The sequence below is a fragment of the Malaclemys terrapin genome, chromosome 5 (assembly GCF_027887155.1).
Source record: "Malaclemys terrapin pileata isolate rMalTer1 chromosome 5, rMalTer1.hap1, whole genome shotgun sequence".
Taxonomy (NCBI): Eukaryota; Metazoa; Chordata; order Testudines; family Emydidae; genus Malaclemys; species Malaclemys terrapin.
This window is the reverse complement of record NC_071509.1, coordinates 133430811-133502899: the sequence shown is the minus strand read 5'-3', so window position 1 is coordinate 133502899 and position 72089 is coordinate 133430811. Positions and strand designations below refer to the sequence as shown.

At 44.7% G+C, this 72089-nt stretch overlaps 1 protein-coding gene and 2 long non-coding RNA genes across 5 annotated transcripts in view; 1 reads left to right on the top strand and 2 right to left on the bottom strand.

The window, feature by feature from the left end:
- Positions 1-27289: 27289 nt before the first annotated feature.
- Positions 27290-54043, bottom strand: LOC128838267 (uncharacterized). Of its 3 annotated transcripts, none has more exons than XR_008445142.1 (5): positions 54006-54043; positions 41344-41407; positions 32445-32538; positions 28551-28619; positions 27290-27718 (listed from the first exon to the last, which is right to left on the bottom strand). It is a non-coding gene; the product is annotated as an uncharacterized LOC128838267 (long non-coding RNA). The 3 variants fall into 3 exon arrangements; XR_008445140.1 differs by lacking the exon at positions 54006-54043 and adding an exon at positions 52095-52162; XR_008445141.1 differs by lacking the exons at positions 32445-32538; positions 41344-41407; positions 54006-54043 and adding an exon at positions 31190-31227.
- A 1283-nt stretch (positions 54044-55326) lies between these two features.
- Positions 55327-60086, top strand: LOC128837841 (uncharacterized). Its single transcript, XR_008445043.1, has 3 exons — positions 55327-55417; positions 58020-58103; positions 59884-60086. It is a non-coding gene; the product is annotated as an uncharacterized LOC128837841 (long non-coding RNA).
- Positions 60087-66187: 6101 nt separating this feature from the next.
- AREG (amphiregulin) overlaps positions 66188-72089 on the bottom strand; it is a 10214-nt gene continuing 4312 nt past the window's right edge. Inside the window, exons 5-6 of the mRNA XM_054028786.1 lie at positions 69829-69928; positions 66188-68255 (exon numbers count right to left, since the gene is read on the bottom strand). Coding sequence (XP_053884761.1) covers positions 69841-69928 — 88 coding nt within the window. The 3' untranslated portion in view covers positions 66188-68255; positions 69829-69840. The remainder of the gene's footprint in view (positions 68256-69828; positions 69929-72089) is intronic.

Genomic DNA, 72089 nt, shown 5'->3' with positions numbered 1-72089 from the left:
AGTGGTTTCACTGCTGCTAGCGTGACAAGTTAATAGAATATTTTTCTCTTGCCTACGGGAAGGGAGCTGACAGCTGATAATTACTTGACAGATATATAAGAGAAGATAAACGCTTATCGCTACCACCTACTCTCGGTAGTGATTTCCACTGCCTGGTAACCCTCTCTTTCCAGTATTAGACCCCCAGTATCACTAGCGTGGGCTTTCTGTAGCAGTAACGCCCATGGCCCTATCAGGGCTGCCCTCTCATTTTATTAGCAAGGTAGAGGCTGCATTCATGACTGGATTCATGTTTCAGTTCCCCTAAGACTAGAGCAGGTAGTTAGGAAGGGTGAGGAGTCCAGGCCTTAGGGGAGGAGGCTGTGACTTGAGAACTCTTGGGTGCCAATTCCCTGTTCTGCCCCTGCCACACTACGCACCCTTGGTGAATTCACCTCGCTACCCCTCAGTTTACCCCCTTGAAAAATCGGTCAAAAACCTTATAAGGCTGTTGTGCGTTCTAGTTATTTAGGGCCAGGTTTTGAACCCCTTGCTCCCATTGGGGAGCAATTATCTGCCCAAGGACTTCCAGCCTTTGTGCAAATAGCTCACCATTTCAGAGTTACCTGTGAAAGTTAGGTGACCAATTCCAAGGAATTCCCTTCGGCGTATATAAAAATCCCAGCTCTGGCCTTTAACGTTTCCTAACCAGTTTGCTATCCTGGGATGAGGCACGCATGAGGACCTAGCTAGAGATTGCCCCATGTGCTCCTTGATCTGCAAGGGGCTCTGTCCCCATGAGATTTGCTTTGGTGGTGGTGATGATTCATTTCAATGGAGAAACCTACTTGTTAGTTTACGGGGAAACTTTGCAAAGGTGCCTCCAGGGAGAAAGGGGTTAAATCAGTAAAAATGTGTCAGGTGGGATGTGACAAAGCTGCATCACTCCAATTGTCGGTGAGATTAGGCTGATTTTCCAGGAGGAAATTTCACTCATTTGTTTATTTGACTACTTGGTCTTTCTGGTAGAGGTAATGTTTTCCTTAGCACATTAAATATTTGAATTTAAGGCAGAAGTTCCTAGTCCTGCTCACTTACGTTGCTTATACAGTTACCCTGAGCGATGGAATGTTTGTTGCCCTAAAATAACCTTTGAAATAGATAAAAGTTCAACAAAAGCTATAAATAGAACCTGGAACATACTTTCCTAGAGCACACAGATCCTCCACACCCACTACCTCGTGTCTGCCATTAACTACTAGAGCTGAAGTGAAACGGCTTTCTGGCAGTTTCAGGAGAACGAGCAGTTGAAACAATAAAGAGATCAAACGATTTCCGGAAAGCTGGTGAATTCCTATATAGGAGATGAAGAGAGTGTTTAGGTGCTTTTCAATGACTCTCTCTGCTTGGCAGGGAACTTTTCTATAGAATCCCTTCTCTTCACAGTGCCACCAACCCTCGTTCTCATTATGTGTTGTTGTTTATTTGTCATGGACGTTGTGGTAGGTGCTTTGTCTCAAACAGTTTACAATCTAAGATGAGGTGGGTATAGACTGAGAGACGGGAGCACAGAGAAGCAATGAGAACATTGGTACCTCACCAGTAACTTCGTAAAATGTTATGCAAAAATCCAACCCCCTCCGCGGCTTTAGTGAGAGCAGGTACTTTGTCAGTATCCTATTGGTACATGAAGCTCCCCTGTATTCACACCCTCCTCACTGTTGTAATAATCTTTGTACAAAACATACCTGTCGAGGTATCATTGGAAAACTAATAACTCACTGATCATTAATACTCTTGTGTGATGTAAGTATGCGATGGGTCTGAAGAGTTATGGATAAATGCTGGAATTATGACGAAAGTGTGTGTAACCCAAGTGTGTCGGGGGAGTTGTTAAACAGATCTTGCCTAAACAAAGGAACACATGTTTATTTCAGCTTATATATATGCAGTAAAGAGGACCATCAAGACAGCAGTGTGAGGAGATGCCAGGAAACAAAATAAATTGGCATTTCGGCAAACTCAAGCAGGGGAAGAAAGAGCAAGGAGTTTCCTTCACCATCAGACTCCATGTCGCCTTTCTCACTGTTTGAATAGACTGTACTTTGAGGAGGTAACCCATTTCAAAGGTTTGCTGGCCTGCAAAGACAGAGAGCTGCACCTCATGTGATAAGCAATTGAATCAGCTGGTGGTATACAATATTAGTGTATTATAATGATGCCCTGGTAATTAATATCATTGAGAAATGTCTGTATGAACACTATATGAGGAAATGTGGATATGTAATGATATTATACTTCAAAGTCTGTGGCCAAACGGGGAGAAACAGGTTCCCTCCCAAGCAGGAGGAAAGGTAGCTATTTACCTGTCTCCTATGTAAATTAAGCAAGGTAGAATCAAAACAATGGAAGGTCTATTTACATACATGGGGATGGGAAGCCCACAGGAAGGGGAGAGCAGCATGAGGTCATCTTGCCTCTTGGAACAAAGAAGCAAAGACAGGAGCCGTCTTTGGCATCTGTCACTAGACACGAGACCCGAGCTCCTGCAAGCTGAGGAAGATGGGTCCTTCAGCCAAGGGGGCTTTGAAGTCTCCAGGAACGGAGTATAGGGGAGAAAAACATCTTAACGAATGGCCGTACCTTGCTGGGTTAAGTGTGAGATGTTTAGATGTGTTTTCTTGCATTTATTTGCTGTAACCCTTTCTAACTTTATTCCTTTTGCTTGGCATCACCTAGCCTATGTCCTATTATCAATAAATGTTTTATTTTTACTATAAACCAACTCAGCGCTGTGTTTAAAGGGAAGGGGGTATTTACCTCAGTTAAGTTAATAAGCTGTGATTGTGCTTTTGGGTCTTTAGAGAACAAAAGAACCTTATTATTGCTCTGAACGATGCAGGAGAGGGCTGCACATTGCAAAGCACATGGTTTTGGGAAAACTCAGGACTGGGAATGTGTTAGGGTCACCCTGCAAGTAGTAACCAATGCTGGTAGAGACCAGGGAGTGTGGCTGGTGCGGTGCTGGCAGGCTGCAGCTATACACAGACTCAGTTTGTGACCTGCATGCCCCTTGTTGGTCTGGTTTGCACCACAAATGCTATCACACCTATATTAATTAAAAATAGTTTACTCATAAACAATAATAATAAACGGTGAGGGCACATTTATACAGCGCTTCTCCTTCCTAGTGCTCCACAGTGCTTTCCAAACATAGACACGATGCTCCCAGCATTGCGAACCCCAAATGTTCAACAATCAAGAGATTAAGAAAAAAGGCTTGGGGCCTTCTGGTTTTTGAGCTTTGAAGTCTCTCTCGGGTCACCCTTTCACGTTTTTCTCTGCCATCATGAGGGCTAAAAGCCGACTTGTGTTTTAAAATGAAAGCTGAGATCCTAACCTCAGCGCTGGTCTCCCGAGCTGAGGCGTTAAGTAAAACACCAAATACTATGAGGCTTGTGATAAAATGAGAAGAGCTGGCAGCACTGGTCTTCTCCTGAGACAAGGAATAACCTTGTGGTTAAGGCACTGGGTTGGAACTCAGGAGAACTGGGCCCAATTCCTCTCTCTGCCATGAATGTCCTGAGTGACCTTGGGTATTCCACTTAATTTCTCTGGCCCAGTTCCTGAAGGATATTTAGGTGCCTTCCTCCCCTTGACTTCAGTGGGAGTTAGGCACACAAATACCTTTGAGGATCTGGGCCTCTGTACCTTCATTTCTCTTCTGTACAATTCTGAATAATAATACTTACTTCCTCCTAGCCTTTGTCTTGCCTATTTAAACCTTCAGCTCTGCAGGACAGGCACTGTCTCCTATGAGGTGTCTGTCCAGTGCCCAGCACAATGGGGCCCTGTTCTCAGTCAAAAGCGCGAGGTGCTACTGGTGGGCACAAATAATAAGTACAGTGGAGTTTGGAGAAGGCAACGACTCCAGATGGAATTTGGCTTATCACCCGTGGGTTAACGGTCCTCCTATTGTGAAATGCCTGATGGGATGTTTCAGGGCAGGATCCTTGTGTATATCCAGGGGGTAGTTCAGTCACACCATCCTAGGAGGGTCTCCAGATGGGGATTGTGCCTCAAGAAGAGACTGGTGCAGGAGCTGGGGACGATATGTCAGCAGAGCAAGGGATGCGAGAGGAACAGAACAGGAAGGGAAGTAAAATGAAGAGGAAAAAGTAGGCAGTGTGGGTAGCTTGTTTTCAAACAGGACTAACCCCCGTAGCATGTTAAAGACACTTCCCTGATGTTACCCTTCCAGCCATCATCCCAAACCATCTCTGTGGCAACTATAGCGATCGCTTACATGGAAAGGTAGGTCACCCACCGAGTGTGAATGGAAGGGCAGGTGGTCTAGAGACAGTCAGTATAATAAGATGTAGCATGGGACGTTTGGAAACTCCTGCATTATGTCTTGCATTTCTTCCATGTGTTTCCTTATGGACTGAAGTATCAGAGGGGTAGCCGTGTTAGTCTGGATCTGTAAAAAGCAACAAAGAGTCCTGTGGCACCTTATAGATTAACAGATGTATTGGAGCATAAGCTTTCGTGGGTGAATACCTACTTCATCAGATGCATGCGGGGTATTCACCCACGAAAGCTCATGCTCCAATACATCTGTTAGTCTATAAGGTGCCACAGGACTCTTTGTTGCTCATGGACTGGTTTCCCTTGAACTTGTTGGCTTCATTATGGAATTCTGTTGGTATTCTGTTGGTATTTATTACCTGGTACAATGACAAAACCTGGAAAACACTGGTTGGATTAGATTAGATGATTACTTAGTATTTACAGCTGTTGGGAAAATAGAAGCTGATGTAATTCTTTCTGGGAAGAAATTCCTGCAGCAGTTATAGCCTCATAAAAACTTTAAAGGCGTGAGAAGAGGGCTTTATTACAATCTCAGTGAGTGACACGAGGCCAGTGTGTGACAGTTATGCCCCACTTTTCTCATTTTACAGCAAATCCAGGCATTTATATTGACACAGTTCCACACAGTGGTTAAGGGTCATTCATTTGCCAAACAGGCATGAGCTAATTAAACCATTCTCTGCTTGTTTTCCTGCAAAAAGATGGAGATCAATGGTAAAACCACTCGTCCGCTAAGCATGCGTGAAGGTGGTCTCCTCCATTTTCTTTATTCTTGCCGCACAAGAAATTTACCTCTGGCCTCTATACATCTTTGTTCTTCCACAACATCGTGTATAATAGGAGAGAGTGAATAAGGGAGTCGGGGTGGTCTATTTCTGTCTCAACCATGTTGGATCTCATAGATTCTACAGCCAGAATGTACAACTATGATCATCCAGGGTGACTCCCTGTATAACACAGGCCCTAGAACTTTCCCAGACTAATTGAAGGAATCTACCGCAGTCGGGGGTTTTTCCTGCTGTTGTTATCACACCAGTGCTGGTTTCTCAATTGCCTGAGCCTGGAGCTGGACAGGAAATGGTTTTCCCATCCTGCAAAACTTTTCACAATTTCAATTTTTTCCCCATTCTGTATCAGGAGAAACCGGAGACCTTTTGAAGTTTTCCAACAAGAATGACTCCCTGCAGACTAGCCAATAGCTGGGTGGTTATGGCACTCGCCTAACCTGTGGCAGACTCAAGTTCAACTTGTTTTGGAGCTGGGGTCTCCCTCATCTCAGGGGGGTACCCAACCATCAAGCAATGGGCTCTTCTATGATGGGTTAAACTCTCCTCCTTTGACCAGCAAAGCCAACCTGGCCCTGTCTGGAGGAAATTTTAGCTGAGACAGGTGGGTTCCAGCAACAAGATTTGGTTTTGTCGGAAACTTCCTGGCTGCCTCTATCTGAACCACTTTAAGTCACAGACACAGTAACAGACTTCCAGTATTTCAGGAGTATATCATTCATAAACTCCATCACTTCTGCTGGAATACATCATTTATTCGTATCCAATCAGTCACTCCCACATCATTCCACAGTGTGTATTTACGTGCTTTGCACCAGATTGACTGTCGGCCTCTCTGGCCTTCTGGTATGCCCGCCACAGCCCTTTGGCTTTCAAGTGGCACGGGAGCGGGTCCTTGTTGTACCCCTCCTCCTGCATCCCCCGAACAATCTGCTCATCGACATTGTCGTTTCTGTGGCTGGTCTGTAGCTTTTCCTGCACAGCCTCTTCTCCCTACAGGCCCTGGAGCTCCAATATCTCCTGTCTACTCCAGGCGGGAGTGTGTTTGAATGTGTAGCCGGCATGGTCCGCTGAGCAAGTTACACACAACAATGCAGAGCTGCTAGGTGTGCTCGCCAATCTGGGCAATTGGGAAAAGACATTTCAAAAACTCATGGGGCTTTAATGGGGGGGTGAGGGGAAAGGTGGCTTCTGCTCTATGTGACCCCAGAACGGTCAGTACGGGGCATTGTGGGACAGCTGCTGGAGGACTCTTAGGGCAGACATAAGTAACACAATGTCTATGCTTGTGCAGCCTCAACCTAAGTACAGCGACCTTGGCTCAATGCCACTCGGTGAGGTGGAGGAGGTTGGCAAAACAGGGAGCTCATGTGTAGAGCTCCCATAACAGTGGGAGACTGATTTACGTGTAGACACATGCACCGCTAGGTCGATGCAAGGCAGCTTATGTGTCCAGCAGGCCTAAATAGTACTTTGCTCTGCACACAGATACCCATGAAATCAGTGGGTCTACTCATTGAGTAGGGTACCGTCACCTTGGGCTCATTGGTGAGATATAACAATCCTGCTTACTTATCACATATGCCTCTGGGCAAATCTTGTCCAACTCCCAACCACTCTCTCCGCTCAACGTTTGAGGAGTGGGTAGATTATTTAACAGTTAGACTATGTCTACGCTAGAAACTCTTCAGTGGTGCAGCTGCACTGCTAGCTACAGATGAGGTTCTTCTGTTGCTGTAATTAATCCACCTCTCCAAGAGGTGGCAGTTGGGTCGATGGAAGAATTCTTCCATCAACCTAACACGGTCTACACTATGGCTTAGGTTGGCTTACCTACGTTTCCGAGGGGGTGTGACTTTTTCACGCCCCTGAGCGATGTAGCTGGGACAACCTAACTTTTTAGGGTGTAGACCAGCCTTTTTTGTAGTAGCAACTCTAAATCTCAACCTCGGTACCGATTGTGCTAGGCACTCTACGGACAAAGTATGCAGTAGGTCCTGCCCATTTATTAGCTGGGTTCCTTACACTGAGTTTGACTCTGTAGCAATAGTAATAATGCAGAAGAGATGTCTTAGGTTAAATGGCCTTTTAAAACATCTATAGTTCACATATGGATCTTATTTTGCAAAGATTCCAGATTTACACAGAAAAAGGTGTACGGTACACAATGAAATGTTGCACTGGGCATTGTAACACAATCAGGTTGTGGCCTGCTCCCATCAAGACAATGGGAGCTTTGTCACTGATTTCAGTTCGAGCAAGATCAGGCCTCAGACCTGGAAAAGAACATAATTCAAAGTCTCAAATGATGTAATGGCATTGACAGTAAAGATATTTTTGTTATATTATCGTTGGGCAACGATTGCCTCACATGAATGTTGCTGTAGGAGCACATAATATTTGCATTTATTAAAAGGAAAGGGACAAAGCTATAATTAAGATCAGGAGGCTGATTCTATTCCTGATTCTGCTACTGATTCCCTTTGTGACCTTGGGCAAATCACTTAACTGTGAATTTGCAAAGACTTAAGCACATGCTTAAATTTATGCACCGCAAAGGTCCCATTGACTTCAAGCATGTGCTTTAATTGTAAAATCATTCCCTTCCCTTGAGTTCACAGTGTGTAAAGTTATGTAAATGTAAATTTTTGAGGGGTTGAGGCCTAAAATCTCTCTGTGCCTCAGTTACCACATCTGTAAAATGGAAATAATAACAGCTGCCTCCTAGGGGCTTTGTGAGTTCATGTTCACCAAAGCACATAAAGTTCTAGTCTGTTAATTTATTACATTTTTAATGTATTTGTTTTAAAATTGCACTTTTTTGTACTGATTTTGTTACAGAATAATATTCTATTATTTGGAACATAATTAATCTTTATTAGTTGACAACATATGCTCGTAAGTGTTCAGAAATTTTGAAAGCAACCAATTACTTGTTACTGCAGAGTCACACAACTCATAGGATCAATCACAAACAAAATTAATTGGTGCATTGACAGTGTTATGTTCATGCATGTATAGCAATCACCACAGGCCAGAAAACAGCAGGGCCAGGCAGAGCACAATACAACAAAATGTATTACTGTGACTAACTGTTAAAATGGCCTTTCAAAGCCTCCCTGAGCTGGATAGCTCCACATTGAGCTCTTTTAATAGCTCGCGTCTGGCTGTTCAAACTCAGTAGACAACTGCTCCATCTCCGCCCTGGTGCAAACCTTTCCCCCTTTGCTTCACAGATATTATGCAGGACACAGCAGGCAGCTATAACCATTGGGATATTTTTCTCACTGAGGTCCAACCTTGTGAGTAAACAGCACCAACATCTCTTCAATCGACCAAAAGCACATTCAGTTGTCCTTCTGCACCTGCTGAGCCAGTAGTTAAATCTCTCCTTGCTGCTGTCAAGGTGGCTGGAGTACGGCTTCATGAGCCAGTGGTAGGCCGGGTCCCTCAGGATCATTATTGGCATTTCAGCATCCCCAATGGTAATCCGCCAGTCAGGAAAGAAAGTCCCTGCTTGTAACTTTCTGAACAGTGATGTGTTCTTACAGATGTGAGCGTCATGCACCTTCCCTGACCAGCTAGCATTGATGTTAGTGAAGCATCTCTAGCGCTCCACCAATGCTTCCATAACCATAGAAAAATAGCCCTTTCTGTTGATATACTCTGTGACTAGGTGGCTTGGTGCCAAAGTAGGAATATGCGTGCCATCTATTGGTCCACTGCAGTTTGAGAACCCCATTGCTGCAGATCCAGCCACTATGTCCTGCACATTGCCAAGCACTACAGTCCTGTGTAGCACACTTGCATCACAACAGACCCCGCAGTTAATTTTCCAGCACCACATTGATTTCCAACTGATTGGTAGCAATCTGGCATTCCCTCGCTTCTCTACTGTCAGGGCAGCTCTCCTGCGCTGGAGGGCTGGGGTGAGCTCAGCACACAGATCCAGGAATGTGGGCTTGCACATCTAAAAGTTTTGCAGCCACTGCTCATCATCCCAAACCTATATTACAATACGATCCACCAGTCAGTGCTTGTTTCTTGGGCCCATAAGCAGCGCTCCACTAGCTCTGTGAATGCCACCAACAACCTTGAATTGGTTTTCAGTATGTCCCACATCAATCTGTCCTCCAAGAAATCACCACAATTCCCCAATGATTTGGTTCTTCTTGTGATTCTGCAAATATGTCCTGTGCTTGCAAGGCTTATGACAATAGTGCAAAGCGGCGCAGGCCCCATGCTTCTGGCAGAGATGGTGGACAATGAGGAAGGCCGTGCAAAATCGTGGGATTTTGAAAAAAAAAAGCACTAAAATGATGGGCTGTCGATGACATGCTGGAATGGCGACTGTTTCACACTGGGAACTAATCCTCTCGCTCCCAGTCTCCCCTCCGTGAATCATTTCTGTGTCACCATGCATTGGCAAAGCACACTGCACTGGATGGTGGCTGGTTGACTTACCCATGGTGCACTGCACTATGCATTGATACAACTGCTCGTGGTGAGAACATGCACCGCCAACACAAGGAGCCAAGCATGCACACGCACTAGCGATGTGGTGTCTGTAGGCTGTAGTACCTCGTGTTGGCAAAACTTTGTCATGCAGACATGGCCTTAATGTAAGGGTGGCAGACCCTGGCACATAGTGAGGGAACCCTCCTAAAACAGCACAAATAGTCAGCAAACCAAGGTGTGAGTATTCTTGTCTGAAGATTTGTTCTACAGTAGTCCTTGTTGGGTAGGAAGTAACTTGAGTGGATAGATACTGCTTTAGATAAAACTACCTGCCTGCAGCTAGATTCCATTAAAGAAAAATATTTGAAGGTTGCCTTGCCCAATATGACATCTTCCAACTGCAGAACACTCAAAGGTTCCTTTATTAGCCTGGTTGTTGCTTATGATCCAAGGAACATGATGCAATGCTATAAAAAGATAGTCACCTCCACAAACATTGCATCATGAGCATTAGAGACAATACAGAATAAAGGTGTCCGAGGAAGTTGAGCCTCTGTAACACAGACTAGTGTGGAGGCATGGGAGAGATGATGAGTAATACAAATCGAGCAAAAATGGTATGAAGTAGGACTTTCAAAGGGCTTAGACAATAAAGAAGAGAGAAGAAGCTCTTTGAGAAACATGTAAAAACAGCAGAGGAAAGGAGTTAAATCTGATCTTTGAGGAAAGCAACATGCAAAGTGTGAAGTATCAGAGGGGTAGCCGTGTTAGTCTGAATCTGTAAAAAGTAACAGAGGGTCCTGTGGCACCTTTAAGACTAACAGAAGTATTGGGAGCATAAGCTTTCGTGGGTAAGAACCTCACTTCTTCAGATGCAAAGTGTGGGATCACATGCAATAAATATTATCTTCGGGCTTTATGCACATCTGAAAATCCCCACCCGAGAGCTGGTTTTAAAACAGCGAAACTTTGTGAAAATGTTGTAAAAATATTTTTCTTGTTCTTCTGGGGGGAAATTTGAAACTTTAAAAGTTTTGACCAGTTTGACACTGGTTGAAAATGGAGAGATAAATCATGAAAAAAAATGTTTTTTTCTCTTGAAATTTAAAAATTTCAATAAAATTATTCATCAAAATTTTGAAATTTGAAAATTTTCACCCAGCTCTGCTAGAGAGCCTTCCACAGCTGCCCTGTATTGCCTTAACTTAGCATTAATAAAGGGTGAGGTTTTCAGTGGCACAAATGACAAATGGGAGTTGGGTGCCCTACTCTACCTATGTCTTTAAAAATCTTCCCCTTAAGTAACCAAAGCATTTGTAGTTCGGTGGATGGTCATATGTTATAATGAAATAGATGCACAACACTGGACACACCTAGACCTTTCCAGCTGTCTGTCAGGGCTGCCATATCCTTGTCAATGATGCCCAGTAAATGTGTGAGTCTGGCTGTCTTACCTGTCTAATAACAGGGGGTTCCAGTTGTACTGGTAACAATGTTTTTGCCAAACTGTCTCTTAATGCAGGCCAGACAGAGTGGATTTCTTTCTCACGCCCTTAGAGGGTGCAACTGCTTTAATGCTAGGTTCTGTGAGGTTCCAATCCTGTGTATTATTCATAGATACCAGTTAGCTTTCTTAATCCATCTCACTTCCTAATTCAATTGGGTGGTGCAGTGTAGGAGGATTACATCACTTCTGGAGGGCCATCGTAATCACCCTCATATGAATAGATGGCAACATCTTGTTAAATAATTTCTGAATTTTCTATAGGCAAAATGGATACATTTCCCTAGATGTTACCGACGGGATTTTCAGAGCACACCTGTGACCAGCCCTTTGTGTCCCCAACTGGAGGCCCTGCTGCTCTGCTACACCCAATCCTAGGAAGCAGCAAGATGGGAGGAAAAGAGCAGCAAAGGCAGTTCCTCCAGGCCTGCCTACAGATGCCTGACTGGAGCAGCCATCTTGGAAGCTAGAGAGCCGTGGTCCTCCAAGGGTTAGAAGGGTAGCAACAACCCGTCAGAGCCCAGCAGGCTTAGATAAAAGGAGCTGCGGGGGCCTCAGTAGATCAGTTCCTGTCTGGGAGCAAAGGGGTGAAGAAGGGGGCTTCGCTCTGGCCAAAGGAGCCCGACAAGTAGCCAGAGTTTATGGCTGGCCGAACTTACGCAGATATTGCAGAGGGGGAAGGACCTGAGACCACGGGCTCTGAGTTAGGGCGTGGGATAAGATGCCCTGTAGGAAGAGGCCCAGAGAAATAGCAGCAGAGGATTGCAATTGAGGTGAATGTGGTGGCTGTGTTCAGGGTCCGTGGGTTGGTCCAGAGTAGTGGGCAGGCCTGGGTCCCTCCACCAGCAAATTAGCCTAACCCCCCAAAGGAGATAGGGTTTATTTGGGAGCCTGGGCAAAAGGCTGAATTTAAAGGGCCCAGAGCCAGGCTGAAGAGCCTCAAGAGGGCAAAGAGACTGTTTATTTGCTGGACTCTTTACTACCCTGGAAGGGGTTCCTTTGGAGGGTCAAACCACTGAAGACTCGTTGGCTGGAAGCCTGCAGGGAGCATCAGGCGCAAGAAAAGAACTGTGGTACCACACCCAGCCACTCGGAGGTGCTCAAGATCTGAATGATCCTTTATAGCACCTAGCTCCCTTCCCATTGGGAGTTTTACCATTGACTTCAATGGGAGTAGGGTTAGGCTAACAACGAGCACTTTTGAAAATGTCACCCAACGTGTATAGTTTAAGATACTTCCAGCAAAAAGCAAACAAGCTATAGTATATATAATATTCAGTTCACTGACCTACATTCATCTTAGATATTATAAATTGTCATGTTGGGAAAGGTAGATGTTTCCTCTAGAGAAATGTTGTTAAAAACGACATGCCCTAGCCCCCCGATAGCCACATCTAGCTCTTTTGGGGCATAGGCCATTGTGTCCCATTTTGCTGGGGACTGTTCTCTGCTACATACAGCACGTCTGCACGAGCCAAGAATTCTGAAAACAGCTTTTTAAGCAATCGTTCGCATTCTCCAGGAGCGGATATTTTTGGATGACAAGGATAATGGTGTTTAGGGAAAGTGTCCTCCATTCACTGGCTCTATTACAAAACATTCCTAGGGCACTATACTGATGAAGTGCAGTACTTTGGTACTCCTTGTGCTTCAGTCTATGGGAAAGGAATAAATTATTCTCCAAAAGCATTTCCCGCTGATTCATTGCTCTTTATCATCTTATTTACCAGCCTGATCTTGAATTCTCACCACACCCAAAACTCCCATTGACTTCAAGGAACAAGGATATGCCTATTGTGGGAGTATTCGAGCTGTGCAATCAAGTTTCGCTAAAAGAAGCTTATGAGTTCATCAACACTGGAATGCACATGGATCTAAGATGTCTACCACCGCGTGGACTGTACATCAAGTGTAACGTGTCCAGCGTTGAATTCAATGGCAGGTTTGAATGGAAAAGGACTGCACGGTTGGCCAGTACATCTGCAATTCACCAACACAAAAATTCACGCTGACCGTATCTCCCACCCAGCTGCAGAACACCCACTTTCCATTAGTGTGAACCATAGTAGGGTCCGCCCTGTCTCTTTTAGCTCAGTGATGCAATAAACACAACAGAGACGTTGTTAGGCTCTAGGCAAACTTTATTTATGCAATGGGAAGAGCTGCTACATGTATTGGTGTCGCTCCAGTGCTGTTAAAAAGCCATTCCCCCCCAACAATATAGACCAGAAGCAGTAGTTTCTAATACTACACATACTCTGAATTTGGTAACAGAAACAAGACCAGGAGTGATTTTTTTTTCTTGGTGGGAAATGCCTCATAGATATTTTTATTATCTGTACTACACAGGGCTGGCTCCAGGCACCAGGGAAGGAAGCAGGTGCCTGGGGCGGCCAATAGAAAAGGGCGGCACTCCGTCCAGTACTGGGGCGGCACATCCAGATCGGCAGCGGCAGCACTTCGGCAGCAGCCCAATTGGCCCGCTCTGGATCGGCGACAATTCGGCGGCAGATCCTTCACTCGCTGGCTTGCTCCTTGGCGGCACTTTGGCGGCAGCTTGATCAAGTTCTTTTTTTCTTTTCTTTTTTTTTCGCCACTTGAGGTGGCAAAAAAGCCGGAGCCGGCACTGGTACTACAGTGGGGCCCCTACTGGGATTGAAGCCCCATTATGTTTAGTGCAGTGCAGATACATAATAAGAGACACTTCCTGGCATAAAGTATCAGAGGGGTAGCCGTGTTAGTCTGAATCTGTAAAAAGCAACAGAGGGTCCTGTGGCACCTTTGAGACTGTGAGGTTCTTACCCACGAAAGCTTATGCTCCCAATACCTCTGTTAGTCTCAAAAGTGCCACAGGACCCTCTGTTGCTTCCTGGCATAAGGAGCTTATGATCTAAATAGACAAAGAGTAGGAAGGCACAGGGAATTCAAGTTATGTTTCCACAGTGACATAGCAAGGTATACAGCCCAGATCTCCTGGCTCACGGCCCCATGCTTTATCCATTGGACCACACAACCTCCGAAGACCCCTCTGAAATACACTCAGGCATCTGCACACAGTGAAGCTTTCTCAGCTGTGCCATCAGCACATGGTAAATTCACGACAAAATTATCCTCTGTTTGACTATTCCCTCAACACCACAATAATTAATTGTAAGCCCCTTGGCTTGACCAAGAGGGATGGAGCTCTCTTCATCCTCTGTTGGAGAGAAGGGTAAAAGTTAGCTTCATTTAAGTGACCTATAATGTTGTGTACCCATGATTCCACCTATTAAGCTTTGTTGCGTGGGTTGGAATTTGTCTACGTTTTGATGTGTCATGGTGATAATGGGGTGTTATCATTACTGTAATCATGAAAGGGCATGGGAATTGTGCGGGCTATGCCTTGGCTGACTTGGTCACGCTGACTTAACCAGAAATGGATGTTGACCGGGTAACAAAGCTGGGCTCTGCAGAGACGGGAAAGGGCTGTCAAAGGGTCTATGAGGGCTATTCTAAGGAGCAGGGATTCTGTCCAGGGGTTCTGATTTGTTCTGAGCTCCCTAGCTCGAGATCTCGTGCCTCGTGCAGAGGATTCTGTGAGACAGTTTCGGTGGCGGCGCAGCTGGCTCCATGGAAGGCTTGATTGGACCAGTGGTGACAAAGCAGAAGTGACATCACAGTGCTCCAGCCCACCTCGCTGGGGGAAGCAGAGCTGAACTGGGCCAGATAGCTGCACTGGCTCAGCAGTTAGTTCTTTGTCAGGACTGGGGCAGGCTGGCAGAGGAGAGCCACCTCCAGACGCTCTTGGCTACCACTAATCTGGGCATGGGGTTTAGCTAGGTGGGGACTGTGGTGAGACAGAGTTCTGGACCTCCATAAGCTGGCCACACACATATAAATGCTGGGTTTTTCATGTTCCTTTTGACTGTTTCCCCCATTTGTCCCAAATAAAAAGGCATGTGGATTCCACGTTCCCAACAAACTCCTGAGTACTTATGAGTGGAGAACATGTCCTGTGGGTTTGTATCTTCAGTGGTTTGAGCATTGGCCTGCTAAACCCAGGGTTCTGAGTTCAATCCTTGAGGGGGCCACTTGGGGATCTGGGGCAAAATCAGTACTTGGTCCTGCTAGTGAAGGCAGGGGGCTGGACTTGATGACCTTTCAAGGTCCCTTCCAGTTCTAGGAGATGGGATATCTCCATTAATTATTATTATTATCTGCCTGCAAGGACGGCCAGAACGATTTTATTTTAACTTCCCAGAGTCAGACGAGAGAGTACAGCTCTGGTCGGGGTCTTGAGCGATAGGATTATTTATTTTAGGGAAGGCACCCCAGAGGCATTGAACCTGGCCCTTGGTTCCACCATTGCCACCTGGCAGCAGGGTTACATAATAGCACACTATTTTCAATCCCATGTTATCAGTGCTAAGTGTTGAAACGGAAAGGCCTGTGAGCTCTGCGGAGCATGTCTGCCTGCAAGCTGACGGGCAACCAAGCCTGATAAATACAGTCATTGGAAACAATATTGCAAAAAGGTCTGATTGACCAGCAGTCAGCCTGGGCTTGCTCCTATGGAAGTCATTAGTCGTTTTTCCATTGATTTTAATGGGCGCAGGATTAGACCCTAAACAATAAAAACATCCCAGAAAAAAAACAAAGCTAAAAAGTAAATCCAAAGGTTTGAGTTTCCCAAGGCCATAGATGGGCTTCGTGCCCCTTACAATATGGGGCTGCTTAGAAAGTAACTCAGAGTATTACCGACTAGCGTGATTTTTATCATTAGTCTTGCAATATTTACTTTTTTTCCCCTTAAAACCCAGCTCCTGGAGTCCAGTGAATATGTGAGATCTCAGCTTTCATTTAAAAAAAACATGTCTAGCCCTCCTGGTTTCAGAGAGAATTTAGAAAATGTGGCCCCCTATAGACCAGAAGACAAATTTAAAGCATTCCAACATGTATTATTCTAAACATTGCACTATTTAACAGACAATCTTAAGATTTTTTTTGCAGGGCGGGGGAACTCATTTTTGAACACTTGAGTGTGGGCATACTGCAACTGTAGAACACCACTGTTTGGCTCCATGTTTATTGTCCCTCGGTGATTCTATGTCAAACATGCTCAGTTTTCAAGTAAAACGATGGTAGGTTGTATGGTTGCTTGTTTGTTTTAACTCCAAGCCTTGCAAACTCAACTTGCAATCTGAAGATCAAGTCAGATTCCTTCCTTCTTGTGCACCAATATTAAAGATTCTGCAGAACAAGTTCTGTCTTCACTTACAGCTGTACAACACCTCCATCTTCAAATGATGCCTTCAGTCAGGTGGCTGCACTGCCGTAACTGATTGGCTGTCTGATTGAAATGTTGTAAACAATCCGGCTGGTGATGCACAAGAAGGGATGGAATCCAGTTCACTTTCTCTTACCTGAGAACAGGAGTGAAGAGCAGTAAAAAACTCTTACTTGTTATAAAGAGAGCTGATCTGAGTCTGAGTGCACACGGGAAGCACATCTGTACAACAAGAAGTTGCTATTTGTCCATAGACAGTCTCCAAATAGAACTGGACGTCAAGGAGGAAGTGAGCATTCCAACATCCCATCCCTTAATGGTTTGGAGTTACCCTTCCCATCTGCTCCTTTCTGTATCGTAGGATAGTCAAGGTATCTAATAAGCAATAGAAGTAATCCCTTATATTAAGTGCTTGAAAAATGCCTTTGCATCTATCCCACAAATGAGATTTGCCTCAGGCTTCCAGATTTGGGGTGCGTGAGCAGAGGCATTGTTTGCACATTTCCAAAGAGGTGGGGAGGGCTGTATTATGCAAAGGATAATGTGGTGCCACTATGGGGAGTTCACATCTGTTGATGTGGTTACCATCCCAAACATTAAACTGCTCTGTGTGTTCCAATGGAACATTAAAGGAGCAGCAAAAAGGTTGGCTAGACTTGCAGGGCAGCAGGTTGCTTAATGCTACCGGTATTCCCTGCTGGCATCTCCAATAAATACTCCGTCTTTGTTTAAAGCATTTGCCTCCCAATCAGGCAAGCCATCGCCAGGGCCCAGAGAGCGCCTCCCTCTTCTGGTGGGTTGAGAAAGGAATGGCAAATACAGTGTGAACAACTCTGTGCAGATAGCATCTCAACACCGAGGACGCCTGTCACGCCAGCATTGTCCAACGTGCCAAAGAAAGCTTGGTGAAGTTGTCTGTTCTTTGTGTACTGTCCCAGCACATCCAGAGAACCCAGTGGCACAAAGGCAGTACATGGCTGGGGAGGGATGCTATAATTCTTGGAGGCACACATGTGCAATAACTACTTCCTCTTCTCCCACCCTTTTCCGCTCTCGCTTTCTACTGCCTTGATATGACCCCAAGCTACCATAAGGTGGCAGTATCCCAGAATGTTGCTCTGAGGTCTGAAGAATCAGCCAGTTTCTTCTGTCTGGATTGACTCTCAGCTACATTGACATGTTCATAACGGTTCAGAGCCAGCAATGATGTGATGTTTTCCTCCAAAAAGTAAGTTTCATCCAGGTGAAGGGTGTGGCTGCACATAGCATTGTCAATGGGCAGATCTGATGTTTTGTTCCCATAAAGACATGCTCAGGCCACAATTGCTTCATGTCTGCTATTTGCATGTGCGCATCAGAACATTTCCTCCTCGTTCCCTCTTCCTGTGTCAATGTAACGCTGATTTGGGATGTTGTAAGCAAGGAAGGCGTTTGACCATCTCACCATGACCTAATTGGTTCCAGTATCAGAGATTGCAAATCTAATAAACAATTTTTTTTAAAAGGCATATTCAATGATTTCTCCAATAGTCCTTGCACTAAAGTGACAAGGTGGGCGAGGTAATATCTTTTACTGGACCAACTTCTGTTGGTGTGAGAGACAAGCTTTTAAGCTTATATAGAGCCCTTCCTCGGGTCTGGGAAAGGTACTCAGCCTGTCACAGCTAAATACTAGGTCAAACAGATACCATAAGTAGTTAGCACATATTCTAAGGGACCATTCGCAGTGAAGTGGCCTGTTACCACCCCCATAGTCAGAAGACAAAAAGGGAGGTTAGTGGGTTACAGATTGTTGTAATAAGCCATCAATCTTTATTAGGAACATGTTTTTTAATGTCTAGCAACGTAGACTCAGATTTTGAAAGTGTTGTTCAGGTTTCCTTTGAGGCTGAGGTCAGATATGGAGCGATTTCTGACACGTGTTCACCCACACGTGATGGGGGTGTTTTTGTCTTTTAGCCTTTTCCCGTGCGAGTGCGTTTGAGAGCATAGTGATTATTCGGTTTCACCCACATACTTGTGGGCATTTAGTGCGCTGGATGAGGTACACCACATATTATGATAGGCATGTGTAGCACTCTTGGCTATTGAAAGGTGTGTTGTGTGTTTGTGTTGATCATTGTAGCAGTGGAGACATGTGTGTGGGTTTTTGCAGTTGTTGTTCTGGCATCTCCGGTGCTGCTTTAAGTTGGTGCGTCCTGCTCTGTGGGTAGGTTGTCTCTGAATCATGGAACCATCGAGTTAGCAGGGACCGCAAGGGGGATCTAGTCTAACCCCTGCCAAGATGTAGGGCTTGAAGCATCATTGCAGAAAATGACAAGGCCTCACTGCCTCACATAGGTAGAGCAGAGGTAACAGGTTATAGATTAATAGATTCCAAGCCCAGGAGGGAGCACTGTGATCATCTAGTCCAGGGATCGGCAACCTTTGGCACGTGGCCCATCAGGGAAATCCGCTGGTGGGCCGGGACGGTTTGTTTACCTGCAGCGTCCGCAGGTTCCGCCGATTGCAGCTCCCACTGGCCGCGGTTCACCGTTCCCAGCCAATGGGAGCTGCAGGAAGTGGCGTGGGCCAAGGGATGTGCTGGACGCCACTTCCCGCATTGGCTTGGAACGGCGAACTAGTCTGATCTAGTCTGACCTCCTGCATATAACACAGGCCAGAGAACTGCCCAACAATAATTTCTTTTCAACTAGAGTGCATCTTTCTAAGAAACATCTCATCTTGATTTTAAAATCGCTATTGATGGAGGATCTACCACGACGCTTAGGAAATTGTTCTGTGGTTAACTCTCCTCGCTGTTAACAATATATACCCTATTTCCAGTCTCCAGTTGATGTAGCTTCAACTTCCAGCCTCTGGATTTTGTTTGCTAGACTGACTTTTTTTTCACCCATGTAAATACTTGCAGACTGTGATCAAGTCGTCCCTTAACCTTCTCTTTGTTAAGCTAAATAGATTGAGCTCCCTGAGTCCATCACTACAAGGCATATTACACAGGGGATAATCTCTCCAGAGTTGGTGTGTTGTTTGGCCAGGTACACGTGGTTCCGTAAACAGCCGTTTGAGATGTTGTTAGTGCTGGAGATGGGGGAGAGAGCCTGGGGTGGAGAGAGAGACTTCTGTGGAGCCATCAAAAAAAATATCCAGGTTCCCAAGGAGATTGAGCTCCACCCAGAATGTCTCTATTTCCAGCGCCCCCGGAGGGCTGTTTAATTAATTAGTTAATGTTCATAAAGCACTTTGAAGATGGAAAGAGCTAAATAAATGCTGTACTTCATTGTTATGCTGCCTTGGGGGAGAACTCATTTATCCCTGTGACATTAGCATCCGCTCCTCCTCAGGCTGGTGGAAATCAGCTTGGGGTGGGTCGGGACTGTCTGGGAGTGAGGGAAGGGCATGCCTGTCAAGCTGAAGGGGAGCGGCAGGCTGAGACACAGAACCATGCTCCCTAAACCCTAAGGGAAGAGGGAGACTTAAGCAGCCCAACAAAAAACCTAGGCAGCCTCTTAAGGTGTGTGATCTCCCTGGTGCCTCCGCCTCCTCCCCAACCCTGTGGAAGAGCAGTGGCAGCACTACATCCCAGCATTGGGTCCTTGCACTGTCACATTGCAGTGTCATGGTATGAGCGGATGGTGCCTGTCCTGAGGCTACTTTGGCTACCGTCACATGTGGCTGCTGAGATGCTAGTGGGTGAAGCTAACATGTGGTGTGTGTCCCCTATTCAGTGCGGCAGACATAACAGGACTGGAGGGGGAATTCGCTAACCTCAGTGCATAGGAAGGAGGCCACCCATCCCATTCTGGAGGCCACATCTCATACACCGAAATGAGATCTGTTCCAGATAAACAGCGTGGAAGTGTGTTGTGCAGAGAGGGCTGGCAGTTATGGGTGTGTCTGGGTCTGCCTGAGGATCGGCAAATCCATAGACTGTAGACACCTGGCAAGGACTTTAGTCAGAACCTCTCTCTTCTTCACCGGAGTGGCCCCTTGTGAGTCCACCTGAAGACAGGTTCATTCAAATGCCAGGATTTTCTGGCCCGGCAGCCACATGACTGAAGAAATACCTTTTAGGATCTGGGCCCTGTATTTAGGCTACTAACTTCCACTGAAATCAGTGAAATCAGTGGAAGAAAGGAATCTAAACACCTTTGAGGATCTAGACCAGGGTACATATGGCCACAGCTTCCAAAGTATTAATAATATCCCATGAGCAGTCTCTTTCCACCTTGTAACTTCAGTGCAGGAGGCTTCTCAGAAGGCTACAGATGCATTGTTAATATGAATTGAGGTCAGTTTAGGGGAACAGAGCAAGTGCAGATACTCTCCTGAGATACTCCCCCACAGACCGCATTTCACCCACTCATGAAATGACATCTGCAGGAGATGGTGCAGTTCTTTAGCACAGGCCTGCCCATTCTGGCTCATAAGGTTGGGTCAGTGGCATATCTGTTAACAGTCAACACGCTGCGGAGTCAACACCCAGTTGAGAAGAATGGAGTAAGTGCACATTTTGTTCTGAGCTATCCTTCCCGGTGGCTTGCAGATGCAGACAGACATCACTGCCTTGTGAACATTTGCAAGGGTTTTCTGTCACAGTCATAATGGCTACAGGTGTAGGGCCAGATTCTCAGCGGGGCTGAGTTCACACATTGCCTGGCTGAGGAGAACGATGGAGAAAGGTGGGTCTAAACCAGCTTTGCACACCTCAAATCCTAAACTGGCTTGGAGAAAAAAAATCCCCTTTCGAGCAGTATAAATCTGCTCCCACATACGGCAGCTGCAATTGATGCATCAGCTAAGGATCAGGCACCCAACACACCTCTTCATCTGTCAAGGGTGACTCGTTGGTTGGCCATTTAGAACAAGGCAGCAGGAGCTGGGGTGGAGGACCTGCCCTCTTTGAGTACAAAATGGCCACCGGCAGAGAAAAGTCCTGACACTTCCTGTCCCAATCCGGCCTCTGAATATAGAGATTATTGAACAGTCTTGTCAAATGTTTCATCACGTATGTAGCAGGTGATGGGAGGCGCAGCATTATTCAGCAAAGCCCAGTCACTAGCCAGCCGCAATCAGAATGCCCCCAGTTTCTAAACAGATTTGTTAATTTTTAGTCAAATACTTAAATGTAGAATGAAAGCCATGCTGTCTGTGCGGTGGCGCTCTCTTCCTTGTACCTGAATTCAAGCAGCCAGCAGGAAAGGCAGTGTCACCTTCCTTAGGGACTGACAAGAAATAAATCCAACAAAGGGATGCACCCCATGATTTCATCCCTGTGAACTGAGGCTGAACCTGCTTAGCCAGAATGACGGGAGGGTGTTGGATAGTTCCCCACTTTAATCTGTTGTCTGGGAAAGGAGCCAGGCTTTTTTCCTTCCTGACATTTCCACACTGAAGCTCATTTATTTATTTTTTATTTAAATAAGTAAATAAAATCCCTGAATCCCTTGGAGAATGCTAGCTTTCTGATCAGCATGCACGCCCAGACGGCTTGGTTTTCCTGGGGAAGGCAGGTCATAGAGGAGCAGGGGAGAGGAGAGCTGTCAAAGCTCACAGGGTAAGAGCTACCGTGCTGTCCATTGGATCTCAACCGGGAAGAGAATGGAGGATGAAATTCACCCTTGTGCAGAAAGCTCACCCAAAGCCCAGTCAGTGAGAGTGAAGTGGTATGCACGGGGCATTACGCAGGCCCCTCTGCACAGGGGTCCATTCTAGCCCAGGCAGGGCAAGGAGATGGCTAATAGGATGGCCATGATGCGGGCATGCAGCAGTTCGATCTTGGACATAGTGTAATGAGCCTCCTGGCTTGTTCCTGGGTGCTGCAGCCAGTCACTTCAGCATCTAGCCAGTAGAGGGCTCCACAGAAGCCTGGTTGCTGGCTGTGAAGACCGGAGACCAGGCAGCTTGGGTGGTGGGGCTGGAAGGCCCAAGAGCTGGACAACGATGGTGGCAAGGGGCTAACAGTACATAAGAACGGCCGTACTGGGTCAGACCAAAGGTCCATCTAGCCCAGTATCCTGTCTACTGACAGTGGCCAATGCCAGGTGCCCCAGAGGGAGTGAATCTAACAGGTAATGATCAAGTGATCTCACTCCTGCCATCCATCACCACACCCTCTGACAAACAGAGGCTAGGGACACCATTCCTTACCCATCGTGGCTAATAGCCATTAATGGACTTAACCTCCATGAATTTATCCAGTTCTCTTTTAAACGCTGTTATAGTCCTAGCCTTCACAACCTCTTCAGGCAAGGAGTTCCACAAGTGGACTGTGCACTGTGTGAAGAACTTCCTTTTATTTGTTTTAAACCTGCTGCTTATTAATTTCATTTGGTGACCCCTAGTTTATGGGAACAAATAAATAACTTTTCCTTATTCACTTTCTCCACATCACTCATGATTTTATATACCTCTATCATATCCCCCCTTAGTCTCCTCTTTTCCAAGCTGAAAAGTCCTAGCCTCTTTAATCTCTCCTCCTATGGGACCCTCTCCAAACCCCTAATCATTTTAGTTGCCCTTCTCTGAACCTTTTCTAGTGCCAGTATATCATTTTTGAGATGAGGAGACCTCATCTGTACGCAGCATTCAAGATGTGGGTGTACCATTGATTTATATAAGGGCAATAATATATTCTCCGTCTTATTCTCTATCCCCTTTTTAATGATTCCTAACATCCTGTTTGCTTTTTTGACCGCCTCTGCACGCTGCGTGGACATCTGCGTGTAGCTGCAGCAGGAGGACACACTTGCCTCTGAGCTTGTGGTCCATTCAGTGCATTACCCGACAGTCCTCACAACATCTCCCTGCAGTGGGGTTGCTTACACCAGTCCGCCTTCTTCCCAAGTACTCAGCCCAGCGATGGCGATGGGTAACCTGCACACGGCAAGAGCGTAGAATGGGCAATCCCTAAAGAATTTGAACAACGCTACCTCTGCCTGGTAGTGATGCTGCAAGGGGAAAGTTAAAAATTGAATGTGATTGAACAATCAGCCTAATCTAATCTGAGTCTGCCAATACTCAAATTCCATAAGTCTAACCATGGGTTTTTTGTGTGACTTCTCTATAGGGCAGAAAGAAGGTTGTTTGAGTGCCCTAACTATGCATTCCCATACCTTACTATGATTGGATTTCTTTGAGTTTAACCATAGCTCTGAATTTCTGGGCTGATAATGCTTCGTTTTGACGTAATTGCAATATCTCTATGATGCTTTTGCCCTAAAGTACTGAGATGTGCTCTCAATCTCAGCTCCGTCTTCACAGAGTTTTTGTCTAGGAGTATTAATCAGGGTAGTGTTGCCGGAGAGTGGCCTTTAGAGTTCTACAATGCAGCATATTTACCCTCCTCTTAGTATGGCGATGAAGCTCACAGAAACGACAGGTGCAATGCATCCATCAGCTCCCATTGATGTGAGTTGGAGCCAAAAGGTGGCTTTAGAAGCCTACTTTTTAGGCTCATGGGTGTTTTGTTTTTTTCATTCTTGACCATCTAGTAGGAATGAGTTATTTTTCAGCAATAAACAACCCGCGAGGGACTTGAGAAGAGATGAGAGAGCACTGAAAAGCCATTCTTTTTCTTCTGTAGCCCTTGGCTCACTGGCTAGTAGGATAATGCCAAACCTTCATGGAGGAGGACTCCACAAATGAGTAAAACGGTAATTAGCTTCCTAACAGACTCCAGGGGCAATATTACAGTAGTTGGATCTATTAAAGATATTGCCTCACCCACCTTGTCTCGCTAACATCCTATTAAACAGTCGAAATGGAGTTGTAAATGACAAGTGGAAAGATGAAAGTCTTTTTTCCCCCCCTGTGTGGAGACCAGTAGCACTCGGTGAAGAGAATGTGTGACGGTGAGTGAATTTAATCTCTTGAGCTCTATCACTCTCTTTGGCTGTTAGTGATACTTGAACATTATCGGTAAATACGGTGGTGATGAAGGTTGCAAATTAATAGGAATGGCGATAATCACATACACTTTCCGCAAATATCTGTGCCGATGCCCCTCGGTTCTGATCTGTGAGACCCCTTCTATTTTTATTTTGTTTAATAGTTAGGACCCAGAGTCTCCAGTCAGGATGTCCCCATGACCCACAGGAAGTCACGATCCCCAGTGAATTGCTTTTCATGGTCTTTCCACAAGAAATGTTACTGAGTCTTAAAGACTGAAAGATTCAGGCTCCTACTAATTTCTGGAGGTAGTATGTTCCACAGCTGTGGGCCCTTTCATGGAGCAGGCTCTGTCTCCATCCCCCAAGCCTGGGGACTGTCAGCTTCACTAGCCATGTAGCGCACAGTGGCTGTAGTGAAGAACAAAGGGAGAGAGGGTGTCAGAACTCACAAGTCAGCCGGTGTATCAGTAACAAATGGAAAGGGACCAAATGATTTCTTGCAGGAGGTCAACTAGATGATCACAACGGTCACAGGTGATGATTTTTATTTTTCCCCGTGGGTGCTGCACCTCTGCTCTGCCTTCAGGCCCTGCCCCCACTCTGCCCCTTCCCCCGAGGCCCTATCCCTCTCCGCCCCCTCCTCTGAGGCCCCACCCCCACCCTTCCCCCACCTCCGAGACCACCCGCCCACCCTCTGCTTGCTGCTCTCCGCCCTCCCCCAAGCGCCTCCTGCCAGCAGCCAAACAAACAGCTGATAGGCGGCCCCGCCGAACAGCTGTGGCTGGTGGGTGCTGACCACCCACTATTTTTTGGGTGGGTGCTTTAGCCCCAGCGCACCCATGGAGGCAGCGCCTATGACAGTGGTCCCTTCTGACAGTGACCCATCCTTGTTTAGTGCCATGCAGCAAGAATACCCTTACCAGGAAGCGTCATCATTCAGCCGTTTTTTGGGTCATCTTACAAAATTTGTAGACTGAGAAAATGTGAAGGGCAGGAGCTGAAGTTCTTATAGGATGAGATTTTCAGAGGCACCTGAGGCCAAATATTTGGCAAGATTCAAAAAGGGATTGGACATGTAGCTGGCTACCCAGGATTAGAACTAGACTTGAGATTGGTGTCGGTAAATGTCAGTACACGTTGATTTCACTGGCCACACACAAACTGACAAAAATAGATTTCCATTGATAATCATCAAAATGTACAGATAGGCAAAGTAAGAAAAATGCTGTTTGAGAACGCCAGTGATTTAGACTTTTGAATTAGCCTGGTTACAAATGGACAAGCCAATGAATAATAAAAAAAAAAAGGTATGTGTGACTCTATATGATTTCATGAAAATATGCTAATGAGTTTAAATATAATGTAACCGGAATATGCTTCATGCCAAAGGCCTCTTGTAAGGTATCATTACAAAGCTTATAATCTACTGAGTGTGGTCATACTATTTGTATAAATGTACCACTCTTGTATCTGAAACTAGAAATATGAAATATAACTCTGAGGGCCTAATGTAATTATGCAAAGTCTGGGCCATTAATGGTGGTTTGGAATCTTGATGACTCCCATTAACTAGGACAATTGTCTGCAGATGGCTCTGTCTTACTTGTATGTTTTCCTGTATACGTGTGTGCTGGCAAGTGGGTAATGAAGTCTTACAGTGACATGTGATCATGTCACCTGAACTGGAATCCATCTTTAACCTGGTGCTTTTCCATTGAGAGGGAGGGGGTGGGAACCCTGAGAAGGACAAAGGATTCCCGCCTTATGCAAAAGATATATAAATGGGTGGAACAGAACAAAGGGGGCTGCAATCATGAGAACTCCCCTAGCTACCACCTGAGCTGGAACAAGGGCTGTACCAGGGGAAAGGATTGGGCCCAGACTAGGAAGGCGTCCAGTCTGTGATAGAAACTTATTGAAACGTCACTCAGGGTGAGATTTTATCTGTACTCAATTGTATTACTGTATTAGGCTTAGATTTGACTGTTTTGTTTTATTTTATTTCACTTGGCAATTCACTTTGTTCTGTCTGTTACTACTTGGAACCACTTAAATCCTACTTTCTGTATTTAATAAAATCACTTTTTACTTATTAATTATCTCAGAGTATGTATTAATACCTGGAGGTGGGTGGGGGGCGGGGAGACAAACAGCTGTGCATATCTCTCTATCAGTGTTATAGAGGGCGGACAATGTATGAGTTTATACTGTATAAGCTTTATAGAGGGTAAAACGGATTTATTTGGGGTTTGGACCCCATTGGGAGTTGGACATCTGAGTGTTAAAGACAGGTACACTTCTGTAAGTTGCTTTCAGTTAACCCTTTTACAGCTATTAGGGGACGTGGTTCAAACCTGGGTCTGGGTCTGGGTTTGCAGCAGGCTAGCGGGTCTGGCTCAAACCAGGCAGGGCACTGAAGTCCTAAGTTGCCAGGGTAGGAAAGCAGGAGCAGAAGTATTTTGGCACATCAGTTGGCAGCCCCTAGGGGGTTTCTGTGATCCAACCCGTCACAGTATGATTTGTTGATTTAAAGATATTTACTTTGGCTATTTTGACACGTGATGTTGACAATTTGTGTTTTAACAGTTTTAACTTCTGGATTCTCAGTGTCTACGCCCAGTAAATACTTGTCTGAACCACTCCTATAATTTCCTGCAACTGTGAACATTGAAATCAAGAAAAATAACCAAAAATAATGGTAAAATCTCATCATGTTGTGAAACTGTAAACATTTAAATCAATGAAAATATTAAAATGGTTTAAAATAAACTGACAGCTGTCAAAATTATATATTAAAAAAAGATTTCGGACAAGCGTGACTATAACAGACAATGCTACTGTAAATTGCGGAGGAGATATTAGACCTCATGCTTCAGGGCTTAAACCGTCTCTACTGTTAGGGATTAGAAGGAGATCTCATGTAGATGGCAGATTATCATTTACCTACTCTGACAAATTGCAGCTTCCTCTCAGGTTTCAGAGTAGCAGCCGTGTTAGTCTGTATCCGCAAAAAGAAGAACAGGAGTACTTGTGGCACCTTAGAAACTAACAAATTTATTAGAGCATAAGCTTTCGTGGACTACAGCCCACTTCTTCGGCACTCTGATTCTGGCTGTTGTTGGAAACAAGATATTGGACAAGAGAGACCAGGAGTTGGATCCAGTCTGGCCAGTCCTATGTTTCTGAAAGGGTTCAGTGCCTAATTCCTTTAACCACCTTCAAAAATGTCAACCTCAAATGTTTGGATACGCTCTTGCATCCAAATGCTGGAGTGGAGGGTGTATGTGTGTAACGTTGGGAATTTGTTTTGGCTCGGAAGAAGGTCCCAATATATTTCTGTCTCCAGCTTTACCTACAGAATCACAGACATTCTAAATCAAAGATGAGAAGGAGTTGGAAGTTGTCCAGTGAACAGCTGTAGTTTATTACCAGGATAATTTTGGGTCTCACTCAGAAACCCACACTACAAAAACAAATAAGAAAAGTTAGTTGTAGAAGGAAAACCGGCAAACTGGACCAAGCTCTAGAAGCCACTGCTAAATATGTATCACATATAGAACAGTCTTTTATAATTTAATAGAGAATAATATGTTTTTTGCCTAACCCTCCTATAGAATTCTATAGCAAGGGGATATAATTGTTCCATTCTACAGGATGGCTTAAATTTTTGTTTGAAAGCACATCTTTCTCTATTAAACTCTGTATGTATTTAGGGTCACTTCTACAGGACCCTATGGAATGTTGAATGACCCTTATCGGATTTCTCTCTCTTACATTTTACAGGATTTTTCTAATTGCTTATTGTCTCTGAAGAAATCCCTATTTCCTAGGGAAACTAAACACGACACACCTATTGTTTCACCTGATCTGCTTAATTCAATTCAGGTATTTTGAGGCCTCTCGGAGGATTAACAATTTTTTGTAGAAGGTCTAAGGGGCATTTGATGAGACACACAACTGCCAGAGCCATCTCTAATTTAAACTGCTGCCATAGCTGAAGGAGGGTGTGTCTTGCTTAGTTATAGTACAGCGGCACTCATTTTCTTTTTGCAGTATTAATGGGGTAATATAAAATTTTCCTGGTGCCACAGGTCTGTTAAAAGGCACAAAGCTATTTTGTGCAGTAGTGACATAGTGCTCCTTGGTATGTCTCGACAGTTAGTTAGCATGCAAACTATGCAGTCATATGAGTTTATAGAGAGACAGATTGCTTCGTCTCACCTGCTGATCTGAAATACAATGGGAAAATTAAACATTTACAGTCATAAAACAGTCCAACAGCAACAGGTAACTACCTGAAAAGTGCAACAGATTCCAGAAGAACTACCAATGGTGCTTCAAGCAAAGAGGAATCGCAGGAAACACTGTGGAGGATAATAGCATAAATAAAGGAATTATATGCAAGAAAATGTCACTCATGTGCCTTATTCTGCAAGCAGCATATGAAACCACATCATCATGGGCAAATCAACCAGCCACCAGGAAAAAATCAAAACCCTCCTTGGGGAGTAGGAAATAGATAACAGGAATCCCATCTGCATGTCGCCAAGGAGCTGCAGCTGAGAGAGCCCTCAGTTTGCAAACATTAGATCGTATCTAGAATGCCGGCAAGATCCCAGAGCTGGCTGCTTTAGTCAGTTAGTTGGGTGAGATGGGCACATGCATGTCTAAATGCTGGTTTGGGCTCCTGGGATGTAGCTATTCTAGTTCCACTCTGATAAACTGTTTCCACTGACACCTGTTCAAAGCCCCTGTCTTCAGATTCTGCTCTGAGTCACTATGTTCCCATGGTAGTGGGTTTAAAAAAAATATTAGGGGGGAACTTTGCAAATAAAAAAAAAATCTCCTTTTTTAAAAATGTAGAATTTGACTAAATTAATTTAAAAAAAGAGTCAACCCTGTCTAACGCCCACTGTCTTCAAGTAACACCCTTAACTTTATTTCCCATAGTCTTTACTGAAGCTAGCAAAAAAAAAAAAAAAAAAAAAAGGGGGGGGGGGAGGGGATTTCATGGGAATTTCCCTAGTTTTAAAAATCTGAAATTGCAATATTTTGAGCTGCTTTGTAGGCGAGTAAAACATTTCATTGAAATTTTGCCTGTTTTTTTTTTAAGTTTTGAATTTTTTTTTTTGAAAAATGCACAACATTTCAGCCATCTCAAGTCATTGGTAGGTCTGTACAGGTGTAACTAAGAACAAAATTTGGCCCTGCATTTGATACTGAGTTAACAAGTCCGTTGATGATGCATAAGCTACAACAGAATCCAGATTCAGAGCTGTATTGGTTCTAGAGGGCTAGTAGCACTAAAAGAGTTGTAAAAAATCGTGTCAGTAAAGAACGTAGCACTGAGGCTGAGTACACGGAAGTCTTATCTGGCCTAGTGCAGTGTGTCTCAACCATTTCAGGTTGGCAACCCCTTCTTCGGTGTTAACCTTTTTTGCAACCCCTTACATTCACTATAAGAGTTAAAAGAGTATCAATGATCACTGAGACACCCATATCGTTTCGTTTTGTGTGTGTGTTTCAAGAGATTTTCAGAAATACTTGACCTTGAAGGGGAAGGGGAAGAAGTTTTTCTTTGTTTTTGATTGTAATAAAATCTGACAACCTTCCAATGGTCTTTCATGACCCCCTGGGCATCACAACCCACCAGTTCAGAAACAATGCACTAGAGAATTGAGCGGCTGTTTCTTGAGCCAGTGGGCTAGCCACACCAGTGGGCGTAAAAACAAAGTCGTTCTGATGAATAAGAAGTTGCTGTTTTCATGACATCGCTTTTCCAAGTGGAGCTGCCGTTTAAGGCTCATAAATCCACATTTAGGCCTGATCTTCGGAGGTGGTAAGGCCTAACACTCACATTGATTTTAATGGGATTTTTTGGAGGCTGGACATATCTGAAAATCGGGCCAAATTGAATTAAGTGCCTAAATATGGATTGTAGGAGCCTTATGTAAGCACCCAAGGTTGCACATTTTGGCCTCCATAAATAAACATTGCAATTCAGACACCTAGGCCCTGATCCAGCAAAGCGCTTCAGGTCTGATCCAGAGCCCGCTGAAATCCATAGAAGGACTCCCATTGACTTCATTGGTCTTCAGCTCAGGCCCATAAAAACACGTGCTTAACTTTAACCACAGGAGCAGTTACGCATGTGCTTCCAGTGCTTTGCTGGAACAGGGTTTTAATGCACCAGAGCCTTGATCCTTAGAGGTATTTAGCATCTAAATACCTTTGAGGATATAGACCCAGATGATCCGACGATGGATTTAACACAAACGGAGTCATTTTTTTAAAATGAAGGACCTAGTTCCTCACTATTTCTTTGGCTTTAGCCACTTTAACAACGTCACTTTCAACAGAGTTCTACTGGGGTAAAGTGAAGTTACGTATAGATGAAGGATTCCCAATAAAATATAACAATTCTATAATATTAAAACTCTTTAACCAGGTGATAAGCATTAGTGCACCTGATTAGCAAGCTCATGTATACACTTCTACATGTCTTTAGAGGATGACTCCTTGAGCAGGTAAAAGAGGGTGGGTGAGATCTTGGCCCCACTGAGGTCCAGTGCAATCATCCCATTGGCTTCAGTGAGGCCAAGATTTCACCCGGTGTTTTTTGAGGAGACTCATGTCTGAGTTTGGGTTCCTCTACTCAGCCCATGTGAATTCCCAGGAGCCTTAGCTGCCTTCTAGCTCTAGAGATGACAACTTTACGAAAACCAAATGGCAAGAACTTCCAGTGATGACCCTGTTTTGTGATGAGATTCTAATCCCATGACACACTTGTCTAGCCAACTAATGATGGCAATTAGCAAGGGAGGCGAGAAGGAGGATCTAGGAGTTTTATGGCATGAGTAAGAGGGATGTTTTACGGCAGTAATGTTAGGAGGAGAACAGCAATAGGGGAATGTGTGACAAGAGGGATTCTGACCAGGACAGAGCTGAAGAACTGACTCTGAGACAGGATTCATAGACTCATAGACTCATAGACTTTAAGGTCAGAAGGGACCATTATGATCATCTAGTCTGACCCCCTGCATGCTGCAGGCCATAAAACCGTCCCTACCCCTTCCCTGGACTCTGCTGTTGAAGTCCCCAATCCTGTTTTAGGTGACTTCAATCGGCAGAGACCCTCCTGCTAGAGATCCCTGAGCCATGCTGCGGAGGAAGGCGAAAAACCTCCAGAGACTCGGCCAATCTGCCCTGGAGGAAAATTCCTTCCCGACCCCAAAAATGGCGATCAGTCAGACCCCGAGCATATAGGCAAGAGTCACCAGCCTGACCCCTGTCAGCCATTATACGATTTACCTACCATTGTTTGGTTTTCCTTGACTACTATGTTTTACCATTAAACCATTCCCTCCATAAATTTATCTAACTTAATCTTAAAACCAGACAGGTCCGTCGCCCCCACCGTTTCCCTCGGAAGGCCGTTCCAATATTTCACCCCTCTGACGGTCAAAAACCTTCGTCTAATTTCAAGCCTGAGATTCCACGATATACCCCCTGCGCCAGGAACAGTGAGTTGCTGAAGTGAAGGTTCATCTTTAAAAGGACTGTCTTGGACGCTGCAGTCACACAGTAATGGAGGTAGATGTCACCTTTTTCCAGTTTGCCTGAGTTTGGGGTAGGAAGGAGGGATGAGCAATAAAGAAGTGACTGCCTTTTTTTTCATATATTCAACCCAAGTTGACACTGGACAAACATGTAAATACAATCCAGAGGCTACAGACAGTTTCTCAGTAATAGCCGCATCGTGTGTATATACTAAACGACACTATCTGATCAATTGCAAATTATCCCCCAGGCGACCCAATAGATCTCTGTAGGCATGCTTTCCTCAGCAACAGCTGTGTTAGCACTAGATTTACACAATCATATTCTAGTTTGCCAGAGCATTCCCATGTCCCGTCAAATATTTGTAAAAGACTTATACACTGGGCAAATGAAAATCCACAGGCATGAAAAAATAGCAGCTAATTAGAGGGAGCTGGTTCCTCTCCACAAGTATTGCTATTGTCTCTAGAGCGTAAACTTGAATGAAGTTTGTAGCATGTCGGGTTATACAGCTAGCCTGAGACAACAACACTGAAAGGAGGGTGAGATTCCCACTTTCATCAGAAATGATGTTATGTTATGTTAACATTGAAGCCTAATGAAGCCACTTAAATGCCAATTTTATTAACCATTTGACTGCTGATCAGTGCACCATCGAAGGGCAGTGAGTTTCTCTATCTTCTGTTGCTGGTCATGGCTGTCGTGTAGCGAAGCTGTTTTCCACTGGAATGACAAAAGGTGGCAAATTCTGAATGGGTGCAAAGCGTTGGGTGCAGCGTGTGGCTTTCCGGCCTGGGGCAGTAGCAGGAGAGAGATTTGCCATGTGATAACTGCATCAGAATGACCCTCTTGTGCCAGACACTGATATCTGACATTTCATGCAGGAGTAGTGTAGGCCAAGTAAACAAATAATAACAGCCCTCTGCCTTCCCCACAGAACCTCTACAGATCTAGGGGTGGAGGATAGTCCCCCTGTCCCCCCGTGGGCCAATATGCCCTGCGGTTTCCTCTGGTCCCTCCTTATAAATGAATATGGTAGATGATTCTCACAGTGTCCTTTAAACATGGGGCACGCGCATAAAGAAAAAGTTGTATGCGTATTGGTCACAGAAAACCAGATTCCCAGGGGTGAGCGAACAAACCGCAATCTAACCGCATGAAGCTAGGCAGATTCACATGTGCTGAAGATCTGGCACTGTTTCTCGGGTTCTCATGCAGTTAGCTATACTTTGAGGTGAGGCAGCAGTGGTTATAAGAACACTGGCCAGCTGGCTAAACGCCTCATTGTGGTGGCAGCCTATTTAAACATGTTCAGCGCTCTTTTCCTTTTCAGACATCCTGCGAAGGCAGAAATCCTTCATTTTCAGACCAATTTCTTCCCCATTTTGGAACATGAAACCTGGAGTTAAATGGCTGAGGGTTTCGAAGAATTGCTTAGTGGTTTGGGACTATACATGTTAGTCTACTTTAATTTGCACTTTCCCTTTTCTTTTAAATATAACGTGTGAAAAATAAACCACAAATATATACATTGGATAATTGGTCCTGAGCATCTGGCTTTAACAAGATACTGTCAAATAACTGAGTCCGCCACAAATTGCCCTGTTTAAAAACCGATATGATCTAGTCAGAAAAGTTTGCAAGATGTTTAAGATCATTTTGGTTTTTTTAACTCCACCACTCAAATCCCATGTTTGGGACACCCACAGCAAAAGTTTTCTGCTCCATCTGTAGTCATTGTAAACTGCTAATAATGGGTTGAGATTTTTTCAAACAAAATGAAAAAAATGGCTTTTCTCAAACATTTTTTGTGACACTGTGTTTTCAAAATTTTTCATAAAATGTTTCAACATTTTGTCAACTATTTTTCATCTCTCACCCCATCTCCTTCACCCCAACCCCCGGCCCTTTTCAAAAATTAACATTTTTCATTAGGTTGGGAGGGGAGGAGTTAAAAAATCCTTAAAAATTTTGTAGATATGAAAAATGGGTCCATTTCAAATCCTGCAGAATGAAAACAACTTCAGAATATTTTTGTGAAATTGTTTTCTCGTGATTTTTTTTAATGGATCTTTTAACAAACACACTGGACCTCAGTCCTGCCTACTCTTAAAAATGTTCCCAATATAACTATTTTGGTTATAAATAGGGAAAACTTTGAATTACTACTCACAGGGCATAAAGTTGCATATGTGCATGTCTTTGTAGGATCAGGGCTTTCTGCTGTAGTAATAGTGAGGCTCAACATAAAAAATTCCACGTTGAATCACCTCAAACAAAGCAGTTGCCCGAAATGGGATGTTTTTAAAAAAACTGATATTTCTCAAATACTTGCTATGATTTTAAACATATTGCCCATTCATTTAAAATGTATACCAAGATACAGACTATCAGAGAAAGAGGCATCAGCAATGGAAAGATCTCATAGGTTATTGTTATTGGGATGTTCAAATCTTCAAGGGGAAAAAGCGTGTTTCTTCAGGATTTATCTTCATCTGCTTTTAGGTGATTATTTTTGACACTTGCGTAAAGCAAGGTTAGCCAGTGGAATGCAGAGAGATTATGGATGGCTTGTGAGGCCTGAAAATTGGGGTCCTGCTGCTTAGTCTGAGATGTTAACACACTTTGTGGATTGAGGTGAGAACGTGATACTCAACATTAAACATTCCTTAAACTCTTTTGAAGGTTTTCAGAATCCTGATGAATAGAGTTCTCCATAGAGCTTGTCTTTATTATTCTAGATGGGCCCGATTCTGACACCCTTACTCCTGGTCAAGAATCCCTTACTCCAAAAATAGCACCATTGACTTAAACAATATGGAGTCCTTGTGGCACCTTAGAGACTAACAAATTAATTTGGGCATAAGCTTTCGTGGGCTAGAACCCACTTCATCGGATGTATGAAGTGAAAAATACAGGGGCAGTTATAAATACATGAAAGGATGTGGGTTGCTCTACCAAGTGTGAGGTCAGTCTAACGAGATAAATCAATTAATAGCAGGACACCAAGGGAGGAAAAATAACTTTTGAAGTGGTAAGAGAGTGGCCCATTACAGACAGTTGACAAGAAGGTGTGAGTAACAGTAGGGAGAAATTCATATTGGGGAAATTAAGTTTAGGTTTTGTAATGACCCAACCACTCCCAGTCTTTATTCAGGCCTAATCTGATGGTATCTAGTTTGCAAATTAATTCCAGTTCTGTAGCTTCACATTGGAGTCTGGTTTTGAAGTTTTTTTGTTGAAGAATTGCCACTTTTAGGTCTGTTATTGAGTGACCAGAGAGACTGAAGTGTTCGCCTACTGGTTTTTGAATGTTATGATTCCTGATGTCAGATTTGTGTCCATTTATTCTTTTGCATAGAGATTGTCTGGTTTGGCCAATAAAGACTCAGAGCTTAAGTGCTTTGAAGAATAAGTATGGGCTGAGAGGCTGGATATCCATCTGTTTTGGATGGTTTAGACACAACAAATCCTACATCTTGGCAGGGGGTTAGACTAGATGATGCTTGCGTATGATTCTATGTGCTTAATATTAATTGCTTTTAAATGATTGATTATTAATAGCAACCTCGACTCCACCTCTTCTGCCAACGCTAAGAAAAAGCGTTTACAAGTTCTTTGTAGAGGGGACGTATACTAGCTGTCTTTTGTTGTGGAGAGAGGCCATCTGTAAATTAAGGTTCTACTGTTTCTCTCAGTTGTGGGTGCTGAATCCCGTTAGAAAATCTGGCTGGAATGTTCTACACACTAAGTTTACACTTTTTCCTTAATCAGCCAGGCCTCCGATTAACTACAATGGGCAGGTTGCTGATTTTGACCCATTTTTATTTGTTTCACACACACAAAACTTCTGAATTGAACTGTGCAGGAACCATTATTTCTGTTTTGGAGGAAATTCTACAATTTTGAAATTTCTTCTTTTGGGTCCAAATCAAGACAAATTTCAAAACTTTCCACCACATGACATTTTGGGGGGAAAATACTTTGGATGAATTGAAACATTTTGTTCTGACTTTGACTTTTTTTTTTTTTAAGTATAGTTTATAATATAAAATAAAGACATTTTTAAACAAAAAACCATTTTGAAATGAAAAATCAAAGTGTTCTGCTCTGATACGGTTGCAATGGAACTGTTTTGATTTTTGATTTTGCAACAAAATTGGGTCAAAATTGACATGTTCCCATGGAAAATTTCAGTCTTGATTAAATGGCATTAAAAGTTCCATCAGAAAATTTTCATCCAGCTCTATCTGTGAAATAAATCAGCAAATAAACACAAAAGGGATAGTAAAAAATAACCCAGATAGCTGATACAGTTCAAATTTCAGCTTCCAACCCGCCCGATGATTATCATCGCTAAGAGCAAATAGCAACAAAATATAAACAGACGATAAAATTCATTTGTAGTCAGATTTTATGTTAGCCTTCCATACGCAACCACCATTTACATTGCTGAGGGTTTAATAATTCCATGGCTAATTTAAACAGCTTTTCTTACTGATAAGTCTCTATCAATCCTTACATTGTCACAGATGACTGGAAGACAAATAAGAAGCAAGTGGCATAATTTTCAAAATTAGACACCTTTATGCATGCCTTAAAAGAATACTTCTTGCCACATGCTCAGACTGGGAATTTCCCTTTCCCCAATAATCAGGCCCAACATGGTCACTAAAATAATCGCATTTTGAATATGTTTGAATGCCTGCTAATGACTCAGGGAAAACATTCTCTTAAGAGATCATTCTGTGCAGGGTCCTATTTTTCTGTTTCCTTGATTTTTTCTCCATGCTATTTGTTATTAAGAGTTCACATGTTCATGTGACTTATTCTTAACTTGAAGCCATAAATCTCTGTTTATAAGTCACAACCTGTTGCTATGGAGATGATTATTATGTCACAAACAGAAAACTATGACTTCATGAAGGGAACAAGTGATAGAAACAGATAAACTCATACGACCCAATGCTGGAAGCAAATCTTTCATTGAGAAGTCTGTTGCCACAATTTGAGAGTTTTGGCTTAAGTTGCTAGCCCTCGTGATTGCAAATATATAATGTGATGAGAGGCATTTAATGATGATACTGACCTCCTTTGTAAAGTGCTGTGAGATCTATGGATAAAAAAGTGCCGTATGGGAGCTAGGTATTAGTAATTATTATTATTATTATGTTGTTGTTGTTGTGTTATTTAGAAACTTAACTAGCCATTTGCACATGAAGTTGTGATAACTGTACACTCCTCTCCACGTGTTTTACATATGGAAGTTGGGCCCCATTGTTGTTTTTTACAAACATGGCCCTAACTTTCCAGGCTGCTAACCATTTCACAGCTGTTCCCGTGAGCAGAAACATCTGCCTACGTGTGTTATGGGCAAACTCAGCATTGTTTCTGGTCCTCTCTAACCCCTGCCATGAACTCTAAGCAAGCGTTAATCCACGGATCTAATCCAAAACCTATTGGTCACAATGGGAGTCGTCCCAGTAACTGGTATGGGCTTCGGGTCAGGTTTGGCATGTTCTTTACACACTGAATATAATGGAAATGAAAGTTGATTCTGAATACCTAATAATAATGGCTAAAAATAAACTTGGCTGTGTTTTTTCAGAATTAATAGAAGTTGGGTATTTGTCCTTTTAAAATAAGCCTTTGTTAGTTTAAGTACCGTATTTGACATTTACAAACATAACATTTTGACAATCCATTTTTTGGGTTGTTTAATGAAGGAATGTGAGAACAAAGGGACTGTTTACAAGAACAGCCTGTTCACAATGCTCCGGTGAAAAGGGTTCCTAACATTTTACAGAATGAAGAGAAAGAAAGGTTAAGATTTAGCAAAAGAAAGGACGCAAATAAACTGTGAATGAAGCTGAAGAATGCGTGTGACCCTGGCACATACTAGCATGGACTAATGTACATTTAAGGAGGAAAACCACATTAGTACAGCTGAAGAACAAAAACAGGTGGATCTGAGATCAAATTAGAGCAAGGATTAAAAAAAGAAATCAAAGTGTAGAATTGTGTGTAAGCTGTTCCAATGCTCATTACCTTTGATCTTCAGTGGAGAAGTAAATCAAAGACAAAAAATACAACTCATTGAGTTACCTTCTCTCCTTGCTGGGTGTACTTAGATCTAAGGTTGTCATGAATAGCAGTTTTGAATGTTCTTTGGAATACCAAAGACCATTGTTTGTTATTTGTACTAAAGAAGTGCTGGAGGCCTGATTGTTTTGAGTGCCGTGAATACACATAATGAGACCCAGTCCCTGCCCCAAAGAATTTACAGTCTAAATAGGCAACACATCAAAGTTTTCTTCTTCTCATTTTGTAGCTGGGGAACTGAGGCACAAGAGAGATTAAGTGACTTACCCACGGTCACACAGATCAGGGAACTGAAATGAAACCCTGATCTCCTTAATCACAAGCCAGGGCCTTAACCACACTGCCATCTTTTCCCCACATCCCACCTTCACCCCTTCCCCCGCCCCCGGCTGTTGGGGGGAAGGAAGACTTTTCCAGCTATTAAACAGTAGACAATTTCCATGATGAGGTGCTTCATTAAGCTATACCTGTCACAAATCACAAAACGTTATGGATTTGTCCTCTCTTGTTTTTCACCGTAATTACAGAGGCAACTCAGGACAAAAACAGCCCTTAAAAGGCAATTAAAATGTGAGTGGCAGGGGGGCATTCAGGATAATATTTGACACTGCCTTTCTGTTCAAACCCATGGCATTGGCTGTCAAATGGGATGGTAAATGTATTCTCGTCCTCCTTGTTTTAGAAGGTGTTGTGTTTTCAGGACAGCGATCCTCCTTACGCGGGATCAGTGCTGTTAGACCGACAGGTGTGCAGATTGTTTCCCTAGCAGCTTTACAGACGGTTTATTTCAGAGCCTGCCAATATTGAACTGGGATCGGGAACAATCCTTGGGAGACCAGTGAGATGTCCTTCTGCCAAGGTGGCGCTGGAGCACAGAGTAGATGATTACAAAGATCCTAAGAAAGCTGCTACTTTTTTTAAGAGAAGCTCTGCTACAGTTAATGAACCAAAAAACCCCAAACCAAAACAAAAAAACCAACCCTGGGATTCTGATATGATTTTGCCCCAGCCACGCTGCATACCTGCAGTACAAATATGTAATTTCTATACACCTGCTGCTCACTACTGTTTTAATTCCCCAGAAGGCGAACACACACTTTCCGTCCAGTAGAGGGCAGTGGTATATACACAGTACACAAGGTGGGATGACAGACACACAAATAACCGAGAGCCTATTCATTTTCAAAAAAGAAGAACATGATCAGGAGACATTTGGAATCTGTGCACAGAACGGGATAATACAGAGCGCTTTACGTGTGCAATGCATTAAGTAGGTAAATGCTATTATCTCTGTTTTACAGATGGGGATAACTGAGGCAGAGAGGTGGTGAGTCTTGCAGAAAGCCACACAATGAGTTGGTGACAGAGCTGGGATTAGAACTCAGGACTTCCTAAGGCCCAACTTTGTGCTCATTTCTCCAATAATCAAACTGATACTTTCCACTACTGCTGGTTAGGTCACATCAGCAGTATTGCCAACCCCAACATTTCATAAACCATGAGCTTGGCTTTAAAATATAGTACCTTTTGAATTCTTTTAGTTTGCCTTCTGGGCTTTTAGGGTGTACAGGAGACATGTTTTCACACTGTTTTTTTTGCAATTCTGAGGGCCAAAAACACACTTGTTTTTCAAATGAAAGCTGTTATTCTCACTTGACTCCAGGAGCTGGGACTTTCAGACCACCCCCCCCCCCCCAATATCACAAGAATCATGGTAAAAATCATAAGAGCTGGCAACACTACAGCAAATTAGAACTGGGACATACCTTGCCACCCCCCCTCCCCCCGCCCCTGAAACTTTTAAACCATGAATGTAATCAATCATTTGAGCAGATTACTGAAGGAAGTGGTAGATTCATTATCACTTGGAGTCTTTAAATGAAGATTGGATGTCTTTCTATTTCACCCACTGATTATTGCACTCAATAGTATTCAGGTCAGCAAAGCATTTGAGCACATGCTTAACTTTAAGCACCTGCTTATGTGCTTTGATGAATACATATGGCCTCCTACATCGGGCCTTACCTAGCAAGGAAGAATAATTCCCTTCACTGTTGGCTTTCTCTGGCCCATATTATGCAGACTAGATGATCGTGATGGCTTTAAAATCAAAGAATCTATTAATAAAACAGATCTTGTAATATGTTCAAAACATGTGGATTTACAGGAATTGGGACTTGCAAAGTTAAAATAAAAACCAACTCAAATACCAAAGTGATCCCAAACCTAGAAGCTCTGGATAACAGTGGTGCTGACTCTGTGCATGATCTGGGGCTGGAGCACACATGGAAAAAAAAAAAAGTGAGAGCAGCAAGTGGCTGGTGGACGGGGGCCTCACGGAGGCAGAGCAGGGGCAGGAAGAGGCGGAGCAAGGGCGGAGCCTTGGAGGAAGGGGCAGAATGGTGCGGGGCCTTGGGGGGAGCACCCCCAGGGAAAACTAGAAGTCAGCACCTGTGCTGGATAATTATACTTTTCCTCATTCTCTTTTATAGACATCTCACTACGCTTGCAGAGATTCGTAGAGTGCATCACATGAGAAAGTCACATGGCTTCTATAAGCCAAATGATCATTCTTTATCAATAACAACACGTAACACTTCAATAGCATCTTAGAGCACTTCATAAACATTATCTAAATAACCTTCACAGTGCCCTTTTGAGGTAGCTTAATCTGCTTTATCACCCCCATTGTGGAGATGGCAATCCTGTGACAGAGAGGAAGTGACTTGCTCAAGGCTACGGAGCAAATCGGTGTCAGAACAAAGATTACTACTCAGGGCTTTGTGCCTTCCAATCCTGTGTTCATTCCTCCTTATCAAGATGTCTCCCTACTAGGTCCTTCTGTGCTGTTACAGGCAGCAACGCAACATACATTAGAATCTTTACCATGAGTGTTTGCAAGTAATTAACATAACCACAGCATTCCTTGTGCGTGAAATGCATCCTCGTGGAGAGGGCCAGCCAAAAGGCCTGGGCACCATTTAAGTCTAACGAAAGCCCTCAAAATAGGCATAAGTAATACACATGTCACTCCATGCATCTGAAGAAGTGAGGTTTTTTACCCACAAAAGCTTATGCCTAAATAAATCTGTTAGTCTTTAAGGTGCCACCGGACTCCTTGTTTTTTTCACACAGGTCCTGTGTGTGCTTTGCATGCATGAAGTGCAGAGAATAAGGCTGGTCAGAAAATGTCCACCTAAACTGCTTTTCAGTGGCAAATTGGGTTTTCAACCAAATGGTATTTTTCACAAAACATGCCTGCTCTCCATGGAAAATTTTGATGTTGTTTCATCAAAAACCAAATCCTCCCAAATGAATCTGATATCCTGACCCAGTGCCTGCAGGGCATTATAGTTCACTTTCCCTGGCCCCCATTCTTCTCTATAGACTGGGCTTCCCAGCCAGACTACATCTCCCATTACGTACCGTGGACAGGAACTTCCATGATGCATTTGCCCACCCTGCATCACAAGGAGAGACCGCCATGGTGCTATGGGACAAAGAACACATATTGAATTTCCTGCAGGATGGAAATACTGGATTTCATTTGCCTCTAATAGTTACCAAGTTGCTACTGGGAGTGCCTGTTCTAACACCTGTGTTACACCTCTGAGCATGCCCAGTGTGAACTCAATGGTCCAGTTCTTCTCCTGGTGCAAATCAGCACAGCTAGATCACTTTACACCAGCTTACAATCTGGCCTTGTCCCTCCAGAAGCCTGAGCATGTTCAAACCGAGCTGGGTGCTACCCCTTCTGAGACCAGAGTACTTCTCCAACATGACAATAAGCAGTGCTGCTTGTGCTAAAGACGATGGTCCCACAGAGTCATTTAAAAATACAATTGCAGCTCATTTATCTTTTTGTATTCATCATTTTTATTGTGCCTCTAACTGCTGAATCTTTGGCTCAGCCTCAGTCCCATATTTAGGCCCTGGGTCCTGCAGTAGGATCCATTCAGGCCTATACCACCTGCTGGAATCCCACTGCAATTAATAGGGCTCCACACAGCCACAAAGGTCGGCCACCGCATCTCAGATTGCAGGGTCAGGCCCTGAGGTTGTAAGATGGAGCAGTATGGCAAGAGAAAATTAGGATCAATGTTCCTTAAATGCTGTATGTATATAATTAAGGCTTCTGTTTTGCAGGGGTCGTTAATTTCATTTTTTGGCGTTTTATGTAGATGTCCAAAATTGCGGGGGGGAGGGAGTTCAGAATTTTCTCTTTGGATCTACTGTAATGAGTAATGTACATTATTTACATTACTCATTACAGTAGCATATACTGTACAGTAATGAGTAATCTCTTTGTAATGTTCCCTCGTGTGCTTTAACTGTTTCAAACAGCACTATGTTAAACCACACTAGAGACCCTTTAGTGCGCACCAGCAGGGTCCAATTAACGCACAACACATTACTACGCTTTAGAAATCACCCCCCACCCCCAGTCCATATTACTGCTCCATGTAGTTTATTGGGTAAACACCAATATTTTTTTTTTGTTGGGCTATTTTATCAGTGAAAACTGAAAATCAGAAGTCCTATAGCTAATGCAAACTACTTGATACAACAGGGCCCTGAACCCGACTGGGGCCCCTAAGCACAACCATAATAAACATAATAAATAATATCAAATGGCCATAAATATGCTTTAATACTATTAACCGATATAAATATAGGAACATAAAGTTGTCTGGGCCCGTGGAGGACCTGGATCAAAATGAAAAATGTGGTTTATCCAGGCTGAAATTAGTGAGCACCAGCTCTGTTTTTTCCTGTGCCAGTCGTGCTGAGCGGTACACCCATCTCCCATAGCTTGTCCTTGCTTACAATCCACAGAACAGCTCAGACCACATATTTAACCAGATTGTAGGCCACACCTGCATGCTGTAGCAGTCATTAGATCCCTGCATGCCTGAAATATTTCAGTAGAGCCAGATTCAAGGAAGTAGGAGCCTGAAGGTGATCTGAGTCCTATCTATTTAACAACAGCTCCATTCACTTCAATGGAGCTACTCCAGATTTACAAAGGTGTCGACGAGATGCTAGCCCGAGATGTTTGGAGTACCTATTCAGACAATCATTCCTTGGCTGCAGAGTTTCCCTCTATTTGGCCCTGGGGTAAGCAGGCTCTAACTTTAGTGCAAGATGACGTGTTAATAATCAAACCATTACAGGCTGCAGCAGAACCTGTTCAGATCATCTGCATCCATAAAGACTTCTTCCTTACACAAGGCAACTGGATTTAGCTGGTACTGTGGATGAGTCGTCTGTAGGGGGTGCACATGTGCATATGGAACCCCACCCTCACGCACACTAGATTCCACTAATTTGCATTGCAGATAGATTTCAGATTCAGAAAGGCACCAGCACTCAAATGCACTCACTTCTGGGGTGGAAGAGAGTCATCACACAGGCAGGCCGGCAGGGCAACAGCACTCAATGCCCATTGTCACTTGTTTATCCTTCTGAGATAGTGTTCTGGAGGCACCTGATAAAGTTTCAGGTAAATCAACATCTTGGAGCAAACATTGCATTTCCTATCTTCAGTGATGGATTAAAACTGGGTTAAACAGACTGGCTGACTTGCGGGCTATGCTCTGAATATTCCCTACTCCATGGCATTTTTCACGGGTATCCCAAAATGTCCAGACTTCATACAATTATACAGAAGGAAGCATGGGGTTTGGGACACCAGGCTTTTGCTCAGTCTGGGCCATGAGTTATTCTTCCAAGATGCATCTAGCTAGTCAATCCACTTGATGTCTGCGTGGTTACTTTATAGTGTGTGAGGAATGTACTTTATACCAACAAACAATAACTTGCATCACTGCCAGTCTTTTCTGTTGGTGTAACTGAACGGGAGACAGGGGAAGGGGACGATAGGCAATTTTCTCAAGGAAAATTTTAATTTTGCCCAAATGGAAAATTGAAACAAAATAGTTTATTTGGTCTTAGGTTGACCTGAATCAAAACAATGGATCGGTTCAGCACTAGTCTGTGTCCACCTGAGCTACCACGATGCTTCATGGGGATGTAGCTTGGATGCCTCCTGCTCCCATTCTCCTCTGTGGGCCAGGATGTCTGGTTGGATATATATCTCCCATGATGCCCTGCAGGATCCTTTCTAGCGTAACCACTGTGGTGCATCCTGGGAGTCCTCTGGCCACAGTGCATCTTGGGAGATATAGTCTGACAGGGAAGCTTCGTCCATAGAGGAGAACTGGGGCATGAGACACTTGAACTACAACTTCCATGAGGCACCACAGTGGCTCAGGCTGGCACAATTCAGTGTTGAACCGAATAGAAACTAAACGTTTCAACATTTCCAAGAAATTTCTCTGAACTTTTTGTTCCGTGAATTTTCATCCCAATCTGGGACAAAACCAATCACCGAAATATCAGAATGTGCCATGGGGCTGGAACCCTCTACTCTGTGTCTGCCCTCAGCTCCAAACGGTCTTGCTTCACCGTTCCCGGGGCCACTTCCTACTTCTCCCTATCTCCTTAGGCCTTCTCTGCAACCTCCCCCAGAAGCTGTCTGCCAAGCCCTTCCTCCACCCCTGTTCCCTTTCCCTGGGGAGCTACTGTTGGCCTGGCACCTTGCTGCTGCTTTTCCCCGGGTCTCCTCCCACACCTTCTCAAATGGCTTCAGGCAAGCCTCTCCCGCCATCCATTCCTGGCCTCCGCTCCACCAGGAACCATGGCAGCCCTGACCCGGACCCCTCGCTCTCAGAGGGCTTCCCCAGACACCTGCTGTTCCTCTCTGACCTCTCTTCCCTAGCGAGAACAGGAAGCACTTTATGTCCTGCTTCTGCCTTCTCAGACGGCCTTGCTGCTCTCAGTTACCTGATTCCTGGTGTACAAATCCCAAGTGCGGGCGGGGCCTGAGCTCATCGCAAAGGGCGTGACATTGTGTTGAATCCATGTATGTTCTGTTTGTGTGTACGAATGTAGACCTGCGTATTTGCAGGTGGAAGCGATGTTGGGTGAAAAGGACCTGGATTCAGACAGTGACTCTGTGTGACTCTGGGCAAGCTGCTGCAATATGGAGATAATGGCCGTTCCCTCTCTCCCAGTGTTGGGAAGAGAAATCCGTAAACACCTGGCAGCACTCACGTGCTATGGAGAGCTTTGCCGTCTGCTGGGTTTAAGTTGAACCATCTCATGTTTAGGCACCCTGTGGTAATTGACTGCTGTCTTGTAGCAGGTTCCAATGGAGAAAGGTAAGGATTACTTAGCGGGCAGGATACTCTAAAGTGCTTAGCGCCGGCTTAACTCTGCTTCCGTTGAGAGCAATGGTAAAAGTCCCATTGCCCTGGGTTAGGCGAAGGCTGGGTGCTTCTGACAAGCCCAGCTTGGTTATTTAATCACAGGGTTTTATAGGCATGTTTTTGCATTGTAAATTCTGCCTTGATCAAATGCTGCGGCCACAACGTAGCTGCACTTTTCTCCTGCAGGCTCCCCAACGGTGTGGCTATTTATAGGTACTTGTTTTGGCCTTTGGGGTGTGCTTGGGTGGGTGAGGTCCAAGAACAGTGCTGTGCACTCAGGAGACCTTCGTAGGAATGACGGTATTTATGTATCCCAAGCAAGCATTAGTAGTCACCAAGTCCCTAGGACTTCTGTGTGTACATCCAGAGGCAGAATTTAGCCCTGCATGAATACATGGATTGTATATTTATTTATTTTGATTTTACATGCTCCTAGACAGCGACCCATCCTGGGCTCTTTTTGAGTCCCCTTCCGTCACTCAAAATTACAACATTTATATAAGCCACGCCCATAACAGCTTCACCTCTTCACAAAAAAAATAAATAAATAAAATCTATTGCCTCACAGCACCTCAGACCCCCTGACCCTTGTAGATCAAATACAATTTGGGGTAAGTCTCTGGCACAAGGGGAAGAAAAAGGCAGAAAGTCAATACTGAAGCAAAAAATATTCTAACAAATATGGGTCACTTAGGGACTTCACTGCTGACCAGAGGCTGCACACCGTAGGCAGGCAGCACTTTATGGAAATGCTCAGGATTGATGCCTTGCCCCATAAGGACCAGCCCCTGTAACTTGAGCAATGGGAAAACCCGCCGCGGCTATAAGCAGTATAGGGCACATGATACACAGATAAGCAGTTCCAATTCCATCCAGTAGAAGGGCATGATAGACATTATTATTGGTGGTAGTATTGTTTATTTGCAGTAGCGCCCACTATGTGCTGGGCATTTTCAAACTCTCAGCGGCAATCCTTTCTCTGAGAAGCTCACCATCCAAAGACAGAGGTCAGGAGAAGGGAGATAGGCAAAATATATACAATTTATATACTGATTGACGAGGGAGCATACAGGATCACACAGAATCTGGTTGCTCACTGCCCAGCTAGACCATGGAAATGAACTCCTGATATATTCCAAAAAGACATTGTCACTATGCACAAATTACATTTAAACCAGATGAAGACCTATCTCATTAGCATCACAATTCTTCTCCTTGTCCCATCAAGAAGAACCCTTCCACCTCCCTCCCCTTGAATTTCATAGCTAGTTTATTGAAACCAACCAAAGCACAAGTCCCCAAGACATTCCGTCCCAGGCTTTTGCGATTCGTTCAAGAGCAGCTCCTTACATTCTCTCTCACTCCTGCACTCAAATATTTCCTAGGCAACAAAGATGGAGGGGAGTTGCACTAAAATAAGTTGTTAGGGTTGTGAAAGTTTTCACCAGTCCTGGCAGTGTTTGAGCAACCTGTGAAGTGTCTTTTGGGCTCTACCCTACAAAAGCAAGATGAGGAACCACGCGTGCCGAGCTGGTCCCAAAGAACCACGCTTATCAACCATCCACAAACATACAAGGCCTAGCTATTCAGAGAATGCAACTCTGACTGGTTTCCTCTAAAACACAGACCAGAGGGAGTGCCGCGGCAGCGCTGTGAAGCACAAGTGTAGCCAAGGCCTACGTAAAGGGATACTACTCTATTCCTAAACACTACACTATGTATGCGGGATCTCTCTCAGACTAGCAGTATACATTAGAATAATAAAAAAGATGTGATCCCCATTGTATTAAGGACAAAGGACACTGAAGGCATCTCGCTTTGGCACAGCATGGGATTGAAATTCCTTTCTCTGTGTACAGTATTGCATAATGATCAGAACTATACAGCCTCTGCTGTGGCTTTTGGATCAATAAAGGCAGAGCTACACACGCCCCACGTTCACCCAGAGCAAACACCGTCTAGAAAAGCGCTCACAAAGCAAATATCCGGTCACACAGAAAGAAACCTCTTCGCTGCCCTAGGCAAACTGGCATATCTATGCCCCTCGTAGATCGCAGCCACACACGCAATAAACAACCGCCAAATATTTTGCTGCCCCTGGTATTTGCATATCCAAGGCAACGGCCTGCTCTGGCTGCATAGGGGAGCCAAATGCCAGGTCAGCATGTAATCAGCCAAACGCAGTGACCGATTCAGTGATTTGATTGCCATGCAGTGTATCAGTAGGTTGTGTAGATCTACCAGCCACATACGTTATTTCCCTCCACCCATAAGAAGTTGCTTAGTTCCCCTCCTCCCCCATTAAACAAACAAGCAGCTTTCATTTCTAAAAAATTGATTAGCCCATGGGACTGATTTTCATGCACTGGAAAGGCAAGCAGTAGCCTGATTCACCACTGCACGGCTCCTGTGATCTCAGCGCAGTGACAGCTGCATAAAAGTGGATCCAGGCAGTGGTGAAGCAAGCCTCCAAATGACACAGATAAGGACGTTTCAAAATCAGCTAATAGGTACGCACAGCCAGAATTCAAGGGCCTAGTTATCCAAAGACAAGTCTTAATGGGCAACATTTCTAAAGCACCTATGTGATTTAGGCTTCCTAGTCCCTTGGGGCCAGAGCCACAAAGATACTTGGGCACCTAACTCCAACATTTAGATGCTGCTGACATTATCAAAACCACTGTTCAGCTGCGGCCTAAAGCCCCCTACGTTCCCACCAGGAGGCAGGCGCAAAGCTGATTAAGTTCTGACGTCACCCTTAGCTTGGAGCCTTAGCCCGCGCAGCATTCCCAAACTAAGCATTCCCCAACCTAGCCCCCTGCTAGGCCTGACCCTGCTGGTGTTCTCAGAGCGCACCTAGAAGATTGGGCCTCACATGAAAGACAGGCTGGGGATACATGTGTTTGAGACAGGATACTTAATAGCCAAGTGGTTAGGGCCCGTATGTGTTCTAGGCTTCTGCGTCCTAGGCCGTAGGCATTTTTGACAATTTTACCCCAAACCTCTCAGTTTCCCCTTGATGTTTAACTCACAGTTTGGGGGAAATAGAAGAGGGGACTTCAAATCCTTTTTCATTTGCAGCCACTCTGAAGGCAAAGGGAGGAAGCGTCTCCCTTTCTGACTAAGCAAGGTCACTGATGACACGGAAGAGGCAAATTTGATGCCTCCGTTTACCCATCTGTAGAAAGGTAATTAGAGTGACTTACTGCCCATTGGGTTAATGAATGGTTGCAATGCACTTAGGGCTACTTGGCAGAATGTGCTCTATACATACAAATTATTGTTAGGATTTTCTTATTCCTGAGTCTTATTTCTAATCACTAGCTTTTGCTGAGCTCCGTGGCATAGCATTTCGGTCCTGGCTGCCAGACACTTTAACCACCACAATTCTTGATCCCACTTGGCTTAATCGCTTTAAGCTTCTGCCCTATTTCTACTTCAGTTGGGTCTGATTCCAGAACTAAACCCACAATTTCCAGTCCTTTGCTTTTGTCAAATGTCATTTGGCTCATCAACGTCAATATTTTTTAAGAGACCAAGATTCCGATGACCTTCCCACTCAAACAATTCCCGTGGATGAGTCCTGAGGCTTCGCCCAATCAATCAAACAAACTCTCTCACGTAACCCCCCCGCTGAAATGCATAATCCACAGCAGAGATGTGCAGGACGTGCTAAGCCGAACCTTAACACTTTATGAGTTTGTGTTGGGTGAGATTATAGCTGAGCCATTAAAGAAAAGTGACAATATAATTATATTTAACCTTCTTGGAGGAAGAACCATCTACCAGAAACTAGGACAGTGACACTAAATTTTAGAAAGGAGAATTTCAAAGACATGAAGAAACTAGTCAAAAAACACCCTGAGCCAAGGGTAACAGCGATGTAGCTATAAACTCAGTTTAACTGGCTGGTTCTACAGGTACTTTGCATTGCTAGCGAGGCACAAAGTAGCCAGCAACACCAGTGAATCGGGCTTACTTTGCACTAGAGAACAAGATTACAAAGGTACCAGGGGGTGGGGAGACACGATTCTCATCCTCATTTCTTAGGGTACGTCTCTACTACCCGCCGCATCGGCGGGTAGTGTTCGATGTATCAGGGATCAATTTATCGCGTCTCATCTAGATGCGATAAATCGATCCCCGAATTGACGCCCGTACTCCACCTCGGCAGGAGGAGTAAGCGGAGTCAAGGGGGGAGCCACGGCGGTCGACTTGCCGCCGCGAGGATGGCCAAGTAAGTCGAACTAAGATACTTCGAATTCAGCTACGCGAATAGTGTAGCTGAAGTTGTGTATCTTAGTTCGAACCCCCCCGCTAGTGTAGCCCAGGCCTTAGAAAGAGTCAATACATGTGCTGCAAATACCATTGAAGTGAAGGGAGTGACACACCGATTTGGACTAGCTAAGGAGCTCTCCCTAGTTTTTACAAAGACAGGTTCACGGGTGTTTGTTCCTGGGCTAGAACCGCGTCTTGGCCAGATGACAAGTTTTAGAATGGAACAAAGTTTTAGAGACGGTTATAAAGCCCTAAGACTAGAGATGCTTGATTCTCAAAGCGCAAAGTCAGCTCTTGATGTGAACATTCCCAAACTCCAAGCACGTTCGAATCTGGGGTCCTGGTTTAACCCAGCCGTGACATTTAGATTGGAGGAACACCCTCGGCTGCTATAAATAGCTTCATTAATTTCTCTGGATTTATGCTAATTTGCAGCAGCTGAGAGCTGGCCCCAGCATCCCTATGTAACGTTCCACTCAGATTCAGGCCTATCCTTACCAACAAGAGTATAATGGGAATACTGACAATTCTTAGCAGTGCACTGATCGCTCATCTGCTCCTTTCCCACCTCACACCTGAGTTGTCCTCAGTACCATGAAACTGAAGGATTCCTCAGGCTGGAGGAGTGACCAGCAGCAATCACCCAGAAGCACCTACCTCTTGCTACCAACATATTTTGAAATGTGAACAAGATGTGGCAATCCTTTGCCGTGTCTGTTGCTTTTTCTTTCATGTGCTAATACGGCACATAGAGCTTATCTCGTTTCATTTATTTGTGGCACGCTTGTTTGCAACATTTTATACAGAAACCAACCGAGCCTGCGTTCTGGGCCAAATGTAGCCACAAAGGTTATGACCCTACCCCTATTTTCATTTGCCTTGCAGATTCTTAACTCAAGATGACGCCCTAACCTGCCAGCGCTGGTGACCAGAAGCCACGGAAGAACTGGCCAGTTGTAGCTGTAGCCTGCCTCTTGCCTGGCTCTGACAATGTCAAAAACTTCATTTGAACTAGGGATCAGTGACTAGCACGGTGAATAGCTAAATAAGAGTTGTAAGCTTGGTCAGCATGAAGAGCTCATTCAGGGCTTGATCTGGCAACGTGCTAAGCATAACCTGTGAGCTGCGGCCCATCCTTAGACTCTCATCAAAGCTAGTGGGAGCTGATAGCGCTAGCGTTTCTGAGGATCAAGACTTAGCTGCATTCCTCAGCCAGTACAACGTGGGATTTTTTTCACCCTTGTATTAGCATTTTTAGATGCAGGAATGTATTTCCTCTTGGCATATGTGTCAGAAGGTTAAGGCAATCCCAGAGCTGACTGCAGTATATATTTATTTGCTTTCATAAAGGGTTAAATAGGCAGCAGGTATTCTTGGGCGTATGTTCATAATGCAGGTGGCAATGATGCTTAAAAGGAGGCACCTTTCTTTGTTCCCTTAATGATTCACTACTTGGGAGTGTGGGAATTAACTTATATAAATTTTTGCTAGTACGTAGATACACCTAGATCCTGAAATAGTGGATTGGTGAGAACCTGTTACAGAAACTCTATGCATTGTCCTGGTGGCACAGAAAAAACAAAGACTGGAAGTGGCTGCATAGCACTCCGCCTAGATACGAGGAAATATTCTTTTGCAATTTTTTTTATTTCTTGCATTTTGCATCTTATTAAAAAGCCCCACTGGCCGCAAATAGAAATGCACATTAAGAAAGGCCTGATTTCAAATGGAACCTCAACCCAGGCTCGCTTGTTGGGCCTAAACTTTTGCAGCTGGAAGATTATTGTGTGTGCAATTGGTGTAATTTAAACATCTCTGTGATTGGGCCTGCGTGACAGCTAGTTAAACATCAGTTGCTCCAGCGCATAATTACAGGTGTGAAACTGTAAGTATTTATAAGTATTTATAGCCAGGGCAAAAAGGGAGGCTGGGTTTTAAAGATTTGCTCTGTGGTCCCTTTGTGAGGCTAAGTCTGTCCCTCAGTTGGGTGGGAGCTGGAGAGAAACACATCCATGGGGGTTTTAACCTATGTGCTTCATTGATGATGATGGTCACAAAGGACCTGTATAGAGCTAAGAAGCTAGTCTTCCCTGAGTGTATCTCTAGCAGGTTTCGATTCCTTTTGGGATGCTTGGGGGAAAGAGCTATAATTTATCCACTATCGGCCTTTCATGCAATACTTTCATTTTGGTGGCAATTAACCTTAAATAGCCATCAATAAGTGAAACATCTAGCTAGCTATGGTATCTATAGAGCACAGGTCGCCATAGAGTGCAAATCACCCTGGTGTCTTTGACACCCACGGTTAAAATTTGCATTTTAAAGCTGAGGGACTGAGAGATGGTGTCCTAGTAGTGCTGAAACCTGCGGCCATTTAGAATCAAGTGCCATATTCTTGGCTAGTACCCGAAGTGATGCTACACACCTTGTTGGTAGTCTCCTGCAGGCTAGACAAGATAGGCTTGACTCTCTTTTGCAGTGAGGCCCTTTTGCACCTCTGTGGCAGACTAAGGACCTCTGAAGAGAGTGGTGGAGGGCATTACATTTCTGCTGCCAGAGTGGCGTACTGGGAGGAGAATTAGCGTCAAGAAGAATCAGGCTGCTTAATCTTCAAGTTAGGCTACTCACGGTAAGTATCTTGTACGTGCTCCTCGTATCCTGAAGGATCTCCAAATACTTTGCAAACGTAACCAGCGGACCTCCAGTTATCGCACAGGGATCACGTCACCTGTCGTAACTGCATCAACAACACGACACCCCTAAAGTATGGGACTGCACGTGAAGAATGTCTTCACCAATTAAAGCTTTCAGGGGGAAGACCAGCAGGCGGGCATGCTATAATTACCCAGGTTGCAATTTGGCCAGGACACTGGGGATACACCCCTTACTCTAGTGAAAAGCATCAGGAGATCTTTAATGGAGACTGTCTCATTCTGACGTGACACACCCCTTTTGCACAGCTGTCACTGACTACACAAGGTGCACTGCCTCCATTACCCTCTGAACACAAGCACCGCGTCCTTCAACACCTAGGGGGAGAGAGGAAATGTAGGGCCGCTGAATTCAGTCAGGGAGGCCCCTCTGTGAGAAGTAGCTGAGTACTCTGGAATGCCTAGGAGAGCATCCATAAGACAGAAACACCTGGCAGCTGGAACCAGGACTTTCTGCACCACATCAGGGACAGGACTGTAACATGGAGTGGGTGGGTGTACTCGGGGAACGCCCATGGAGAGAGGAATGCTCCCATGACCAAGTGGCATAAAAGGTCAAAATCTTCAGGGCAGCCTGCACTTCATCAGGTTTGCTAACATACATAGCTGGACTCTTCTGTGGCAATTGTCTGTGTATGTGAGATATGAGGGCCAAAATCTCCATTACTAACTGCAGCATCGCTGTGGGCGAGATTGCACCTCCATGACAGACCATCCAAGCAGGGCCGGCTCTAGGTTTTTTGCTGCCCCAAGCAAAAAAAATGTTGGCTGCCCCCCCCCACTGCACCCTCCTGCCGCCCCAGCCCAGGGTCACTGGTAACTCGCTCCCAGGGCGGGTCATTCAGCAGGAATTTTGGATGTGCACAGAACACAGACAGGATTGGTTCCCATATGGTTACAGAACTGCAGTAAAGTGGAACAATTTTCAGCTTGTGTGACTGGAGGATATCTGGATGCATATTATAAGACTGTCCTGCATAAATGAGGAAAAGTTGAGGTGCCTTTATTATTCTTTTGTTCCATTCTTTGTTTCTATGGGGGATTTGCCAATGCAATATCACTGTCTTCCTTTTAAACAAATAAAACTAAAACTTAAAATAATAATAATAATAATAAAAAAGCAATGGCTGTTGAAAATAGCAATTCCAGTCCTAATAACCACTGGGAAGCATTTCTTGCTCAATTTCTTCTACTTTTTCTACAGCAAGTTACAGTGGATCAGTATATTTGATTTGGGGGAAATGAAGTAACAGCTGCCCAAATTGAGCTTGAGCACTCCTGAATTTTGAGGGTGTTCAAATCTGGAAGGCAGGTGCTAGATTCCCTTTCTGAATATTAGCTGTATCTGGAAAGGAAAAGTCCATTTCTGCTTCCATGGCTCAGAAGTGGAAATCCTCCTAAGTGCCTGGTACTGTATCTAAAGCTGCCCAGGTCCAGAGCCTCCCCTCCCTTACTTTTCATTTTAAATTCTAGTGGGATCCACATACCTCCCTTGCTAGGCTTCAGATAGAGAGGTGCCCTGTCCATTTAGTCCCCCCAATTCCTTCTTTGGGGGAGAGCCCAGGGCTGGGGAGGCAGGAGGTGCGTGTGTGTGTGTGGGGGGGGAGGTGGGAAAAGCCCAGGCAGGGGGTGGCAAGAAGTGCAGGTGGGGGGGGGGGAAGAAGAGCCCAGGGCTGGGGCAGCAGGAGGGTGCAGATGGGGGCCAGAGCTGGGGCAGCAGGGGGTGTGGGCGGGGGAGAGTCCAGGGTTGGGGCAACACAGGGGTGCGGGGGGAGCCCAGGGCTGGGGTGCGGGGCAGTAAAAAACCTAGAGCTGGCTCTGTCCCTACCAGTTACAGCAGGCTGCAGCATGAGGTTTCAGTTCCACACTCCTTCCCTTTCCTGTTGCTAGTGGCCGAGGGAATGCTGGGAAATGTAGTTCTTTCCCTGCTCCGGGGCTGGCTCTATAGGCAGGGAGCTAACCAAGGAACTACAGCTCCCAGGGCCCCCTGTTGCTTCTCAGCTCCCAGGCGGGATTCTTGCACCCCTTGCAAATCTGCTGCCCCAAGCAACTGCTTGCTTTGCTGGTGCCTAGAGCCGGCCCTGCATCCAAGCTCTTGGCGCCCCGGCACTGAATGATGTGGCTGTGCCTGCTGTCAACGTGTGTTGTATTATGTAGCCCATTTTGCAAAGACAGCTGAGCGGTAGCTGTGACCACTTTGGGGCACTACCCTGTGATATCACCTGTTTAATCAGCGTTCTCTAGGCTGCAATGTCATTCCCAATGCATCATTTTCAGGACAGGGAGCCAGACGCCTCCTTGCATTGGCAGGGACATAATTAGTAAAATACCCACCGCAGCTGTGGGCCTTGGTACGCTTTGTAATTGGAGGTACTGTACATGTATGTTTCACAACCAGGCCTGAGGGATTGTCTGCTGAGGCCTGGCCTACTTCCCGTCACTTCTCATGAGATCAGCAGGTTAGAACCTCTGACTATCTCATGGTCTAACACTGACTGGACAGGAGATGGGCATGTCTCCTTTGAGGGCCCATAGTTCTTTCCCCCGGAGTATAGGGCAGTTATTGCCCAGCATTCAAAAATCATGGAAACGCCCCCCAAAATCATGAGATAGACAACAATTTGCAAGGCAATCTATTGTGCTTTTTATTTGTCTTCTAGTTTCCTAGCCGGTGGAGTGCACTCACTGCATGTTTTCAAGCTTTCCAGCACAGCCCTGAGGGCTAGAAATGTATTATTTTTAATGCCAGCTGAGATGCTTTAGGAGCTGAGGAGCGTTAGGAAATATACCAAAAAGTGTGAGACTCACGATCAAATCATGAGCGGATGACATAGTAAATCAGAGCCGTCCTTCCTGGAAAAGCTGCAGTGGGTTTCATGTTTGGGGCCAGACCCGTAGGTGGTGTAAAGGGGGCGGGGGGTCGCGCCACTGATTTCAAATGATCCTAGCTGAGATTCTGTGGTGATGTAACTATCACTTGGGGGATGGCAACATTACTTGAACGATGCCATTTCTTATTTCACCAGGTTGCCTGGGGTATATCCCACACCCATGAAAGCGTTAATCGTCTCGCTGGTTTTTTTTTTTTTTTTTCCAGGTGACACTGTTCCACTTTCAGGCTCCCTGGCTCATCCAGTGAGAGTCTGGGCTGGCGATGTCATGCTTATAATTGAAATGCCATGCTGGAGCCTCGGTGGGTGGAGTCTGGTGGAAACCGTCAGAACTGGTCTCTCCAGCTGGGTGAGCATTCCATCTCCAGTGCTCGTGCAATTGAATTATATCTCTGAACGAACCAGCTAGCTAGCTATTTTCTAACCGGGCCTATCTGGACTGGCTCAGACCCTTGCTCCAAACTCAATGGTGCCTACTGGAATTTGGGGGGAGGGGGTTAGCTAGGACGAGTGGGCCTCACAAAAGGTTTCCAGTCCGAAGCATAATAAAAATGAAAAGGCGAGAAGTTGCGCCTGACGATAGCTGGTGTTATTAATCAGCCCGTCCGCACAAATAATGGACTGTAGGTATTGTTTTCCTACGGGCTGACCATTCCATTGGGTGTATCTCCAACCAGTCGGAGCAGCAGCAGCCAAAGCAAGGCCCTTTGCACAGGCAGGGAAGTTACAGTCAGGGCCGGCTCTAGCTTTTTTGCTGCCCCAAGCAAAACAAAAACCAAAAACACCCTGCAGCCGGACTGCCGAAGCAAAAACAAACCAACAAAAAAAACCCCATGGCAGGACGGCCGGAATGTGCCGCCCCAAGCTTGGCCGGAATGCCGCCCCTTACAACGTGCCGCCCCAGGCACGTGCTTCCTGGTCTGGTGGTGCCTGGTTACAGTGTTGTCTGGACTTTTTCTGCCCTGTGCTGAATGGCTGTTTGCTCCAGCCCTCCCCATTCCTTCCCAGTCTCTTCACCTCCATGTCACTCCACACCTGCTCCTTACCCTCTTCTCCCCTGACCTACCCTCACCCCCTTCGCTTCAATGTCCCCTCTCTCTTCCCTTTTCTTTCCATTTAGCTGATCCTCTCCTTGTGGAGTTTAAGGCCAGGAGGGACCACCAGATCAGCTCCTAATTAAACCCACCTTAAAATAAAACCATGGAACTAACTTGACATTTTCCACCACCACCTAGCTCATTCTGCATATGTTATTGCTCCTCCCCCCACCTGCTGTCTGGCTGGTCTATTTTAATTGAAAGCCCATCAGGGAAAAGACTGTCCATTACTCTGTGCTTGTGTAGAGAGTACACAGGGCCTCATTCTTGATTGGGCCTTGGACACTACTGTAATAAACATGTTTAATAATAATACATACGTGGAGGAGATGTATTGCACTCACGCATGATGCAAATGTGGATCACATTTAGAGTTTGCAATTGCTGTTATGCAACATGCCCATGTGACAGATAAAGTACTGATCTGATTTGATGCCCATATTAATCCCATTCTCACTCCGGATTACTAAATATTCCCTGCATCGGAATTTGGATTTAAATGCAACCGGAAGATTATAGGTAACAACTGAACTGGACTTAGTTCAAGTCTATTCAATAAAGTTTTACAAAAAATAAAGTAACTCAAGAAACAAGGTTTTCAACAGTGTGTTTAAATGATATTTGAATGCATCAGAATGACCTTATCCAGCCATGTATATTTTTCTGAGTGAAAGTAGCTGTTAAACACTAGCAGGATCATCTCCAGAAGTGAGAATTATGAAGTGCTTTAATCAAGTCCCAAAGAACACTTTGTCATGCAACACAGAAGCAGGAGAGTTTGGATTTTCAAATGCATTCAGTGTTGGTCCTGTTGAAGTAAATGGTAAAACGCCTGTTGGTTTCAGTCGGAACAGGTAGGCCAATGCTGATGGTTTATGAAAATCCCATCCTGGCTGTCCTAATGATAGCCTGGGTAACAGAGGGGCATTGCCAGGTCTTGCACTGTTTGCACAAAGCCACTGCATTATGGGAGAGCTTGTGTCAATCAGAACAGCCACAGTGTGACTCCAGTTTGCAGGGCCACAATGGAAAGCGCTCTACGTGCACTTTGATGAAACCAAGAGAACAACAGGCTACCTGACCACATAGACCAGTGGTTCTCAACCGATTTACCATTGTGGACTGCACTTGCAGCTCTCTCTATGTGATGTGGGCTGCATCCACACAATATATATATATATATACGACCTGTATGGCCCGGAGGATGTCACATGGGCGGCAGCTGTGTGCTGCTTGGGCCGCAGGTTGAGAACCACTGACAGACATTGAGAGTAGGTCTGCATGGCATTGAAATACCCACAGCTGGCCCATGTCAGCTGTCTCGGGCTCACAGGGCTGCAAAATTGCAGGGTAGACTTTTGGGCTCAGGCTGGAGTCTGGGCTCTGGGACCCTCCCCTGTCGTGGGGGCCCAGCGCTTGAGGGCCAGCCCGAGCCTGAAAGTCTACATTGCAATTTTACAGCTACCCAGCCCGAGCCCTGTGAGCCTGAGACAGCTGGCATGGGCCAGCTGCAGGTGTTTGATTGCAGTATAGACATCCCTTCAGGGCCCAATTTTTAAAGAAGAAAACCCAAGGTGCATGTATCAACAGATGCATTCAATTGCAACCGTACAGCTGCAAGCCGAATTACAGCTGTACGTGCAAACTGGCCAGTTGCAAATACAAATTCACCGAACTACCCCTTTGTGCATGCAGACACCTAATTTGTATGTGCAATTGCAGTCATTGGCTGTGCAACCTACGTCCAGATTGACGTGCGGTTTTGGATCTCAAACGTGTTTTAAAACATTGACCTTATCTTTGAAAGAGATGGTTGTGTGGATGACAATTACATTTCATTTTCCATCTGTGTAGATGCTTAGCCATTTCAGAGCCACCCCATGCTCTGGGTGGCCCTAAGCCTCTGACTGGGAGTGGATGACAGGGGTGGATCACTCGGTAAGTGCCCTGTTCTGTTAATTTCCTATGAAGCATCTGTCACCGGCCATTTGTCAGAAGACAGGATACTGGGCTAGATGGACTGTTGGTCTGACCCAATATGGCCGTTCTTATGGTTTTATATTAACTGTAAAAATGGCAAAACAAAAACTCCCCAAACCTATCTGACAATTGGCAAAGCTCACAAGGATGCATTCTCTAAGGTGCTTTCCAGCTTTTTTTAAAATCCTTTTTTATTCTCACAGCTGTTTATACAAACTTCTTGGACGCTTGAAAGGTAAATCTGTTTTCTTGTCACAGTATGCACATTCCCACCTTCCCATAATGCCATTCTGCTATTGCACAGAGGTACAAAGGTCTTTAATGTAGGGTGGACTGTATGTACTGGAATGCTGGCATTGTTATGGATGATGTGTTTGTTTTATTTTAAAAATAGAATGTGGCTTATTGATGGTATTTTGTTTTAACATCTGCATGGACTTGGCAGAGAGAGAGGGGAGAAAAAACCGACGTCAGATTTCAGGCATTCAATATTTAAAGTGTCCCTTTAAGTCTGATAACAGAACTAATTCAAATTGTCCTTTAGTTGTATTTAGAGATTGAAAAATCCTGTATCATTTTTCATGGCAGTTCTATCGTTGTGTTATCAAGATGTAACACGTCAGAGTTATTTTTGATTCTGGGCTGTTTTGTTTTGACACTATTCACTCACATCACTCCCAAATTCCCAAATTCTGTTAGCTGGTTAAGGCAATTTTTCTGCATGCTCACATAACATCTAAATACGATTGAGCCTCACAGTTCATGTTCCTGTTTCTCAACTTGGCTTTCACCATAAATAAATAGTGCGGAGACCTGGGAGGGTGGTTCTTGTCCAAAACCCTGGCGCAGTTTTGTTCAACTCTGCAATGCAGTTGTCGTGCTTCACCCAAGTGGTGGCTGCATTTCAGAAGTGGTTGCAGTGATCCCTGTGCATGGACTGTAAAGCACTTTGGAACCCGTGTGATTGGAAGGAGCCCTGTAAATGTGAGATCGCCCTCATACAAAGTGTTCAGCTAAAACCTATAGAGCCAAGGGGGTTTGGGTGAAGATTTTAGAACACAAAAGTAAGGACTGAAGGCAGTGGAACCTGCAGATGCTCAGCACCTCTGAAAATCAGTCAGAAATTTGCACTTGCAATTATGTCCCTCTGCGTTTTCACACCTGAAAGCAGTTGTGAGCACAAATCCTGCCACTTACACCGATGATAGTTGTGAGAGGAAGGATGGTCTCATGGTTAAGGCATTGGACTGGCACAAGGTTCAGTTCCTGGCTCTGCCACAGCCTTCCTGCGAGACCTTGGGCAACTCACGTAATCACTGTGTACCTCTGGCCCCACGGGTGAAACAGGGATGAGAACGCATGCCTACTTCACAGGGGTCTTGTGAGGGGAAAGTCGTGAATGTTTTTGAGGTGCTCAGACATTCCAGTGATGGGAGCCATATAATAACATTTCCTCGCTCTTATATAGAGCTTTTCATCCATCGATCTCAAAGCACTTAGTAGATAGACTATACAGTTGTGGCCCTTAACAACTTGCTAATTGTTTTAGCTAACTAAATATGTATTTGAAATTAGTTAGCTGCAGTATTCGAGGGCTTGCCTTTAATAAGTACAAGGGAATAAGCTGAGGCTTGCTTATCTGTCTTCAGTAAAACTGGCAAGGTTTGAAGGGTCACCATTGGAATGACCTGATTTGTGGTTTCAAGCTGGTACTTAATTGTGGTCTTTGCATTCACAGCTAACTGGGATCCGAAAATTGCATGTGCAAGAAGAATACTATTGCTGAAAAATCTGGCCCAAAAGCGTCTCTGGCCAAAAGCAGACGGAAGCTCTGTTGATGTTACTGGTGTCTGATTATGCATGAAGAGGTGAATACAGATGGGAGCAGAGGACTGGCCAGAGTGGATCAGACCAATGGACCATTTGGTTTCACATCCTGGCCCCCAACAGCGGCTACACTACAGAGTTTACAGCTGCACTGCCTGTAGCGCTGCTAGTGCAGAGCTCTTGCATTGACTCAATTCCTCCAGCTGCTGCGAGTGGCAGTAGCTATGGTGGCAGGAGAAGCACTCCCTGTCCCCGACATAGCGCTGTCCACACCTACGCTTAGGTCGGTGTAACTTACGTCGCTCCGCGGAGTGGCTTATTCACTCCCCCGAGCGATATAATTTATACTGACTTAAGCTGAAGTGTGTTCAGGCCCTAAAAGTTGTTGACATTGTTGAAATTTGTTTGTTTTTTTCCAGGGGGGGAAAAATCATGCCTTTTTCTATAGTTTTTTTTTAAAAAAACATTGACAACGTTATTGAAATAGTCATGCTACATTGGCCCTGGTATCTCTCAGCATGTCTGAGTGAGAATGCCACACATCTTCCATGCTTCTGTCAGGCTGTACCTCCACAGCACGTGAACACTGGCTGATATGACAGCGTTTCCCTTCAGCCCTCCCAGAAACAGTGCTCCAAAAGGAGCAAGCTTCAGCAACAGGCAAAGCCGGACCTGCAGTAAATGAGGGTAGCTTGCTTCAGGGCGTTGTAACAAGTGAGAGAATGACAGGTATGCATGGCTTTAGCCAGCAAAGTAGGAGTGATGTAGCTTTGCTTATTAAAGGTTGTCTGATACTTTTGTCCACTGATTGAGCTCATGTGACTCTTCATGAATATGCAAATTCACCGGTGAGTTTACACACACACACACACACACACACACACACACACACACACACACACACACACACACACACATATATATCTGCTCACTGTGACTAGTCCTCCTCTTGCTCATTGCTTGTGTTAAACCACTCACAAGGCATGACATTGCACCAAACTTGGAGCTGCAAGATTGCAATGACGGCGCATTGGCAGGAAAATATTTGAGCTTGGTATCATTTGATCTACCACTGTTCTATGTTGACAAATGATAGATGCCTCATTAAACCACTCGATAGCTCAAAGTTATATGCCTCTCCACTGGCTAGCAATAGCCAAGTGTGCTTCTGAAGCTCTCTTATAGTAGCTCGTTGTAGTATGTATACCCTGCCATATGGTTTTAAGGACCAGCTGCTTAGAGAGAGTCTTTACTGATAAAGACAGATGGAGAGGGATTTCTTCCTGACAATAATATAGCTTTTGGATTTGCGACGTTTACCAAGGGATTTGGCCTATTAATCAGTGTTGTTAGCATATTGATTTAAAAGCTGCCAGAGGTTATTTTAAGGAAACAGTTCTTACACCCATTACTGGAAAAGCCATCAAGGATATGAGAAAGGCAACTCACTCGGTTACATTCATAGGCAGAAGCTGCCAAAACAAATAACTTTATAGGCTCCCATTCGTACCCGATGGCCATTGTAGGAAAAGGGGACTAGCCGAGCAATAGTGAAACCTGAAGCTTTTCCTTCTGTTGGGAATAAATTGGCCTTTCTGGCGCTATTAAAAAAAAAGTGTAAAAAAAAAAGGGGGGGAAAGGAGGCTCCTTATTTAAACCAAGTATCGAGTCAATCGGTGAGATTCCAAAGGAAAGATCTACAAGTGCTTTGTCGTCAGAGAGATGTAATTGCTTTATATACATTCAGTTGAGGATTTTTCAAAGGCCTTTTAAATCTAATCGGGGCCCTTCTGAAAGCTATCCTGGGTATGGCATTTATTTAAACACAAGTAGGCTGACCGGAGGCAGGTTAGTTTTATGGGTGTGATTAGAAATCAGGGGAAATATTCCTAGCTCTGCCATAGACTTTTGCAGGACCTTGGGCAAGTAACGACCCTCCTTCCGCCTCCCTTTTCCTCCATGTCAGCATTTCCCAAACTTTGGCTCCAGAGCGTGGTGAGCCGTGTGCTGTGCAGCGAGAGGTGGCCGCATGGCCCTGCGCTGCACTGTGTGTGCTGCAACACGTCGACACACTCGCTCCACGGCACAGGGGGTGTCAGCTGCGCAGTGTGGCGCCCGCAGGCCGAAAGCTGGGTTGTTTCTGACCCAACCCGCAGCCAACACTTGTAGTCAGGGCCCCTGAAGGCCGTGTTACCAGCGGTGAGCCCAAAGGAGGTCATGGCATCAAAAAGTCTGGGGACCACCACTCTGTGAAAAGTGGGGGATCCATGCTAAAACCTCTTCCTCACAGCGTTGATGATGTGTGGGCTGGCTCCCTGGAATGAAGACACTCACTCACGCAACAGATCTTGCCAGCACTTGCATATTTGATTCATAGTAAAAGCTGGTAACGGGCAGTAATCATTCAGTGTTAAAGGCTCTATGAGGGAAACATTATTACATATTTAAAAACCAATTGTTGTCCAGGACTATTTTTCCTGGAGGACATAATTACTATTTAATCTGACTCATGAGACTTTTAACGTATAAGCCTTTACATCAGTTCAGACCGCAGCCATGTGGCGAGTGCTTCACACTGGCAATTGAATCTAGCAGACACTGGCAGACCTTAAATGGACGCTCACCATTTTATTTATTTAGTCGATGTTACAGGATGTGTTTTGGCAAGTGTGGAACACATGCCAGGGGTCTCCACAGAGGCCACCGCTGGTAAACGTAGAAGAAATCAGTTTCAGAGCACGGTAGGTGACAGAGCTGAGCATACGTAGTTACTGATGCTGAGGCAACTGTTTCAGAGGCTATGAAATCTGGGGACCAAAAAACTTAGCTCCCATTTTAGGCACCAAACTAAATCTGAGCTGTATTGAAAATTTTACCAATAAGTGTTTCACAAGGAGAACTGCTGGGTGTTTAGTTCAATTTGAAAATCTCTCTCTTTTTTATAGGGCCCTAACAAATTCACAGCCATGAAAAATGCGTCATGGACCGTGAAATCTGATCTTCTGTGTGCTTTTACCCTACGCTATACAGATTTCACAGGGGAGACCAGCATTTCTCAAATTGGGGGTCCTGACCCAAAAGGGAGTTGTACAGAGATTGTAAAGTTATTTTAGGGAGGGGGGATTGCAGTGTTGCCACCCTTACTTCTGAACTTCCTTCAGAGCTGGGCAGCGGGAGAGTGGAGGCTATTGGCCAGACACCCAGCTCTGAAGGCAGCACCCCACCAGCAGCAATGCAGAACTAAGGGTGGCAATACCATACCATGCCATCCTTACTTCTGCTCGGTTGCTGTCGGTGGCTCTGCTTTCAGAGCCGCTCTCCAGCTGCCCAGCTCTGAAGGCAACGCCGCCGTCAGCAGCAGCACAGAAGTAAGGGTAGCAGTACTGCAAGCTCCCCCACTCCCCAACTCCTTTTTGGATCAGGATCCCTACAATTACACCAGTGTGAAATTTCAGATTTAAATAGCTGAAATCACGAAATTGATCATTTTAAAAATCCTATGACCATGAAGTTGACCAAAGTAGACTGTGAATTTGGCAGGGCTCTACTTATTTATGGGCCTAAATGGAAGCAGAGCTCTTTAGGAAACCTGGCCACTCATGCTTCCAGATGTTCTGCTGGTCATGGAACTATACAGCCAGCAATTGTGGATGTCCACATCAAGGCACCTTAAAAGGAGTTTGATTTTCTGGAAATGCTATATATCCTCCTGAAAAAATCAGACTTCTTTATGGTGACTCAAACTGGGCCTCCAGCGTCACTAGTCGTTTTAGCAAATGTTGGCCAGGTGCTTTTGGGAGCTATGTTCAAGTCACCCTACTTGTTCATGAACTAGGAAGGGAACATAACTCCTGCCTGTGAGAGGGTGTAAAACTTGATTTACTGAGGAATATCCTGCATGCGTAATGGGTGCTGAACAAGTTCACATAGTGCAGGAATACGCTGTGATAGTCAGTTCTCAGGCAGTGGTGAACAGCTTGATTACACAGTGGAAATTTCCCTTGCATTGCCCTCCATTCTCAACATGGAGGGGGAAATGCTTACCACTTGTTAGACCACATCCCTCGTATAGAAAAACTAGTTCCAGCCTCTACTGAAAATTGAGCAACTGGGCAAACACCCACCTTCCTTTCTTTCTCCCATGCTTGCAAGTCATTCCCCATAAACATCCACACAGCCACTCCAAGAGCTACCTTCCACTCTCTCCTCCACTGCAAGGACTACAAAAAAAAAAAAAAAAAAAAAGTAAGAGTTGTGCACCCCACCAGCCTGTCTCATTATTGCCGTATACTCCCCTGTCTACGGCCAACAGTTGACTCTTGTTTTATACATACATGGTTCCTGCCTCAGGGGCTTACAATCTTTTAGGGCTGCATTTGTACAGCCCCTAGCACCTGGGGTCCTTGGTTGTGACTATGGTATACAGAAATTCAAATAATAAATGGGACTGATTCTGCAGGTAGACAGCAGTCCTGTGAATGACAGTTTGAAGTTGCTGGAGCTTACAGGGAAAGGGTCACGGCCCTTTGATTCTACACACTAGGGCCTGCGTTCTCACAGCACAGAGAGAGTGCTTATTGTTGCCACAACTATTGAAGCAAAATGGAGACGGCTCACAAAGCCTGAGACAGGCCAGCAGCCTTTCATGCCAGTTTTAGTAGCAAGTAACAGCAGAAAATCTACTTGGGGGAGGGCGGGAAATGCTGTTTACACAGAGGCCGGTTTCATGGAACCAAATGCTGCAATCTTAACCATAAAATGTTGCAATACATGCTGGTCAGGTGGAGGCTGTCTCCTTGATGCTCAATCCAATTTCACACTCACACATAGGACAGAAGGAATGAGGTACACAGAGTGTTTCCTAGTAATAGTGTCAAGTATCAGGGGGTAGCCGTGTTAGTCTGTATCTACAAAAACAACAAGGAGTCTGGTGGCACCTTAAAGACTAACAGATGTATTTGGGCATAAGCTTTCGTGAGTAAAAACCTCGCATCCGAAGAAGTGAGGTTTTTACTCACAAAAGCTTATGCCCAAATAAATCTGTTAGTCTTTAAGGTGCCACCAGACTCCTTGTTGTCCTGGTAATAGGTTTCAGATAAAGATTATGTGAAGAAAAATAGGAATTTGTTTTATGCTCATATGGTAAAGGTCACTCAGGCAACGCCTAGGGAGTAACAAACAGCCCTCCTAAGGGACATACTAGACAGTACTTACAGAACCAACGTCCCTAACAGAATCGCAGCCCCAGCCCCCTACAGAGATGTTGTTTGTAATGGAAGTTGTTAGTAACATCCAGCCCTTAGCTTAGAAAAGTCAAGAGATAAGGCTGTACCCATCCATTCAGAGTGAGGTTTCCCAGAAAGGTCTCTTATCCCTGCCCTTGTCACCCCACAAGCACCTATACTTCTGTTTTTGTCATCTCTAAGACCTTGTCAACCAAGGCTAAAGAAATAAGGCAAATGCAGGTAGCAATATATGGTGAAAGAGGTGGAGGACATAGGCAGATAGACTTCCAAGTCAAAGGCTAGTTGTGGCTTTAAGGCAATATGCTGACAGACTAATAACCCTCAAACATTCTGTTTTTCCTGTTCTACATACCATTTCAAGACTATGATGAGCACAGTAGAGTGCCACTAAACTCATTAAAGAGCTGCAGGATATTAAAGACTAAAGAGTATTAGTTTCTCTACTTTTATTATGCATAGCTTTCCTCCCATTCCATACTGTCGGGCTGATGGTCTGTACAACTCTAGTTTAGACCTCTGTCTCCTACATAACAGGAGACATTACGTCCAACTCCACCATTCATTAATGCAAGACTTGGAAGATTAGTTCCTTTTACAGTAGTTACTGAACAAAGTGCTTCTATTTTACCAAATCAGGGTCTTCCTTTTCCATATTGGATTAGAGCACAAAGTGGGTGAGGCTACATACCTTTGGAGATCTGTGCCTGTATAACTAGTTTACTCTTAAAGTTCTTTATATCATTGGTTTGCAGCCTTGTCCATGGAAACTAGAGATTCACAACAGAAAACTGACAACTTACCCTTCTCATTAAGTCATTGAGAAGAATGTGGGTTTACAATCCCTCTCCCTGTTCACAACCCCTAGTTGAGGGATCAAGTTTTGGGTCATCACTTTTATCTCAACACCCCTTGATCAGAATAAACTAGACTATTTACGTAAAAAGAAGTTTAATTATAAAATAAATAGGTTTCCTTTATGTTATGCACATACCTTAAATATTAAATACAGTAATAAATATTTACAATAGTATAAAACTCTGTACTTACATACTTACAGAAATAAAATTTAATTTAACAGTTTCGCTTAACCATCAGAAAAGCTTTTTCTATTAAGCCTTAGAAATAAATTATAAACATACTTGACTCCTGAAAAGAATGCAATACTTCATGCACAACATTTGGTTTGAATTGGTTAGGGAAAGTTCTCAAATGGGATCATAAGGACACAAGTCAGCAAAAGGAGATTAAGACAAAGTACTTTAGAAAATTCTGTGCATTTCAAGGGGGGGGGGGGGGAGGGGAAATCACAATAACTTTATAGATATTGTTGATATTCAGCACAAGCGGTAGCATCTGACTCTAGCTCTTCTCCAGAAGAGGGGTTCTTTATTACCGAGACTAGAAAATATTTTATATCTTAGACTTCTAGGACTTCAACTTTTATTACTTGAGGTTTACTTGGAAGTGCCAAGATCTGGAAGCCCAGGGAGAAAGCTCTGGACAAGGAGATCATAGACAGAAACGACTAATAAATTAACTGGCAGAGGTTCTGTAACAAAAGACCCAAGAAATGCCTTAAAACTAAGGGTTTGCTTCCACATTTTCTGGAAGTTCAGAGTGCTCCTGTTTTCTTTAATGAGTATCTTAGCTGGGGCAACAGCACCTAGTTCTTGATCTTATGAACTTAAATTAGAACAAAGGTTTTCATTGTCCAATGTACTAGAATTAAAGCCTGGAGACCATTGCTTCTTGTAGATGGTCTCAAGTTGAAGTGGGAAAGGTCTAGGTTGGATATTAGGAAATACTTTTTCACTAGGAGGGTGGTGAAGCACTGGAATGGGTTACCTAGGGAGGTGGTGGAATCTCCTTCCTTAGAGGTTTTTAAGGTCAGGCTTGACAAAGCCCTGGCTGGGATGATTTAGTTGGGGATTGGTCCTGCTTGGAGCAGCGGGTTGGACTAGATGACCTCCTGAGGTCCCTTCCAACCCTGATCTTCTATGATTCTAATTGAAACTCCAAAGCCATCACTCTGTCTCCAGCAAATGCATGCATAACTTTACTCATATGAATAGCCCCATTGAAGTTAATGGAACTGCTCATGTTCGCAGGCTCAGGGCCCAGGTTGGTTACAAAAGGAATCTTCAGTGAGATCATGAATAGATTTTGGGGAAGAACCAGAGTCAGGGCTTGTCTACACCATGCTTTAGTCTGCACTAGTACGTCATGTGCAAACTGGACTAGGTGGACCCTGCTGGCACTGCAAGCTTCCCAGTGCACACTGATGCTTGAAACAGGACTATGTCAATCTGCACTAGGGAACCTGTAGCATGCACCAGCAAGGTCAACACAGACCAGTTAGTCCACAGCACACTAGTGCAGACTAGAACTCAACCCCCTCTGGTGCAGGCACGCCTTCAGATTCCTGGTCTGCTGCTAATAAAGCAGATACGGCACGTAGGATCACAGGGGTGGGAGAAGAAAACTCGCCCCACACCTGTCGTGCACCTCCAGTCACAAAGGTCTGGGGAACAAGCTTAATCAAATTGCGTCCTGCTTCCTTTTGTGTAACAATGGGGGAGAAAGGGGCAACAAGCCCTCTGTTCTCCTTAAAGCCACAATCTCCCTTAAATGGAGACTTCCGACAACAAGCCTGACTGCAGGACACTTGCAGCAAACAGCAAGAGTCAAAAGGAATGTTATCCAGGTAGCAGCAGAAAGTTGGTAGTCTTCCATCAACGACAGGATGGGGCCCACTGGCAGCAGTTCCCATGTAGCTCCCGACAGTGGTGCTTTTAACACTCTAGTTGCAACATCCTCCACATTGGGCAGCCAGGATGTGTTGGCAGCAGCCCAGCCCAGCCAAGCCAGCTTCTCAGCATCAAATTGTTCTTCAGAGGCCTCCTTACAGGATTGGTGTTGATTGAGTGGGGCCTCCTGGCAACAGCTCCTAGTGGCTCCAGCACTGGCCATCTCCTACATGCGCCTTCATGAAGGAGTTACTCTGCAGCTTTGGCAAAGGTCGTTTCAGCTTCACGTTCTGCAAGAGACAGACTAAATTGTACCATTTGAAGGGCAATGCAAGTTATGACCCAATTTGAAAGTCAAGCCACAGCAGACTGAACATTTAGTCTTTGCTGTCAGTCTATATGCTGAAAGATTTGGGGTTTCTTACTGCCTTTCTCTAAGCAGTTATCAAAGAAGCTTTAAGGCCCGAATACTTGTTTCCTTGAAAAAGTATCAACTGGTCCAGGCATAAATCTAAAGCTATGGGGCCAGATCCCAGCTGGTGTAGATCTGCATATATCCACCAGCTACAGTTTACACCAGTTTGAGATGTGGCCCCATGGCCTGTACTCGAGATTATTCTTTCCAGTTATTTCTTGGCTAACTCTATCAGCCTCTAGCTCATTGACCGCAAGATATGCCAGGGGTCCTTGGCTCTGAGATTAGACCTAGTCCTTTAGCCAAGGGGGGTGGGGGAGGAGTGATCGATTACTCCATTAAAAAAATATCCCCATGCAATCTGGATTTTGCATAAGTAGGTGAGAAAGCTAGATTTTAAGGAGCCTGGAAGACAAAGCAGGACTGAATGGGTCAGAGAACTGACAGGATACCAAGTCATGTGGAGGTCACTAGTTCATATTTAGATGCAGTTAAGACATGACAAGGTTTTAGCCAAGGCATGACATGCATGAGAATTTGTTTTACAGCACTCAGTTATACCACGTGCTGCCCTCTCCTCTTACCACCCCACCCCATGCAAATACATGCTGGTGGTGTCAATTCTCCAGCAGGACAGATGCCCACATCACAGCAAGCTGGCACCACTATAGGCACTCAAAAGGACAACATCTGTATTGACTGACTAGACATTTCTTTTCCTCATGTTTAAATATGGCTCCTGCAGTCCGAGGCAGGGACAAGATGTTAGGAAGCTTGTGCTGTCCTTGTACGGAGGAATTTTGGTCTCCAAGGCCAAGTCTGAATGACTGTTTCATGAAGCAAAGTACTGACTTCAGTTATTTAGATACTACCGAGTCTCCCTCGGTAACAGAATGAATAGAAAAACCCATGAGAGGGAACACAGTGCTTGGCGCCCTCCCCCCAGGCAGTCCATGCACTGTTTCTTCTTCCGTCATGACTCAGAAGTAGTCTATGGCCTCAGAGGGAGCATGCACTTCAAAGTGCCAGAGCCCATGGGGAGGGAGGCTACGTACTGCTCCCATACTGAACAATGGCTTTCCCTCACCTCCAGCCCCTCCTGTGAGCCGGGGAAAGCAGACAGAAGGAAGCGTTGATGCTGTTAAAACAGCAGGAATTTCTGCACAGGTTTGTCAAGGCTTGAAGGAGACAAGAGGCTACTAGGTCATTCACCTGGGACCAGGCATTTCAGGGTCTTCCCATCCCTTGCCTCGGCACAAGACGGGAAACAGGTTCCGCAAGTACCCACAAGGCTATTACCCACACTAGGAGTTTGGGATCCTGTTTCCAACAGCTGTGCACAGAGCAAGAGTCTTAAACTCCCAGTTATGCAGAATTAGGAAGCGAGCGAGCGTTTTGTGGATGGTGCAAGCTTAGAATATCATCGAACTGTCAATATCATTCTGTACCTGCGCTCTCCTTTACACGCCAACATGGCCATTTCCAGTCTCTTGTCGGAGCTTTTTTCTTTCCTCCTTTTCTTCATATTGAGGATACGTTTTCCTGACCCTGTGGAGTCACAAAGCATTAGGGTTTAGAGCTCATTCGGAGTGAGTAGGTTGGTCCCCCATCCCTAAAGCGTATCCTCCAATAGTCGGACTGTAGCTGTAAGGAACCAGCTTGTGGAAAGCAGGAGCACTGCTTGTTTGCTAAGCATTCTCCGCTCTGAATATACACTGCTGTAATCCTTGCACAGCTCCAGGGATGGAGCCAGCAAAAGGAAATTCCAGTTCTAAAATACTGGACATTTCCAGGGGACTTTTCATCCATGTGCTTAACCCTGTCTTGTAACGTATCACAATCCTCATTTTGATCAGTTTTTACCATTGATTTCAACGGGAACAGGCCAAGGTTGAGCACTTTTGATAAATTCTACCTTAAGTACCTTGTCCAAGATCATACAACGGTTCTGGAATAGAAGCCAAGAATCCAGCACCACCCCCGACTGCCTGCTTTAACTACCGTCTTATTACTGTTCTTAAGACTTTGATGACTTCTTGCCCAAGCCATAGGTCAGCAGGAGAAGGTTTTAGACAGTTTTTTGCAAACCTGAGGCTTGTGCCTAAAGTGCAAGTTTGTGGAAGGTCCTAGTTGGACAAGACAAGTTGAATTCTATTTTAGTCAGACACTTTAATATATAATCCCCGTTTTAAAAATCAGACTCTGTGCTTTACAAATGTGAACGAGTTACTCTTCACAATACCCCAGAGTATGAAAGACGTATCCCATCTGTAATGTGGCCAGTTGTGTCTGCATCAGCATTTCTTAAAATGAGATTTAGGTATGAAGCAATAAACAGACAGACAAAAGTGCACACCTTTGTTTCCTGAATTGCAGGAATGGGTACAGCATGTACCTAATTCAGTTATTAGAGTGTCATCTGTCTAGTCTAATTTTAGATCCTGGCTTTTGAGTTTGCTTTGCATGATCCCAGGCTGCAGTACAGTACGATTTATTGCGTAATCAGCTTTAGTTCCACAGGGGCACATAGGCTAGTTCATGACACATCATATAGAGCGTGCCCTAACTCCGTGGTTCTCAAAACCGGTCCACCGCTTGTGCGGGGAAAGCCCCTGGCCGGTTTGTTTATCTGCCGCATCCGCAGGTCCGGCCGATTGTGGCTCCCACTGGCCACGGTTCACCGCTCCAGGCCAATGGGGGCTGCGGGAAGGGTGGCCAGCACGTCCCTCAGCCTGCACCGCTTCCCGCAGCCCCCCCATTGGCCTGGAGCGGCGAACTGTGGCCAGTGGGAGCTGCTATCGGCCAAACCTGCGGACGCAGCAGGTAAACAAACCGGACTGGACCGCCAGGGGCTTTCCCTGAACAAGTGGCGGACTGGCTTTGAGAACCACTGCCCTAACGGACATGAAAAAGTTTTTAAAAAATGGGACATAAGCACAAACCGGAGTTCCATCAATGCATTTCACACATTATCAGCTACCACACAGTGCTCATAAGTGGCTAATTTTGCAGAGGGTGGTAAGAACAGCTTTCAAATGGCTTATTGCTAATAGAGCTCCAGATTTTGGCTACATTCAATGCCCTCAGCCTTTATCTGGGAATAGTGTTTCTATACATTTTAGGGGAACAGAGGAAGGGACAGAGATCTGATTGGCACATGCCCACATGAGGAATGCTTCACTGAAGACTGGGCTCTAGTTCATCAGTGTAACAATGGAATTACTTCATTTGTGATCACCCCGTTGCATGAGTAACATCACAGAGATAAGAATCAAGGCAATATAGTAGAGCACAAATTCATTGTGCTTTCCGAGCACCTAGCCTTGAACACATGATCTTGTGTACAAGGCATGGGGGAAGTCAACAGTTCCTATTTACTTTTTTTTGGCATATGCCTATCTAAGATAAACCTCATTTAGATCACCATCTGAACCAAAATGTTGGTAAAGTCAGCAAGGTTTTGGGTTGGCAATTACTCCATGTCCCTCATGTTCAGTTTTCCAAGGGGCACCTACTTATGCAACTTAGTTTTGATATTTGACTAGAAAGACTCTTGTTCCCTCCTGATGTGTGTCAGATATATTGAGGTTTGGTCATGTGTCGAGGTAGAGTTTTGCCTGGGTTACTTGCAAATCAACCTCTTGTCAGAGATTACACTAAGCATATATATTACAATTTTTCTGTCTGGGATTAGTGATCTAGATGGCCT